Source organism: Cajanus cajan, chromosome 10, assembly GCF_000230855.2.
Source record: "Cajanus cajan strain Asha chromosome 10, NIPB_CcT2T_4, whole genome shotgun sequence".
Lineage (NCBI taxonomy): Eukaryota > Viridiplantae > Streptophyta > Magnoliopsida > Fabales > Fabaceae > Cajanus > Cajanus cajan.
Window position 1 is genome coordinate 40,988,695 of NC_138526.1, and position 71,438 is coordinate 41,060,132.

General features: G+C 29.9%; 9 protein-coding genes and 1 non-coding gene across 11 annotated transcripts in view; 5 read left to right on the top strand and 5 right to left on the bottom strand.

Annotated features, from left to right (window-relative positions):
- The window catches only part of FH5 (formin homology5), a 6,166-nt gene extending 2,587 nt beyond the window's left edge, over positions 1-3,579 (bottom strand). The window contains exons 1-4 of the mRNA XM_020379682.3: positions 2,671-3,579; positions 934-1,417; positions 131-833; positions 1-32 (exon numbers count right to left, since the gene is read on the bottom strand). The exon at positions 1-32 is cut by the window's left edge and continues 177 nt beyond it. Of these exons, the coding sequence (XP_020235271.2) occupies positions 1-32; positions 131-833; positions 934-1,417; positions 2,671-2,883 (1,432 nt within the window). The 5' untranslated portion in view covers positions 2,884-3,579. The remainder of the gene's footprint in view (positions 33-130; positions 834-933; positions 1,418-2,670) is intronic.
- Positions 3,580-6,351: 2,772 nt separating this feature from the next.
- Positions 6,352-8,805, top strand: LOC109815092 (21.7 kDa class VI heat shock protein). 2 transcript variants are annotated; one of them, XM_020379686.3, is made up of 3 exons: positions 6,352-6,939; positions 7,708-8,014; positions 8,260-8,805. In XM_020379686.3, the coding sequence occupies exons 1-2, from the start codon at positions 6,624-6,626 to the stop codon at positions 7,974-7,976; spliced, it is 585 nt and encodes a 194-aa protein (XP_020235275.1). In that variant the 5' UTR covers positions 6,352-6,623; the 3' UTR covers positions 7,977-8,014; positions 8,260-8,805. The 2 variants fall into 2 exon arrangements, 1 of the variants encoding a protein (XP_020235275.1); XR_002241116.3 differs by having other exon boundaries at positions 6,365-6,939; positions 7,708-8,184.
- Positions 8,806-10,318: 1,513 nt separating this feature from the next.
- TRNAA-AGC (transfer RNA alanine (anticodon AGC)) lies at positions 10,319-10,391 on the bottom strand. The gene has a single exon. It is a non-coding gene; the product is annotated as a tRNA-Ala (tRNA).
- A 4,763-nt stretch (positions 10,392-15,154) lies between these two features.
- ATK3 (kinesin 3) lies at positions 15,155-21,772 on the top strand. The gene is made up of 17 exons (XM_020379689.3): positions 15,155-15,511; positions 15,663-15,919; positions 16,121-16,265; positions 16,352-16,461; positions 16,583-16,702; positions 16,818-17,000; positions 18,095-18,304; positions 18,392-18,466; positions 18,551-18,697; positions 18,773-18,911; positions 19,015-19,124; positions 19,348-19,509; positions 19,603-19,826; positions 20,135-20,216; positions 20,303-20,407; positions 20,494-20,598; positions 21,421-21,772. Exons 2-17 carry the CDS (start codon positions 15,725-15,727, stop codon positions 21,598-21,600), a joined length of 2,292 nt encoding a protein of 763 aa, XP_020235278.1. The 5' UTR covers positions 15,155-15,511; positions 15,663-15,724; the 3' UTR covers positions 21,601-21,772.
- A 296-nt stretch (positions 21,773-22,068) lies between these two features.
- PNSL3 (PsbQ-like 1) lies at positions 22,069-23,704 on the bottom strand. Its single transcript, XM_020379703.3, has 3 exons — positions 23,317-23,704; positions 22,339-22,625; positions 22,069-22,253 (listed from the first exon to the last, which is right to left on the bottom strand). The coding sequence occupies exons 1-3, from the start codon at positions 23,651-23,653 to the stop codon at positions 22,137-22,139; spliced, it is 741 nt and encodes a 246-aa protein (XP_020235292.1). The 5' UTR covers positions 23,654-23,704; the 3' UTR covers positions 22,069-22,136.
- A 6,699-nt stretch (positions 23,705-30,403) lies between these two features.
- On the top strand, positions 30,404-32,132 carry LOC109815103 (thioredoxin-like protein CXXS1). The gene is made up of 3 exons (XM_020379702.3): positions 30,404-30,593; positions 30,759-30,881; positions 31,779-32,132. Exons 1-3 carry the CDS (start codon positions 30,492-30,494, stop codon positions 31,923-31,925), a joined length of 372 nt encoding a protein of 123 aa, XP_020235291.2. The 5' UTR covers positions 30,404-30,491; the 3' UTR covers positions 31,926-32,132.
- A 6,168-nt stretch (positions 32,133-38,300) lies between these two features.
- Positions 38,301-40,567, top strand: LOC109815088 (transcription factor ILR3). Its single transcript, XM_020379681.3, has 5 exons — positions 38,301-38,602; positions 38,790-38,852; positions 39,539-39,616; positions 39,727-39,889; positions 40,078-40,567. Exons 1-5 carry the CDS (start codon positions 38,352-38,354, stop codon positions 40,342-40,344), a joined length of 822 nt encoding a protein of 273 aa, XP_020235270.1. The 5' UTR covers positions 38,301-38,351; the 3' UTR covers positions 40,345-40,567.
- Positions 40,568-40,942: 375 nt separating this feature from the next.
- LOC109815086 (plant/protein (DUF1995)) lies at positions 40,943-42,272 on the top strand. Its single transcript, XM_020379680.3, has one exon. The coding sequence runs from the start codon at positions 41,069-41,071 to the stop codon at positions 42,089-42,091; it is 1,023 nt and encodes a 340-aa protein (XP_020235269.1). The 5' UTR covers positions 40,943-41,068; the 3' UTR covers positions 42,092-42,272.
- Positions 42,273-42,447: 175 nt separating this feature from the next.
- LOC109815085 (putative galacturonosyltransferase 12) lies at positions 42,448-46,165 on the bottom strand. The gene is made up of 6 exons (XM_020379679.3): positions 45,503-46,165; positions 44,758-44,813; positions 44,494-44,649; positions 43,665-44,255; positions 43,238-43,540; positions 42,448-43,087 (listed from the first exon to the last, which is right to left on the bottom strand). Exons 1-6 carry the CDS (start codon positions 45,711-45,713, stop codon positions 42,803-42,805), a joined length of 1,602 nt encoding a protein of 533 aa, XP_020235268.1. The 5' UTR covers positions 45,714-46,165; the 3' UTR covers positions 42,448-42,802.
- A 19,430-nt stretch (positions 46,166-65,595) lies between these two features.
- The window catches only part of LOC109815091 (autophagy-related protein 18f), a 7,003-nt gene continuing 1,160 nt past the window's right edge, over positions 65,596-71,438 (bottom strand). The window contains exons 2-8 of the mRNA XM_020379685.3: positions 68,975-69,439; positions 68,472-68,891; positions 67,912-68,145; positions 66,979-67,794; positions 66,719-66,885; positions 66,169-66,535; positions 65,596-65,829 (exon numbers count right to left, since the gene is read on the bottom strand). Of these exons, the coding sequence (XP_020235274.1) occupies positions 66,196-66,535; positions 66,719-66,885; positions 66,979-67,794; positions 67,912-68,145; positions 68,472-68,891; positions 68,975-69,439 (2,442 nt within the window). The 3' untranslated portion in view covers positions 65,596-65,829; positions 66,169-66,195. The remainder of the gene's footprint in view (positions 65,830-66,168; positions 66,536-66,718; positions 66,886-66,978; positions 67,795-67,911; positions 68,146-68,471; positions 68,892-68,974; positions 69,440-71,438) is intronic.

Below are 71,438 nucleotides of genomic sequence, written 5' to 3' on the forward strand. Positions count from 1 at the left end.
CAAAAAGTGTCTCCATCATTTCTTCATTAAACCTATCAAAATATTCACCATTAAGGGTATCAACAATCAATGACATAATATATATTCTTGAAGAACAATGTAAGAAGTTTAAGATATATATATGAATTACTGGAATGATCCTGCTTTGAGTTGATTCCAGACCATTGTTTGATCTGAGTTAGCTTGAACCTTATCCCAGAAGAAAGGCTTTAGCTTAGTTTTAGGAGGATAAGATTCAGCTTCAAAAGTGGGTCCAACTTCCCCTTGAGTCTTAGGAGCCTTTGGACCAAATGGGGGAAGAGCTTTTGAAGGAGCTCCACCAGCTCTGGGAGGTGGTGGAGGCCGAGGACCACCGGGCTTGCCTTTAAGTGGAGGAGGAGGAGGAGGTCTAGGGCCATTCCCAGGAGGTGGAGGAGGTCGAGGGCCACCACGACTAGGAGGTGGAGGAGGTGGAGGACCACGACTAGGAGGTGGAGGAGGTGGAGGACCACCACTTTGAGGCTTTGGTGGTGGTGGTGGTGGTGGTGGTGGCGTTGGTGGTGGTGGAGGAGGAGGAGGAGGAGGAACAACAGAATCATCACAAGACTTAATAGAAAGTGGCTCAGGTGGAAGAAGATCAGGCCTTCCAGGAGGTGGTTTCAAAGGAAGCACTCCATTTGCCACTCTACCAGGAGGAGGTTTCAAGTCAAATGATGGTCTTGCAGCAGCACTAGAAACTCTTGCTGACTGAACTTCTGGCACTGAGTTCTTGTCATCAACCAATGCATTACTTGATAATTGAAACTCAAATTTCTCCTCTTTCATTGAATTTTTGTACAAGTTATTGGAAGAACCTGTAGGATTATTGAAATACATTTTGTCAAGACTAGTGCATGTAGATATATGTATGTCAACATTAACAGGGTATTAGAGATTGAAATTTTTTGTATGTACCAACTGAATAGTCACTCATGCTCATGCTGAGAAGGGGTCTTTCATCATTTTGACTAACTTGACCACTCCCACATAATCGATAACAACAAAAGATGATCACTACTACACCTAAAACTGCAACCGGTATAATTATACCCATAGGAGCACCAGATGTTTCCTCAGAACCAGAAGATTGTTGTTTATCCTTAGCACCCAAATATCTTCTAGGAGAAAGTGATCCCATGTAAGTGGCATGCCAAATCTTGGAGTCATCTTCTTCCTTAGGAACATTGAATTGAAAATTATTTCTTCTCAAACAATGAAGAACATTTTCCTTTAACTGAGGATAACAGGTATTAATCAATTTTTGGATGTTTTCTCTAGCTATTGAGCCAACTTCATGGGTGCTTCTATATGATTCATTTGGGAGACATAAATCAAGACCTCCAACTTCTTTCTTTAAATGTATCAAATCTTCCCAACAAGTGATCCATAGTACCTTTGCCTGTAGTTGTGAAACCATAACCAATTTTAGACTCCATTCATCAATTCTTAACAGCAATGAAGCACAAATGGTAACCATTATATGCTTTCAAATTTGACTAATATGATTATATGATTAAAGCATTGTCATTTAGTACCATATGATCTTAACAATTATTGTAAGAGTAAATTTTGGAACTTTTTCTTAAAATATTGAATGCATACTTATTTATATATCTTATAGGAATTTACTAAATTTCAAATCAAAATCGAATTGAAGTAAAACACATGTATTCTTAAATTACAACATCTTTCTAGGTCAAGTATGTATACCATTTTTACAAATCTCATAAAAGTATGTATTTAACAATAATTCCACAGAGTTCGTATAAAACTCTTGTTAGTGTCCTATGCTAAAATTTTGTATTTGAATGACCTTTGATGATCTTTAAGGCATTTTGGAAGACTAAATTCTACAAAGGATAAAAACTGAAATAATGACCATAAAAAATGGGTAGCATACAAGTTCAATATCAAATCCTAATTAAATTAAACATGCAATTATATAAATAAGACCCTATTGTAGTCACCATGATGCTTGAAATTGTATCTAAAGGTGTTAACTAGACTTTAGACTTTATTGGATAGATAGGTTGATAAGAAAAATGTGATACAATGGAATAAGATGAAGTGTAAATCCATAAGATAATCTCTAGTTGTTCAATATTATTGATTGATATTATTCTAAGGGTCACTTTTTATTTTTCACTAGATTAAGGAATCATGTGTTTACTAATTAACCATGACAACTTCCATTGATATCGACAGTTTAGTAAGAGAATAAATTGAATATAAATTGTAGGATAAAGAAGGGTAGATAGGAACCCAACCATTTAGGTATAATAACTTGTTTGAGATTGACAAATAAATCTACTGTCAAGTTAAGACAATCATGACTAAAACAAATGAAGAGTGCTAGTAATATACTATAAAATTAACTATTTATTTTCTAGTGAAATTTGTGTGTTTCATTAAATTATAAATAAGAAACATCAAATAAAAGTGAAACCTACATTATTTAATGATTAATGAATCTCATATAGAAAAGACACAAAACTGTTATACTCATGGAAATTTATCATCTTAAAATCTCAAAGTTGTTATATTTTTTCACTCTTGTTTCTTTTATTTTTTGGAAGAGGTGAAGGTAAAATAATGGAGTTATTTAAACTTAAAAACTGATTGTACACAAATGAATGATGAAGTGAGTCTTACCGTGTCCTCAGTTAATAGTTCAGATGTTGGATCAAATAGTTGGCTAATGAATTTTTCTTGAGTTTGCTTCTCTTCAATGCTGACTACTGTCATAATATTAAAAGTCAAAATGATGCAAAAGATAACCTTTATGATACCCATATATTGTTGAATTGTCATTCCAAAGGGCTTCACGTGCTTTATATTACGCCAAGGCCTAAATCCAACAAGCATGAAGGTTTACATTGCCTTCATCAACACCATTTTTCATTATACAATTGCCAACCCAGTTGTATTCCTTTGCAGATTATCGCTATCACTGGCTTATTGATACAATACCCACCAAATATGTAATAATTTTCACAATTCTGGGGTCACACATAATAAATCAAAGCAAAAAACAATTTCTCCCCCTTCTCTGAAATGTCCAATTTGTCACTAAATTGGATGGTATTCAATAAAGAATAATAATAATCATAATAACAACAATTGCAAAAGATCAATTTTAATAACATCCTAAAACAGATCTTAGGCACATGATTGATTGAAATCCAACAAAAATACAAACGAAAAGCTTCAAGGGAAGATTTAATAAAAGGTGGTTTCTGTTTTCTGCATGTGATGATAAGGATCTGAGGAAAGCAACCAAAAAAAAATGTTATTAGATCAATACAAATAGACCATGTTGGTGTTGATGATGAAATAGTGGAGAATTTGAGAATGTTTTCCAATGGTAATAACAATAAGTGGTAGTGATGAAGTTGGTGAATGACTTTTTTGTGTTATGATGCGATGACGGAAAATTTCTTGGCGCGAGAAACCCTACGCGCAAAGGGCCGTCCTATCAATTCTTCTGGATTAGGACATTGGCACCTGCTCTCGAACACAAGCTTTCTTTTTTATGTTTCTTTTTTTTTTTCTCTCTCTTCTCCTTTTTTTTTTCTTCATTTTTTTTTGCAAATATTTTTTCCTCGCAATTTTCTAATTTTATGAAAGTTACATGAAAATTATGAGCCATTGTAAAATCAAAGATTATTTGTCACCTCTCTATTTTTTGGCTATAAATCACTCATTGTAACATTATAGGTATATTCATTTTGGATTTCAAATGACAATTAAAGTGATTATTGTATAGGTGTAAAAAAAGTGATTATTATATTTTGACAATTGGATACATATAACGCCTAATTCAATGCAAATTTAAATAATTATGCATGAATTCAAATAAGTGAGAAAAAAATAAAGCAAAACAAATAAGGACAAATTATTTACAACAATGCATAAATTATAAATTAAATCATACATATTGATATGATTTTTAGAAATGTTATGCATAACTATAAATTTAATGATAAATAATTACCGATTGATGTAAAAAAATAATTTATATTGTCACAATACATTTAAAAAAGAATATTTTTTTGTTAAAATAAATTTAAAAAGAATAATTGATTTTTGTTCATTGCATAATTATAAATTAAATTTTAAAAAATACGAATTGATATAAAAACAATATTTTCTATAAAAAAAAATAATAACTTTTGGTAATAATTTTTCTGTAAAAGCCTTTTTGGCCAGATTTTCTCTACTTTTGACATATTTTTATTCTTTGTGAAAATATAAATATAATGAGAATTGTGGTTCAGAATATTCATGAAATTTGAATATAAGATAAACAATAATAAGTGAGTATAATTGTTACAAAATAATAAGGACATTGTTTTTGTCATTATTTAAATATGCTCTGGTTCAAGAAAAACTGAAAAAATTATTCTGCTTGAGTATAGTGTTTTAAATACATGAATGCAAATATTATCATCACCACCCTTCATGTAAAAGGACCCACAGCCTCACTATTTGATGTGCTACAAATTCTAACACCAATCAAGTTGATTCTAACCCTACCTTTGCCAAAAAAAAGCTACTCCATGAATGATTAGCAATGCCTTAAGTCTCATTGCCACCACTCAAAAGCTCAATGTCATCTTCATAAAAAATAATATTCAAAACTACTCCCGTATAAATTTTACTTACATTGTTTAATAATTTTCAATTTAATATTATCTTGCATCTATATATCAAATTTTATTAAAATTAAAAAATAATTTAAAACTAATTGAAGTATTTTGATATTTTAGTATATTTAAACGTATATATTACACTAATTTTTTTCTTATAAAAATAATGTATCAAATTAATATAAAATTTTGTATATATATGATGTTTTACTTTAAATTGAAAGTTATTAAGTGGTATAATATAGTTGATAAAAGTTATTCCTTATATATATATATTTTAAGATTAAAAATAATTTTTGATAGAGCTATTTGAATGAATAACTTATCATTTGCATTGATAGATGATGTACACATGTCATATAGATTGAAGATGTGCATCAAGACAGTAGACATCCATTCCTTCCTAGGCAATAGGCATGCAGCAAACAAGATTCCTTTCACACAGCTTTTCCCTGTGGAGACTGGAGACGCACGTCATGAAGAATTTGAAGTTAATGCCACGGATTTAGCTGATAAATGAAAAGCCAGCTACAAAATTAGTTATTTAATTGTGGCATTGGTGGCCCATGCAACAGAAGGGACTTATTTTCTTTTGAGAAGATTAAAAGGTTGAATATTACTATTTCATAGTTTATAATTGAGGAGGGGGACTTGACATAGATCCACAAAGTGCAATATCAATGGGGCAGTATAAAATTTTATGAAGAGATTAGTAACAATTTACCACTCTTTGGAAAAATTTAACTTTTTGATGAACTGTTGTTGCCATCGCAAAATTGCTACCACTTCCCTACGTGACTCAAGCAATATGATGTTCTTGTTAAAACTTGATCTTCATTTTATGATATGCAAGCAATCTACAACAAGAAAGCATCAATTCTCCATGCCTGGCATGTGACAAACAGTTAAATAAGGCAGTTGGAAAGTATCTTGGCAGAGAAAAAGAGTAAGAAAATTGATGCTTGTCGGTGCTTAGTCTGTGAAAACGGTAATCTTGAATTGGAGTTATACAAGACATCAAATCTACATAAAGACTCATGATTCATTGTATAGAACAAATCCTGCCCCACTAAATTAGTCTAGTCCAGTGATTGGCAAACTCTAATATAGTCTATATTAGAAGATAGATCAAGAAGGTTGAATCTCTTATAATCATCTGATTTGCGTGTAACAGGCAGAAAGAGAGTGAAGATATTGAATATTTCTGAACAACTTTTTCTCTCGAAAAGATAATCAATTAGTTTATTTAAAGTTCTCTTAAAAAGTTGACAAAAACAAATGATTAGTAACATCTACTTCGTTTCTGAATTTCGAAAAATTGGTAATTCAAACTTAAATAATAAATAAATCTTTAAATTTAACTTCTTACTATCAATTTAGTTTTTAATATATATTAATATTATCATTTGAGTCACAAATTTTATTGAGTTCCAGACTAATAATATAACATTCTCGTCTTCTAGATTTAGGAAACAACTGAGTGTTTTCTCCTTTAACATGAGTTGAACCAATAATCCAGTGGTGAGTAATTAAATCAGTAGCCATTATAAAGGAATGACTAGAGTTGCACAAACATTATTTATCATAATGCACATAATTAAGCCAAACCACTCCTATAAGGGTCCTGAAATTCTGCTAGAGCACCTATCACTTGTCATAGGACTTTGACTTGATTGGTACCCCTTTCCATATTTTTCACATCTTGTGCTAGACAACCAAAATGCATAGGGATACCACATATCCTTATGCCATACGCAAATGCCTGACGTGGTTTCTCTTTAGAAAGTAGAAAAAGTTTAGAAAAGAAAATATTCCCTCATAGCTTTACAGCCTCCAAATATGCCAAAGGAATTTGTTCTGTGTTTCATCAGATAGCTTCTCTCACACTATAAGAGAAAGGCAACAAAACTCTCTTAACACCAGAGCCTCACAATTGTTCAGTCTCCCTAAGAATCAATGAGTAGTAGCTCTTCTAACAAGAAGCTTGAGGTTCAAACAGAAGATCAAACTCCACATAAATGGTGTGTCTCACTTGGAGAAGAGGCTTTCAAGAGATTCTTCAGCCAGACTAATCCAACAGTGCATAAGGTTTTTGGAGATGGATCACTTTTCAGTCCACTGTTGTTTGGGAAGTTCTTTGATCCTTCTGATGCCTTCCCTCTTTGGGAGTTTGAGTCAGATGTGTTGTTATCTCATTTAAGGAGCTCCAGCCAAAACCCTGTGGATTGGAGTGAGACTGATGAAGGCTATACATTAAAAGCAGAAATACCAGGTAAGACCAATTGCTTTTCATTTTACTCTTATTTGTAAACTGAATCTATGTTAAACAAATTATGAAACAGCCCCATCATTCTAAAACTTGAAAAAAAATAAAAAGGGTCTCAGAATTGGAGGAGCTATTCTTTAAACTTGAAGAACCTAGGGAGAGCCTTTACCTTGCATAAATTTTTTCTTTACCAGGTTATAGTAACAGCAGATAATAGCAAATGAATAATGACCGAAACTCCTTATCTTTCATGAAGTTGCACAAATATCTCTACTTTTTCTATTCCTACAACAACACTTTTAATTGTTTGAAAATTATTACACTAACACTCCTTAGACATTATATTAACCTCTTAATTATTTGAAAAACATTACATTATCATTCTCCTCTCATGGAGGTTACTATAAACTTTGAAAAAACATAATTGTCAGGGCAATTTTATGAAACTACAAGGGATATCAGTATAATTTACTCATGAATAAATATATGTACTCATAATGTAACAATATAATAAATTTGTTGATTTTTGCGGTAATTAATTTAAAAATTATACTAAGAATGATTTTTGATTGATTAACAATGTAAATACTGATACCTGATAAGTGATAATGTATGCATATTAAATCCATAACCTATAGTATAGTGGATCTTTGAATCAAATAACCAATTAAATGAACTTGAGCTGGTTGGAGTGGATGGGGCCAAGTTTCCATAGATTCAAATAAGTGCTTAACTAGTCAAAATTTGTGTGACACCAGTGGTTTGTCAAAGCAGGAACTGGGAAAAGTAACATTCAAGTCCATGTTGATAAAGGGAAGGTTGTGGAAATTAGTGGACAGTGGAAGCAGCAAAGAGACTCAAAGGCACATGACTGGAGGTGTGGCCATTGGTGGGAATATGGATATGTACGAAGGCTTGAGATGCCAGAGGATGCAGATTGGAAGAACATAGAAGCTTACATACATAATGACACATATCTAGAAATACGAATACCGAAGAGCCAACACGGTTCTGATCTTGCTCAGGGAAAGGATGTGGCTTAAACAAATGCAGAAGCAGTGTAAATTTAAGAGAATAACAGGTACTGCTACTAGAGTTTGTCACAATCTAGTAGCAACTTGTATGCAAATTGATACCAAACATTTAACAAAGTTATAACTCAAGTTTCCAACTAATATGACCCAACATGAGAAGGCCTTGTGATGATGTAAAACATATTTATGCAAAAGAAGGGAATAAAAAGAAAATTTGGTAAGCAGTGATTTTTCTTTTTGTGTTTTTTTTTTTAATATTAGAGCTGTTTATTAATTGTTATTTGATTGGCAGAGATTATTGAAAGAACGAAGAAAGGACTTTACTTATAAAGTTGGGAAGAATATGAGGAATGGCCAATGCAATATCATGTCTAAAATCCTGATCTCCACACTCTTCAACTACCACAGCATAAATTTCTATTGAGGGTTACAAGTTTTCAGATAAAATACACAGAAAAAAAGTTGAAAATGTCCTTACTGTTACACACCAAGGAAACAAAGAATACCCTTTGAATGCTTGATCTAAAAATTTGTCAAAAGAAAAATGGGTCTTGTTTTCTTTGTTTAGAAACACAAATTGGTGAGAATTATCTGAAAAACAGTAAAGAAGACCAATCCCCAAATAGCACTTAAAAACACTGTAATAAAAGCATAGGTACTTGAAGTTACATGAACATTTGTTTCATCATTCATGCTGAGAACATGATACAATGGATAAAGTAGGTACTGTACTTCTCGTTCTCAAGTTCAATGACATATTAATCATGACAACTCAACTGTGCAAACATATTTCAAATGACATTCATGTTTGAGTTAATGGGTTAGTTGTAAATATTTATTGTTGGTTGAAAGTGTGCTTCATGAGGTTTAAAGGAATTATAATCCGACAGCTGTTTTACCTGTAAAATGAACAAGATTACGCACCACACGACACATGTTATAATCTAATGAATTGGTTTCATCCACTGTCTATGTAAAGTTATATCTACAACAAGAAGCAATCTTAAGGAAGCATTATTTTGTTTGTAAATATATTACCAAATCTTTTGATTTTGAACTGTTATGCAATTTCCTCACTGCCATCCTCCATCTCAATTAACACGGATCAATAATTCATTATGATGGTCACTTAAGCATTGAAATTGTGGTCTGATAACAGGTGACAACAAAGGAAACAAGAATAAAAAACACTATGCCATCAAAAAAGCCTCATTACCATGACAAACACTATGGTCCATTAAATCAAACTTATTCACAAATTATATGATAATAATAACTTTGATGAAGAATTGTATCAAGAAAAAACCAAATTTCACATAAACAAGGCCAGAAAAAAGTATATAAGTAGAAAATGTTTCAAGTTATAAGTTAATTTTGTAAGATTAAATTAGTCCAAATTTAGGTTTCAAGATAATATTAATAATATTGCATGTGAGATAGTATATTGAGCAAAACTCCTACCTATACTAGATCTATTAAAAAGAATCATTTACCATTTATTCACGCACCAAACTTAATGATTTTAGAGTGAAAAAGTTTATTAGAAAAAACTAAAGTATGATTTATTCAAGATTTATTAAAAAGGTTATATGTCATTTATTTATACACCAAATCCAATAATACTAAATGTGAGAGAAAATATGATTTTGTTAAATTGAATTAAATTCTAATCCACAAGAAGTTGGACCAAATTAACAAAAAAGAAACTATCACACTCAATGGAAGTCAGAAGAATTGAATGAGAAAATATAGTATTGGCAACTTCAAATAATTATAGTGAAGCACCTTATAGATAGATATGAACTAAATTAAAAAAACCTGCTAGAGAAATGATATATGACGTGTGTAGCGAAATGGGGTAAGAAAGTAAGACACATGGACCCACGAACTTGCACACAGCCACTCCCACTAACACATGCCACAAAAGACTTAAAAGGAGAGTGAAATTTCATCTCTTATGTAGGCACTTGTTCGAGAAATAGTAGGCAATCTAGCAATTATACAGCAAAAACAACTTAAAACTTTTTTTATGAGAAGTGTCCCATGCTGGCCCAAAACACAGTTTATGGATGTGTGATTTATGAAATATAACTGTCCTAGAGACATTTTTCCCAAACATGTAAATGACATTAATTGAACATAGTTTCGTGTAAGCCTTAAACTTTTTATGACACATTTAATGTCTTGTCAATGATTCAGATAGAGAGAAATCAGCTGTTTCATGTCAAATGAGAGGAAGAGTTAAGGGCAAAAGGAATGTAACTTTTTTTCTTTTTTACCAAAGCATTGGACAGAAAATGATGCTATTCAAAATGAGAATATATAGTCTAAAAGAAAGGAAAATAAAAAAATGGAGATGCGGGGTATCGATCCCCGTACCTCTCGCATGCTAAGCGAGCGCTCTACCATCTGAGCTACATCCCCTTTTTGCTTTGTTATCAATAAATAAATTAAATATATTATTATTAAATATGATGATTTTGCAACATTAGATTAATACAAATATGCGATTAATGATTGAGGAAACACAATGGTAACATTATTTTATTGAGACCGTTTATTTAGTACTATTTTTTTGTATGTGTCAGTTTTTCAAAGTTTAAGACGATGTTAATTATTATTACTTTATCAATTATATCTTTAATTTTAACTATTTTTTAAATTAATATTTCACACATTTATCATGAAAATAAAGAGAAATATAATAATTAAACAGTAAAATGGAGGATGGTATAATAAAAGTTAGATAATAGTTTTAATAAAACAAAAATATTAATTACATCTTAATGTCATAATCTTAAAAGATGCTTAAATTTAAAATCATTGAAAAATAGCAAATTTGATTTAACCTTGAAAATTAATTGACATTGAGTACATGTTGAATAAGTTTTTTTTTTTGCCTTATTAGACTAATTTCACTTTTAATATTATGACTATCAATGACTTAACGAGTTTCGTAAATAGTAATATCATAAACGGATTTTATAATAAATTGATCCCCTGTAAATGCAAAGTACATAATTATTATGCTATAAATCGTTGACTTATATGTGAAATAAGTATGTAAATCAGCTTCTCACTAATATAAATAATAGGATTAAATATATTTTTAGTTTCTAAACTTTATTTAATTGACAAATTTTATTTGATTTAATTTCTAAAATTTTTCTTCTTGAACAAAAAAATTTGACATCAAGGAAAAAATGTTAACGAATTGCTTAATAACTAAAAAAAAATATCGAAAAAAATTAAGTACTTAAATCATGTATAATTTAAAATAATAAAACAAGTTTCAACATAAATAACCCATATAAAAAGGCATTTAGTACAAAAAGAAAAAAAAACAAGTTTTTTAGATTTTTAGGAATTTAAAATTGAGAATATCTTCTTCCTATATTTAATTTATTGTTTAAGAAATAATATTTACATGAAACATATATTAATTGTTAGAGAATTTTTTCATTTCTGTAAGAAAACTGAGATTGAAAAAAAAATTATTGAGATAAAAATTTAAGTTTTTGATTAAATTTAAATGTTAAAAAAATATTTAAAAATGTTTATGACGAGTTAAACAAATTTTAGTTTTAATCATTTTTTAAAATCTTAATAATCATGATTATTGAGCATAAAAAAAAATCCTCTTCTGAGCATTATTCTTTGGAATCATAATTTCTGGATGTGAATTATTTTCTCTACCGAGTACACTCTAAAATACAAAGGTTATGTGAAGAAAAAACATACAATTAAGGCAAAAGATTAAAGAGGTAAAATATGTTATGGGACAACCTTTATTTTGAAGGAGAATAAAAGTCAAAAACAGTTCCCAGTGGCCAGTAGAGAGAATTCCGTGTGGGAATTATCCTACAAGTCTAGACCCTTCCCAAAACCAAGCAGGCCAAACACATTCAACTTGTACCATTATGTTTCCAACACTCATCAATTGGGTCAAACATGGTTCAGCCATGCATGCAACTTTAATTGTGCAAGGTACTAGGTTTCAGTGTTTCACAATAATCTTCCATTCATGACACTTGGAGCCACTGTGCTGATGACTGCAGACTGCACCCAAAATCTCTACTTTAGATTATTTAATTAGTCTATTCATTTTGTCCCATACTATCTTGGACTTGTTAAACTCAATTTACTCAAATCATGTGAAAGTAGACTTTCCACATCAAAGAAAATTGATAATGCTATATCATTAATAAACCAAAATATTCAAAGGTTATTAAGAAAAAATAAGTTAACTTAGAGTGATGGACTTTATATAACTCTATTTTATATTTATTCATACCTATCAGTTTATTATATGAATTATATAATAACAATTTTGTTAGTTTTACTTACAATAAATAATCATCATATATATATATATATATATTTCTGTACTTTTTTGTGTTGGATTGGGTAAATTTTTATTAATTATATGTAATTTATAAGTTCTTAATGACCAAGAGATTTTTAAATTTTTTTTTTTTAATACTATACACCTCCAAATGATAATTATTGGTACATCAATAACCATATTGATCAATAATATTCAATCTTATTGAACAATCATGTAGTAATTATTATTCATCACACCTAACTGTATTTATTTCAAGGAAGACTTGGTAATTAGCTTTGAGAAATTAACCTTTCCACATACTTAAGAATCAAGCACGGAATTGCTTGACAACATAGCAAAGGAAGAAATTAATTACACGGGCTGCTTATTCTTATTGTCAAATTTGGTTAAAAACTCAATAAGATGAATTTCATACCCACTTTGATATCAAACTTGAGAATTTGTGCAAAGCAAATCAAGATCAAATGGTGAGTGAATTGTGATTGATCAATGACTTGGAAATTTTTTTGCCGACAATCCATTGGTGCCTAAGGGCAAGATCCGAACATCTAGAGTGAGATGGTGACACAAAGAATTTTGAGCTTTATTCTACTTAACATGGATAATGATGTGCACTATATTATTGTAGTAATGCAACACGCATAGGACAAAACTTTTTTTGGTGCATAGAGAGAGGAGGATAAGTCAATTCAATAGGCATAGTTGAAGAAGAAGCCCCAAGAATAAAAGAAAAAAGAAAAAAAAGAAAAAGGGTGTCATAGGAAAAGGACAATTAAGGAATGAAGCTGAGTACCTAGAAGTGAATGGAAACACCAACAACTACTACTTTGTGTCATGTGGGATGGTATGGTATGGTACGTTCTTCATTGTTTCCTTTTTGTTAATTAAGATGGCATTTGGCAGAGGGAGCATGTTAATTAACTTTTCTGGCAATTGAAAGTGAACAATTCTTAACTCTCTTCTGACGCAATAAAAAATTAATTGTTTAGTTGGCAAAGTTTGGATTGGATTTGGAGCAAGTTCTGTTGGATCCTGCAATGGTAATTATTAATTAACTTATTCTTATGTTTCTATTTAAAGAACATTAAAGTGGATTTCTTTATTTCTGTCTCTAATCTTGGTTTTGCTCCTGCACGTTTGCTGGGAATAAAATTAATTTTGGGATCCAAATGGTTTTATGTCTAACATTTTCTAAAGAAAATGTTTCTTTGTCTCAAATCATATGGTACAGAAATGCAACTAGGTAATAATTAAGTTTTTCTATTTGGATCTAAGAAAAATGAGACACGAAATAATAAACACTTTTTTGTTTGATTGAAAAAGATGATGAGAAGAAATATCTTTTATGTTGAGTAATTTTTATGCCTTTTTAATGTAATGACAAATAAGTTCAAACAAACTTTTTTTACTATAGGAGGATAAAAAAATTCACCTAAGCCCATCATTTTTTTTCATTTAAATTTTCTTCATCCAATTCTTTTCATTTTTAATTCAAATGACGCGATAATAATGTTTCACTCAACACATCATAGCTAATAAATATTAAAATAACAAGAGGGCCTATGTAGTTAATTAGCAAATTGTTTTGTAAATGACTATATGCTTAAATTTATTATTAGATAAATTTATATGATTATTAAAACATTGAGCCAATTATTTTTTAATGATACGCAATATTTCGTTCAATAATAAAATTTAATATTAGGTTAAAATAATTATATCAAATTTGCACAACTTTTGGATTCGACTTTTCATAATTCTTTCACATATATAAATAAATAAATAAGCACGCTGAAATCATTTCGTATTCCTCAAGGTAACTTTAGTTCTACCAAACCATCATTATCATACAATTTAATTTTTTTCGCCCATGTCTATTACATTACTACGTATCCTTTTCAATTTGTTGAAGTCTTGGTCGATAGGTATTTAATAATTTTCAATCTAACCCTTGTTATTATAACCATAATTATATCAAACCCTCGTTAATATCTACTCTACTCATTTTCATATAAATTTTAGATAAAAGTAATGCATCAAATTAGAGATAAAAAATTATAATCATAGATTTACTTTCATAGTTTCACCTCATTTTCTCTTTCAATATCTCTTTCTTCATTCTTTATTACATCACCTATCAAATTTGTCACTTTCTCTCTTTACCTTTTCTCTTTTCTTCCTCTTCTAATTTACCAAAGTGAAATCAAATAAATATTCTGTATTATTTTTCCAAACTTAAAAACGGTATCTTTTAATATATATTAATAAACAATCACATTTTCTAAATAATACATATACATTAATACTATCAATTCATTAACACAAAAATATTTTAGTTTAACCATTAATTATGGATTGAATATTTAAGATTTATCATTATATATATATATATATATATATATATATATATATATATATATATTTATATAAAGATAGGAAAAATTATAAAGATGGTCGCAATGCGGATTGAATCTAGGTCCTCATGTTTCTAACTACTTCAACCCCTCCCAATCCAACTACTAGACTAACCTAGTGGTCAAATTTATCATTATATATATGCATTAATAATTTTTTTTAACCACTAAAATCGACTTAATAGAAGTAGAATGTAGAAAATTTTAAGTTTCAATTCTAATAATATTATGATAATTTTTTTATATAAAAAAATTTGGTGGGGTAATTAATGAATTGCATGGAAGAACGAATCTTACACGTGATGGGCAACAGCTGAATTTAAAAGTTCAAAAATGAGAGGCAGTAAAAATCTAAACTAAGTCCCAACTGACAAACAGTACCAAACACAACACAACATAGATCTACAATCTATTGGAAGTCCATTTACCAACACAACAAGATAACAATAACAACAATACTAAACCCTTTTCTCTATTCCATTTTCACCTCTTTTCTTCTTTTTAAAGATCCACATCCACCCCATTTCTCTTTCTCTTCTCCCTTTATGCTCTTTGTGTGTGTGTGTGGATCAACACCAATCTCTTCTTGCTAAAGCAACTTCCCCTTTGATCCCTTGTTAGCTTTCAACACAATCCATGGCCCCACAATACTAGTCTCCTTCTCTTTCTCTCTCTCTTTACTGCAGTTAGTAGAGTGGTGAGCTTCAAAATGGAGACCATGAACTAGAATTGGTCTCAACCATCACTCACATTCACACCACCAACCCCTTCAAGGCTCAAAGGTACCCTTTTTTCTCATTCCCATGATTTGTTTTTCCCTTTTCACCTCAGTTTCTGTCACGGGTTGTTGTTTGTTTGTTGCCCTTCACATTTGCTCGGTGCAAGTTAAATGTTACGGTTAAAAAGTTAATCTTTTTGGTGTGGTTTTCCCAGTTTGTGGGTGATGAGCTCCTCATAGAGAAAGACCAAGGAGCTGGGGCAGAGAGAGAGAAGAGATGGTGGGAACTCCAATTAACGGAAGAACAAGGCCAGCTTTTGGTGTTGTGAATGGTAGTGGCCATGATCTTGGCCCTAGTAGTACTCCACCAAGCAATGCTGGCTCAGATTATGGCATTATAGAGTTCACAAGAGAGGATGTGGAGGCCTTGCTGAATGAAAAGGCCAAAAGGAAGGACAGATTTAATTACAAGGTTAGTTGAAATTTGTGGCTTAAATATGGTCATTGAGTTTGTGTGATATGTATTATTGTGTTTCTTGGTTACTTGTTTTGGCTATTTATGTTTGAGATCGAAGGGGGTGTTGAGTTCTATGTGCGAGGGTTTGGTCCAATGGTTCTTAATTACTGCTTGGTTATCATTGCCTTATGTTAACATCAGATTTTGTGTTTTTAGGAAAGATGTGAAAATATGATGGACTATATAAAAAGGCTGAAGGTTTGCATCAGGTGGTTCCAAGACCTTGAGATGAGCTACTCACTAGAGCAAGAAAAGTTGAAGAGTTCATTCGAATTAGCCCAGCAAAAATGCGTGGAAATAGGTTGAGATTGTTTTTCATTTCTTTCTTATATTGGAAAATCCTTATCAAGTTTGTGGGTTAATGCGGTTAGATTCATTTAACCGCAGAGTTGCTACTCAAAATCAAGGAAGAAGAGCTAAACTCAATTATTGTGGAAATGAGAAGGAATTGCACTTCTTTACAAGAGAAACTAGTTAAGGAAGAATCAGAAAAAACAGTAAGTGGGGTTTTCTAGTCAAGTCAGTGGAATTTCAAGGGTGAATTTTTGGTGCAAATTGCAAGGGAAATGTTAATACTTGATATAATTTTATGCTTTTTATTATCTTTGGAAACACTAGGCAGCAACGGAATCTCTTGTCAAAGAGAGAGAGGCTAGACTTAACTTTGAGAGGTCTCAGAATACACTACAGGAGGATCTTGGGAGAGCACAGCGAGAGCTTCAAAGTGCAAATCAGAAGGTAAAATAACCGCACAATCTTGATTCTATATTTTTTTTTTATACTTATTCGATGCTGCTTGTTGGGTCTGGAATTATTCTTTTAACTGAATGTCTACATCAATGGATTTCTGCAGATATCATCCCTCAATGACATGTATAAGCGGTTACAAGATTACATTACAAGCTTACAGCAGTACAATGGAAAACTTCACTCAGAGCTTTCTACAGTTGAGAATGAACTCAAGCGCGTAGAGAAAGAGAAAGCCACTGTTGTGGAGAACCTTACCATGTTAAAGGGCCAGCTTACTTTGTCTATGGTGAGTTTGCTGCTCTAGTGTGTGAACTGTTTCAGTTCAAGTTCAAGTAGCCATGGGTAAGAGAGCAAGAAATACTTGGAATCTTAGTAGATACCTACAACTCTCTTGATAAGAACTGGAATGCGTACATTGCATTTTTTGTTGATGTGGATAGATGATTAGATGGTTAGGAAGAATTATGGCTAATTTATTCTTGATTTTGGTTAATGCCGATGTTTATATGATGATGATACTTCTAGAATGCATTGAATTCAATAGATTTTTGAAAAATCTTCTTTATGTTTTAAAAGACTTGACTACATGTCTTCATTGTTGGCCCTGCGTATTCTTTCCTCTTTGATGTTTCTATCTCACAAAGGGTAGATCTTCATGTACACATCCTCAACTTTAGCAACTTTACTTAAATTGATGCTTTTAGAATTCTGGAGTAAGGTGTATTTTTGCTTTGGACCATGGTTCTTCATGTTCACCCTTTAAAGCATTAAAACATAGTCAGAGAAGTTTCACAAGTTTATTTCAATATTTTTCCAAGTAAAACAACACAGAAAAATGGTTTAGCTCTTCAAACCTCTGGTTAGCTCTAACAGCAAATTACAACGACACTCCATGAGATTTTGTGAGATTACACACACCCTTGTTGCTTTTTCTATTCCTACAGGCTACAATAACCCCTCCTTGAACCAGGCATAAATACATTCCCAATCATTCAAAAATGTCCTTGCATTGTGTGCATAACCTTATCAGACAGCAATATTATGTTGATCCTAATCCTAAATCACCTATTGTTGTTTGGTTCTTCAGTTGTATATTGAGAATTGGAAGAGCTTATATCTAGGCAAGTTTGGTACATCTATTGGAAAAATTGCAGTTCTTATCTCCTTTCTTATTGTATTTGTTTTTTTTATTAGAAAAATTGAAGTTTTAAGAGCAAGTATGATATGCATCTTTTTCCTTCTGCGTGTGCTCTATTTTTTTTTATAATAAATTTTATCTATAAGTAAATACTTATATGTTGTTACTATCCTTGAAATTTCAGAAACCTGTTCTTAACATGTAACCAGTATCTTACTCAGTGTCCTTGGTTGTTTTATTAGGCTTCTCAAGAAGAGGCCACAAAACAGAAGGATGCCTTTGCTAGTGAAGTTACATCTCTTCGAATAGAGTTGCAACAAGTGAGGGATGATCGGGACCGGCAATTATTTCAAGCGCAAAATTTAACTTCTGAGTTAGAGAAGTCTAAAGATTCTACAGAAAAGTCCTGCTCTGAACTGAACAACTTGACCACAAGGACAAATGAACTAGAGGTTGTGGTTTATATCTTGTTTCTTTTTCGGTAAATGCACATCCCCTTGTTATTGTTGTAAACATGAGATGATGATTTTCCTGCACAGGCAAAATGTGCTTTGCAAGATGAGAGAATAAAGGTACTACAAGAGCAGCTAACTACTGCAGAGGAGAAACTGCAGGTAATGAATAAGGCATAAAATTTGAAGAAAAGGAAGTCTCATTGGACTTGCAATATGATATATTGGTTTTTCATTCCTCATCAGGTTTCTGACATATCTGCAAGTGAGACAAGAACAGAGTTTGAAGGGCAACGTAAACTTGTACTTGAGTTGCAAAGACGTTTGGCAGATGCAGAATATAAAGTTATAGAAGGAGAGAAGCTGAGGAAAGAATTACACAATACCATATTGGTAATTCCCTGAGCCAAAATTTGTTGATGAAAAAAACTAAATAAAAGCCACACCATACTAATCTCCGTTTAACAGGAATTAAAAGGGAACATCCGCGTGTTCTGTAGAGTGCGGCCTTTGTTACCAGATGAAGCTTGTAGCACAGAAGGAAAGGTCATATCTTATCCCACATCGATGGAAGCTTCTGGAAGGGGCATTGAATTGACACAAAGTGGTATGTCTCATCATGCTGTCCTTGAAGTTGTTCTTTTTCTAATTTATGTATGTTGTAGTTTACTATTTAGCTGTTATAACTTATGTTGCCTTTTCTGTTTTAGGCCAAAAACATTCTTTCACATTTGATAAAGTTTTTGCACCTGATGCATCACAAGAAGAAGTTTTTATTGAAATTTCACAGCTTGTGCAAAGTGCTCTTGATGGTTATAAGGTAATTTCTAAGTTCATCTTTTATTCCTTATATCATTTCAAGTTATATTATATGCAGACTGTTGCTTAACTGCAACCAATTGAGCAATTGCTAGTCAGATATAGAACAGAAAAAAAAGTCTTAAAAGAATTTTGAATTATAATATGCATGTTTTACCAATTTGTATGCATAAATTTTAAACACCAAGGATGCTATGATATACAGTGGACATTTTCTTTTCCAGGTTTGCATTTTTGCCTATGGTCAGACAGGGTCAGGTAAAACATATACAATGATGGGCAGGCCTGGACATCCAGAAGAGAAGGGCTTGATTCCTCGTTCACTTGAACAAATATTTCAAACGAAACAGTCTCAGCAACCCCAAGGCTGGAAATATGAAATGCAGGTGATATAGAGTAGTATGTTCTTCCCTCTATTCACAGATCGTAAATTGTGATGTTGAGGTCTAAGAAGGTTTTTCCTTCTCAAAAATGAACAGGTGTCAATGTTGGAAATATACAACGAAACCATTCGTGATCTTTTATCTACAAATAAGTCATCATCAGATGCAACACCAACACGTGTGGAAAATGGTACTCCTGGGAAGCAATACACAATCAAACATGATGCCAATGGGAATACACATGTTTCTGATCTCACAGTAGTCGATGTTCAGAGTGTAAAAGAGGTTGCATTTCTCTTAAATCAAGCTGCGAACAGCAGGTAATTACTTCCTAAGGTTCCTTTGTAGGCTTCTAGTGCTTATTCTAATTACATCAATAAGACACAATGAAGGAACTTGCCATTTTATGGCTACATTATATTGCACTTCTTAGTTCTCAATGCATTCGCAGTAATTTTTTGTTACTTATATAGGATCAAGAGAAATGAGCTTTACTGATTTTGGGGGAAAAAATGAAATAGTTCTAGTGCAACAAACTATTTTGATTTATTTACTTCTAAAAGTTAATATACTTTGCCTTTGGATGTTGAATTTCCCTATATTTGTTTTTCTCTATGTTTTCTTTTAGATCTGTGGGAAAAACTCAGATGAATGAACAATCTTCAAGAAGTCATTTTGTATTCACTCTTCGAATATATGGTGTGAATGAGGTATGGTTGTTTCTCCTCGGATAATAATTGAACCTTGTTTCATACACTCACTGGCAATCTAATTGCAACCTATGTTGTTATGGTAGAGCACTGACCAACAAGTACAAGGTATTCTAAATCTTATTGATCTTGCTGGGAGTGAGCGTCTTTCAAGGAGTGGATCAACCGGGGACCGATTGAAAGAAACTCAAGTATGTTTAGCCATCAAGTTTTTTATTTCTAATACTAATGCTTATTTGATTTCTGTTATTGTAAACTTTCTTTCATTTGTACTTAGGCAATAAACAAAAGTCTGTCATCGTTAAGTGATGTTATATTCGCCTTGGCCAAGAAGGAGGATCATATCCCATTCAGGAACTCTAAGCTTACATACTTACTTCAGGTGATTATTTTTTGTTTATATTTTAATATATTCTTTAGTATTTAGTTATTTACCTACATTAAACTCTATAATGTCAGAATTTTCATTACCTTGATGAAGCATAAGCATCTCTTCTGAAAACAACTATTGTTTTAGAGAAAATAGTCAATACACTGATATTGTAAAGAGTTTTTGCACTGTTATCTAATCAGAAATTGCCATGTATGATAAGCTTATTTGATTTTTAGAGAAATTATATTAAAAGGCATACCTACCATGATTTCTCATTGGTTGACAGTGTCAAATTTTTTTACATTGTCGATGCATAAAAATTAAACTCATGTTTTATTTGAATACACATGAGGGACTTCTATGTTATACATTGTTTGCATAATAGCATCCCTTTGTTATAATTTTTGAGAAACTGTGTCATATATATAATTTGAATCACAGACTCTGACATGCACACTGGGACACAACTTATGTCCAAAAACTAGGATACAGGGACACGAGATGTTTTATAAACTTTATAATTTTTATATGATAATGACTCTTAGAAAATGAATTATATCTTTTAAAAGTTAAAAGATCGAATAATTCTTATAAAAATGAGCCTCACCATAGAAATTTTTTTTTTTTTGAGTCTTAGAAAAATGATGTAGATGTATTGAACGTGTGTGATAAGTGTCATGTTAAAAATGTGTCAGATCGACACCCATTCTGATGTCTGTGCTTCATATATAAATATGCGGATTTGACAAATTTACAGTATTGTATCTCTGTTGCTGTTTTCTAATCATTGGAAGTGATCTAATTTGTTTTGCTGAATACAATGTTGAACAGCCTTGTCTAGGTGGGGACTCAAAGACATTAATGTTTGTAAACATTGCTCCTGACAATGCTTCAACTGGAGAGTCACTATGCTCACTACGGTTTGCATCAAGGGTCAATGCTTGTGAAATTGGGACACCTCGCCGTCACACCAATGGACGCCCTATAGAATCTCGCTTGACCTATTTCTAATCTTTCCATACAAATTGTTTAACCTATTTGTGTCATTACTACAACAACCAAAATAACTCCAATTCTAACATCATGCCTATAGCTTGTATAGTAAAGAAGTTACTAAGATATCTCATTATTATAGTTCCACTTGCAATTATGATTGATGTTATATTTTCGTAATTTCATATTACTCTACCTTGTTATCAGTATCAGAGACATTTTTGGGATTATTAAATTTTTCCAAACGTGTAAGAATCAAAGTAGAGTCATTATTATGGTTTTCACGTAATCATCGACCTCTAATGTAGCACTAGTGTGTTTCTAATGTTGCTAACCGATTATGAACGACCTTTAAAATAACTCTTATGAAACTCAGCTTTTTAATAATACGTCATTCTTTGATAGGGCAAGTTAAATTTAAAAACTATAAAAATAAGCATTTTCCTATCTTGAAGGGCACCCTTCTCTTGGAATAAGCATGGTATATTAGTATGTCAAAAACGTAAAATTGATATTGATAAGAGAAATTGCAACAGAACTTGATTAAGATCATGTCAAACTGTTTTGTACAATATATCCATCCGGTCCATGACCTCTTTAAGCATAACTTCAGTTTCCTGATAGCATGACTGTGTTTCAGGTAGACTTTTCTTCCTTGCAGCTTCTTCAAGCTGTCATTGCATCACACATTCAATTTGTCAATTAATCCAGCAACTATTATAACACACCATATTCAAGGGAAAAAAAGAGTATTACCCTTTCAAAATTATCAAACAATTTGTTAGCCATATCAGTTAGTTGCTGCTTATCATCCACTGGTATGGCGGAGATAATCTTGTCAAAATCATAGTATATGAAGGTGGACTTGAGTCTTAGGTACTTCCTCACATAGTTGAGTGTGTCTCCTGCTATCAAACTCGCCATCGCCAGAAGATCAAAGGAATATTTCTTGATCCTTAACACACTTCCTTTCACTCCAATATTTGCTATGTAGATCCCCCTTTTAAGAAAAGAACGTGTCCCCGTTTTCTCATTTGCAATATCTAACCAAATAATCATCATCCACATCAAAAACATAATTGATAACCAATTTCAAATCATGATTAGTATAATTTTTAAGATAATTATTGAAAAAATTAACTAAGTGAACTTCCATGACAATTTGTAATTAGATGGCAGTATAAAATCTCTTTCTAATGTCATTGCATATACCATTTACTCAAATATGTGTGTAAAATAAATTATGAAAATATTAAGAATTTTCTAATATAGTTAATGTAACGCTTAATATTTTTAATGTGTAAGACATTTTGAGGGGAAAATCCAAAACAAAATACAATTCATAATCCCAATGAGTAGTGGAACATGAATCAAGTATGAGAGCAATGAAATCCAAATTTCAACTTTATGTTCGTATGTGTTTGATTCCATTTTAAAACCAATCAGTAATTGAGTGAAGTTGTTTAACAGAAATATAAGTTATATCATTGAGAAAGGCGACATGAAACCTTCCAATTCCTCTCATTCACATATGTATGCTACAATAAGCAAGCCTACTAGAATATACAATTCATCAAGATAAGTTAGGCTCTTATACTATGTTAGATTTCATCTTAAAATCAATTGGGATTAAAGGATGATGTTCAACATATATAAGCTTCTCCAAGAATTGAAGCATGCAGTGTAGGACCTTCCAACAGATTTCATGCAAGAACTACTTATAGGAAAGCTTACTGTTAGTGACAGTTGCTCCAGGAAGAGGGTGATCTTCATACCAAAAACCATTATCCTTAGCCAATGAAATCTTGTCATTGAATTGCCAACTAAGAGCTATAGTGGCAAGGCCTATTGCTGTTGCTCTTCTTGTGGTCTGAATTATATCACATTGTGATGGTTCCTCCTGTGTTTTGATTCCTACAAACCCAACTACTTGACCCCTCTTTGAGATCCTGTGTGCATTTGGAAGGCATGTGATGGGAATTAGAGTTTTGGAGACTCCATGCAAGTTTGTGAGAGGTGCCATGGTGAAGGAACTCAAATGAGTGAGGTGTGAGAAACAAAGATGGTTCATCAAAGGTGGGAAATAAAAAAATTTATGTCATATCCGTTGTGAAGTGCTATCCACTGAGTGCCAATAAAATGGTTATCCTCATAAGGATGGTTTGGTATTTTCACTTTATATGATGTGTGGGCTTGATGGGCCTTCGATGTTGCATTGCGGCATGAGCTTATCTCTTATGGGCCGCTACTATTGAAATTCTGATTTATGTGCTTATGGGCCTGACCTTCAGCTGGTAAATGAGACTACTAGATAAATTTGATTCTGCAATTTCTATTTCAAAGTTGTGGTTTGGATGTGATGGACTAGCTTAGGTTCTTAGTTTTGGAACAATATTTTTAGTGGTGCATAATACACATATCATATGTGATATTTTTGTAATAGATTGGAGTACCCCTTGTACTTCCTTTATTTTCAATTATTAGGATTATAAAAAATATATATATACACCACCTTTTTATTATAAGTACACCTCTTTTTTTTTTATTTTTTAAAATATCTTTAATTTTTTATTTTGTATTTTTTTAATTTTACTCTTGTATTGTTTAATTTATAATTTTCTCCTTATTTTTTTATGTTCATGATATTTTAAGAATTTATTTTTATTAAAAAAAAGGAGGTGTACTTAAAATATATATATATATATATATATATATATATATATATATATATTATATATATCATGAGTCAAAGAAAGAAAGAGAAAGATGTATATAAAATTAAAAAAAATGCTAAATTGAAAATTAGATACCTAAAAAAAAATTAAATGTATTTTAAAAAAAATTAAAAAAAGGTGTACTTATCATAAAATGGAGGTGTATATATCATAAGCCTTACTTTAACATGGTGAAAGTAAAATATAAGGTTTAGGGTTTATTTTTAAATATTATGATTTTAATATTAAGTTGTGTATTTAATTTTTTAAATTATTATGACATTAACATTATGTTTAGTTGGTATGTATTTGTCATTTAAATTATTTTTATGACATTTTGATGCTTTTATTATTGAAAGTTTGATACTATTATTTAAGTATATGTAATTATTTTTATTTTAATATTTTAATATTTAGTATTTTAAATTATTTTAACTATTGATAAATTTTAGTACGATAGAATTTAGCTTATAAATAAAAAATATATTTTTTTCTTCTAATTTTATGTATTTTTATTTTTTTTAAAAATGTATTTTTTTTGAACTATTATTTAGGCTCGTGGACCGGTCCGTTATCTGCGGATTTTGGCAGGTCGAATACGGACTTAAAAAATAAATCTATTTATTTTACGGACCAGACTTATCTAGCCTGTATAAAACACAGGTTTTACGGACCGGACCTTAAACAGGCCGAATCGGTCCGTATACCCACTCCTAGTGTTAAACAATTCGTGTACTGTTGGGTAGGGATGGAAAATATACCCGTACCCGCGGGTAATACCCGAACCCGTCCTGACTTTGATGGAAAATACCCAATTTGACCGGGTATGGGTACGGGTACGGGTAAAACCCGATATATTAAATCGGGTACGGGTACGGGACGGGTATGTACCTACCCGCCCCGTACCTGTACCCGTACCCGTCCCCGTTCCCATTTTTAATTTAATAACCACTTTCAATTTAATTATATTAAAGAATTTTAATATTTTTTTATGTGTGATTATTTATTATAATATGAAATAAAGAAATAACCTAATTATAATTATAATATAATTAAAAAAATAATTTAAAAATATTATATTTAAAAAAAATAAAAAATAAAAATTTTGACGGGTACAGGTACGGGTACGGGTATACCCGATACCCGACGGGGACGGGGATAGGGATGAAAATCACATACCTGACGGGTACGAGTACAGGGACGTGGATGAGTTTGACTCGCGGGGACGGGGACGAGTATCATGAAACTCGTACCTGCCCCGCCTCGTTGTCATCCCTACTGTTGGGCCACTCTCTTTCAGTCCTTGCATCTCCTTTGGGACTTTTGTGGCCTTTGGTTCGCCGAACAGTTGACAAAAAAAAATCTTATATTAAAATAAAGAAAAAGCTAAGAAGTTACTAGTCAAATTAAAGGAGAGTGGTTTGAAGTTTGAAAAGTTTAGATTTTTTACTTTGAGCTGGTTGTTAAATCAAATTAAATTTGAAATTTTTATTTAGTTTAACAATTAAGTAAAAAAAATACTCAATACATTTTTTTGAAAGGAATTAAAAACTAAATAAAATATTTAATAATTTTTAATACTCGATCTAATTAATAATATCAGTTGAATTTGTATTCTATATACACACAAAACTATTTGATAAAAAGCTATTTGAACGGTTATCTCATGTGATAGTATTTTTAAGGGTTATTTTTCAATGAGAGCCTTTTAAAAAAAAATACTTATTTAATTTTTTCCTTTGTCATGTTTATTTATTAATTAAATTTTAAAATTTTAAAAATAAAATTATATAGAAAAAATTGTACTACAATATAAATTACTTATTTGAAATCTAAAATATTATTTATATGTTTAAAGTATCTTTTTATACATATTTTTAATATAATATTTATTTGAATATATAATTTAGTATTAATTTTAATTATATAATAAATATTTAGCCTCTAAAATATATTGAATAAAATACTAGTAAAAATTAAAGCAACAAATTAAATATTAAGAACAATAGAATAAGTCAACTCAATCAACCTATGCTCAACATGTGCAAGAAAGTTGATTTGATTAAACTTATTTAAGGTGATTGAAAATTTTAATTCAATTCTAAGTGAGTTGTAAATTGGTTGAGTTAACTTAAAAAACAAAAGTTCTAAAAAGGTTGATTTATGAGTAAAATCCTCAAATAAATAAAAATTGTGAATAAAAGAAGTCATCCAAGTATAATCATAATAAAAATTAATTAATTCATTAATCTTCTAAAAAAATTAGAAACAAGTTTGATGAGTTATAATGTATATAAAAAAATAAAATAAATATTAACCTAACATATTGACTCAACTAAATGGGTGGAGCCAATCCAACTTGATTAAAAAAATTATTGAATTAAGTTAAATATTCTAATCCAACCCACCCTATATAATAATTAAATAGATTAACATAATAAATTGAACTCATTCCATCGTTCTATTAAATAATAATTGTTTCATTCTTAACATTTAGATTAACTTTTTCCTTAGAAAAAATTGTAACTAAAAAGTTTAGTAATAAAAAAGCTAAAATTATATTAGAATTGCTAAATTACATTAAAAAAAAAAAATTATCTTTCTTCCAATTTTTTTATTATTTACAAGTTATATTAAACTTCAATTAATGTGAGTGCAATTTGATGAGTTTATTCAAGAGGGTAAAATTACTCATATCATAAAATTCAAAATGAGACTTACTTGAGAAAAAAAAATACTAACCCTTAAACAATCCGTTTAAATAAAGCAATTGGAATTCTTATATTATGTTTAGAGATTTTAAATTATGAGTTTTTAAAATCAAAATAACTTAAATGAAAAATAAAAAATCAACTAAAAAATTTCAAATCAATGGAAAATTACAAAATTAATGGTTTTGTTTGACTTTTTTACTTTCTTTTTTTTTGGTCAACAAGTGGGGTTAAAACCCCAAAACACTAAGCATTAACTTGAAGAATAGCAGAAGAATCTGCAAGTAACAAGGGAAAAAATAAAGGATGGAGGGGAATCATAGATGAAAACATCCTCCAATGTAGTCTATCTACATTTAGATAATGTATCGGCAACTAAGTTGGCTTCTCTATTGATATAAGACCATGAAACTCTAGATAGTTGAGTTGACAACTCTTTTATCTCCCGAACAATATGATAGCAAGGGTGAACCCTTGAACAACCTTCATTGAGTAGCTTTATTGCTTCTGACGAATCAGATTCAACCAAGATATCTTGGCCCACATTTCTTTCTAATACTATACGGGTTCCATGCAATATAGCTTTTAGTTCAGCTTCAAGAATAGAACAACGTCCAAGTCATCCATAAAACGCAACAACGAATTCACCATTAGAGTTTCTCACTACTCCACCACAAGAAACCTCTCCATCTCGTGCCACTGCTCCATCACAATTCAGCTTTAGAATTCCAGCCGGAAGATAGGTCCATCGAGGGTTCTAGTACAAAGTTCCTGTGCCTAGATCTTGATTAAAGTCCCTCGAGAATGTAGGGGCTATGCGAGCTTGTATCTCCGCTACCAACTGATCAGACGTGATGACAAAAAAAATTGTTCTATTGCGACGATGTCATAACAAGTCTAGAGTGATTCCAAACCTAAAACTCCAGCCTGGTCTCAAGTGTTGGCTCCTGAAAAGATTTTTCAAAAGCCAAACCTCCAGATTGCCCCTAGACACTTGCATCAAGGTTGTCCCTCTACAGGTTTTATTCCACACCTCCTGTGCATAAGGACAATCTCTTAGAACATGTAAAGTAGTTTCCATGGCTTGTCTGTACACACAACATGTGGAATCAAAAGACATTCCACACTTTACTCTGCAAGAGTTTGTGAGTAGACTCTCTTAAGCTACATTCCAAAGGAATACGCGAACAGAATTATATCATTTGAAATGTAAAATCAATCTAAATCAAACAGGATTATAGTTATATATAAATACGTTTTTTTCCAAATGTTTACCATAGGTTTAAGACATTAAAACATAACATAAAACCATATTTTATAAAATTGTAAGTTACTAAAATTATTTTTTTTCTTCTAAATGTACGTTATAATATATTTTATAAAATTATAGAGTGCTAAATTGAATTTAAAATAAAAATTAGGAAAATATTAAAATATAACTTTATTATAAGTAAAAAAAAAAATTATATATATATATATATATGTGAGAAAAATATTTAATATGATAACTAAAATTGTATTAAAAATATATTTTCACTAAAATAATAAAAAAAATGGTGCTAAGTATATTGAATAACAAAAATTTTCAGTATTTATATAATTTTAATTTTAATTTTATTACATGTCTTAACATAAATAACATAATATTACATATTTTTAATTAATTTTTAAATAATAAATTTTTAAAATTACAAAATTGAACCAAATCAAACAACAAATATTGATTTAGTTTGGTTCAGATTTGATAATACATTCAAATCAAACTAAACTGAATTACATTTAATTTTTTTTATTTTGTTAGAGTAATTTTTAAGCCAAAAATTGAATTAAATAGTACCATAAACACTCCTACTTTAAACTCTCTAAAAACAATACTCTTAAAAATTAAATATCTTCATTAAAAAAGTTTCCAGAAACACGTGATTGCAGGCTACCCAAAACTGGCCTCAATATCCTGTCCCGACAAGTTTCAAATTTCAATAGGTAGGGACAGGAATCACTTTAGCACTCAACTTTAGTTACATTATTTAAAAGTCTTGTCCAGCATTTATGGTGTGTTAATCATGTTTAGTGGACTTGTAAAAACATTGTGAAATTAATAACAAATGAACAAGGTTAATTAAGTTAATTACCTTATCACCTTCCTAGTGCTTGATAAGATTGATACCCAATAATTTTCACATATGTCATGGAGACAGATAAAATATTGAGACTTTTGAGCCTTCATAGCAAGGATGGCCTACACAACACAAACCCAAGTTTGGTTGACATTAGTCTGTGTGTGTATGAAATTTGCAACTTGACTTTCCACCTAATGTGGTTAACAATGATAAATGAACAGATTTTGTAAGTATCTTCTGTGAATATGACATGATAAATAAAAAAGAACTATCTCAAATTGCAAGTACCACAAATGAATGAGAAGCCACAAAATATAAGATTTTTTTTTTGATTGTTTCTACTTTCTACCCTAAAACTTCCAAAGAGTGAAAAACCAAATTGCATTCCCTTTGCTTAATATGCATTTTGGGTAATTTCAGCTCATTCTTCTTTATATATATAATTCATTTATTTTTTCTACGTTTTTTTACTCATCTAAACAAGAAAAGGGAAATCATTCTACTTTCTTATTTCTATATATTTTCTTTAATTAATCTATTTTTAAATTTATTTCTTGTATCTATAATTTATATTTCCTCTTCAATTTTTTCTTCTTCTATATATTAGACTCCTAATCCAAACAAATTATTTATTTAATGAATGAAATGGTATAATTTTTTTTTCTTACACCATGCTCTCTCTTTGAATCTATATATAAACAAAAAAAAAATACATAATTTATTTAATTTTCACGATTTTGTATTTTTTAAAATATACACTACACTATATCTAATCATGTTTATTGTAAATGGTGTTTTTATTTATTATTTTAAAAATATTTTTAAATAAAATTAGAATGCTTAAAATTTATTTACATTTCAATCAAAAGTATTAAATATTTTTTTATTTATATATAGATCGAAAGAGAAAATGAATAAAAGTTTTGTCCATGTCCCCACTAGCATTGATTTTTTTTTTTATGCTTGGCAACCTACCACTAGCTATCAAGAAAAGTTGACAACTTTCAAGAATTTCATTTTTTTTACCTTAATTTGGAAATTTTCTCAATATCATTGCTACTATATTTTTTTTTTCCATAGAAAATAAAAGTGGGACTTACGATATATTTTAATTCAATGCATGAACCACATGGCCAAGACCATTGAATTGGCTAATCCAGAGGCCCCAGCTAGACTATTTTTGTTGTATCCCTTATACACATCAATGAAAAATGTCTCATTCAAATGAGCAAAATAATAATAATGATAATAATAAGAAAAGGGATAAATCAACATTTTTCTTGTTCAAATAGCCATATTTCCCCCAAGAGCTAGCATTTTTATTTGCATAGAACCTATTATAGAAGAAGCTGAAGCAGAAAGAAATGGAGGACAAAGAAGACCTCAAAAAGCCTAAGGTCATCAAAATAGACTCTCAAAAATCATGGGAACACCACATCTCTCATGCCACCAATCAAAAGTACCCTGTGAGTCTCTTTTGCTTGAGTGAGTTCATTTAGTTTAAATCAGTTTATTATTATCACAAATTGGTTAGCCAAGGAACCAGATTCAAAGATCATTGAGAGTGGACCATTGGACATGTAGTTCAGGTTTGTTCTAAACTATGGTTTTTGGTCCATAAAAATTTGCAGGTTGTGGTTCATTTCTCTGCTTTCTGGTGTGTGCCTTCTATAGTCATGAATCCTTTCTTTCAAGAACTGGCCTCCACTTATCAAGATGTTCTGTTTCTGACGATGGATGTGGATGAGGTTAAGGTAATTTGATTCCAAACATAATTTCTTTCATAAAACTATGCTTGCTTTGGTGCTTTTGGATAAGACTTATCTTTAGTATTTTATAAGATTGTCATTAGAATTAGAATTAGAGGTTTATTTTAGTAATATATTTAATAAAACTTCGATTCTAAATATATAACAACGTTAAAGATAATTATAATATTGTACATAAGTATTGTTTTATTATAAACTACGTGTCTCAAATTTTCGACTAACCAATTTCTATGTCATGCCTCTAATTTGATTAAAATGCATTGTTATCTAGAGGGACTCAAGTAAAGGGCATCCACACAAATTTTTCCAAATTGTTTATTTTCATATTCTAATCCACTTTGAGCTCACACATGGTCTTTGTTTATATAAACAATCATTGCATAATTAACTAAATCTTATCTCTAATCTAATCTTCAATAAAAAAATATCCATACCGAGCCTTTAACTTACACCATTGAAAATATCGATTATAATATACTAATAGCTCCTTGCTTTTGTGAAAAACAAAAAAAAAAAGTAACAATTTTTAAGTGACAATTTTTACTGTTTTAATATTTATAACAATTTTTTTAACAATTATTAAAGTTAAAATAGATATAGATATTTTGAACACTAAATAGATAATCTCCTTTATTATTATTAATATAGATAAAACGGGAACTTTTTAAAGATAATCTTTAATTCTTTGTCTAATGCATTGTGAACAATTTGCTATTAGGGTATCTACTCCCTTATCCTTATTCTCTTTTTTCCTTCAAATCAAAGGGAAAGGATTCTAAGAATAATTTCTTGCTGAAAGTGGAATGAATCCATATATGTATAAACCCCTTTTGTCTACTTCCATGTGCATTATTAATTATGTGTCCCTCTTAATTAATGCAGGAAATTGCCTCCAAGATGGAAATAAAAGCCATGCCCACTTTTGTGTTGCTGAGTGGAGGGACTCCAGTGGACAAAATTGTGGGTGCAAATCCTGATGAAATAAGGAAAAGGATTGATCATTTTATTCACTCCCACAAATCTATGTGAAACATGCACATGAACAAAGACATGTCCAAATTATAGAACCGTGTTGTTCATTGTACTAGGAATCATTTCATGGATTTTATATTTCAAGTAATATTGTTCTGTGTTTGTACATGTTTGGTGTGTTTGTACACTTTTGGTGAGACATGTGATAGTTTGGACTTGGAAAGTTTCTTGAGTTTAAATGGTATTTGTGTTGATTTAGATATATGATATCGTAGATTATTTCAAATTAATCCATATGTCTTTAAAGTTTGAAATTGGTAGACAAATATACTAATTTGAATATATTTTAACCTGAACTTATCAAAATGGGAGAAATAAATATGAGCAATTTAGACCTCGTTTTAAATCAGATTGGATTCAAATCGAATTTGTTACTTCATTGATAACTAATTAAGATAAGAATAGAAGTAGATGGTCTTAATCTGACATCTTATACATAGTTAAACAATTTAAAAAATTATAATTTAAGGGATGTTAAAATTATTTGAAAAATATTTATCAAAATCTTATATTTAATAATCAAGATAAAATATCAAGATATAATGTCCATGATAATTACATTATCATCTCCAACTACTTAAGTTCCATAAATTCATAAGAATTGAATATAAAAATTCTAACCCTAAAATAAGAGGGAACAAATTACACTTTTAAACAGTGATTTAAAAATCGGACCGAACCGGCCGGTCGGACCGGTTGGACCGGGAACCGGTGGTCCAGCCGGTCCGAATCTTAAGTTGGATCGGTTATGCAGTCGACCCGTTTCAAACCGGATTGAACCGGTCAATTTTCCGGTTCAACCGGTGAACCGGTGGGTCAAACCGGTTCAACCATTTTTTTTTTCTTTTTTTTTTTCTAAATTTTTTAAGGGACCATAAATCACAAAAAATAATAATAAAAATTGAATCTCTTAATGAAAAAGCAAGGAGTCTTATTAAATATAACAATGACTACTTGTTCTAATATATTTGTTTGCAATATATACAACTTAAATAACTTTTATAATATATTATTAATTTTAAATTATATATTTAATAATATAATATTTATGTAAATATTACATATATTATTTTGTGATATTAATTGTAAGCATATTATATATGTACATGTTATTTATATTTTTAATTTGTATTAATATACCGTTTAACATGTAATTTTTTATGTATTTTTTTACAAAATAAAAATAAAAATAATTTTAAATAAGATAGAAAAATTGAAATTTAAAATAAGATATGAATTTATTAAAATTTATAAGTATAAAATATATTTAATATGAATATTTTTTAATAAAAATAAATAAAAACAGAGTCATGCGGTTCAACTAATGACCCACCGGTTCAACCTTTGACCCACTGACCCAGTACCTTAACCGGTTCGATGACCGGTCCGGTTTTTAAAACTATGCTTTTAAATATTCTTTCCGGATTAACCCTAAATGAGTAATACATTTTTCAAACCGAAACAGAATTTAATTTCATGGTGATGACATTGTATTGAATTAAACAATACTCTTTCTTGTTGCATTTGAATGTGTTGAAACTTGATTATATTATTCCTAATCATATAAGTATCATTAAATATGCGTCACTCGGGGCTTGGAGGCTGGAGGCTTTTCACACTTTGAGTTGAAACACACTCTTTCTCTTGAATTTTTAGCCATAAAGAAATTTAAAAATTAATTATATTTTTTAACTATACCTTCTCAGCAGACATTAATCATCTAAAAGACAATGAACATTTCACTTAACAACAACATGGTATCTTAAAAAGTATGGCGAGTCAGTTAAAAGTATTTAACAATTGTTTTTAACTCTTCACATAATTAAACTTCTGAATAAAATTACTTAAAAATAAAGAATATTATCCATAAAGTGACATGCGTTCAACGAGCAGGTTAGGTATTTAACTTATTTTATTCTTTGAGAAAAAAAAAACTATTATTTGAAATAAAAATATTAATTTTGAAGTGACACGCATGGATGGTTACAGAAAACAGAAAAGAAAAAAAAAATGTTGTGACAGGTGACACCATGAGAACATTTCAGAGATTTACACCGACACCGTCTGTTAAAGGACAAGTGTTTTTCCATGTGCAACATATGCCTGAAAAAGTAGTTCCATAATTAATTGCAGTGACCCCTCCCAAATAGGAATAATTATTTCTTTATCATAAAATAATTATTGATAATGACCAGAACCAAGGTTAACTAATTTTTCTTTTAATTAATATTTTATTTTTTGAATTAATCACCTATATATTATTAATGTAAAAAAATTTTATACTGGCAACCAATCATATCTTTTAATAGTGTCACGTTATTTGCTTATTTAATAAAATAAAAATAAAATAAAATAATTTAAAAAATATGATTGATTACTAGTGTAAAAAACTTTACACAGACAATATATGAATGATTAACTCTTATTTTTTTATATAAAGAATTATAACTTTTGTTATTACATTGATCCATAGAAATAGAAATAAAGTGGTATCAAATATTATTTTTAAGTTAATAATTAAATTTTAGTCTTAAACAATATAAATATCAAATCATCTGAATTGATAATTAATTAATATTTTAACATGTGTATAAAATTATTAATTGTTATGATTTTCTCATTTGACATTTATCATAAGAATTGTCACCTCACATCTTTGTAAGATGATAAATTGAATAAAATTTATATATAATTCTTTAAGTATGGTTGGTGATATTTTTTAATTAGAATTAGAGTTTTATCCTTTTAATTTATAATATATATTAATGAGATTTGCATTTAATACAAATATATATGTACCTGTTGAAAGGATACACCAGTAATCTTCTCGTATTCTGAGGGCCGAACGAGCACTCCGATCGAATATTCCGACAAAGGGGGAGGTACCTGCAAAAGGCACTCTGACGCTCAAGTCAGGATAAAGCACAGATATCGATGGTAATTAATGAACAGTGACGTTACCTTATGACATGAGCTATTTATACTAACATTTATGGGCCCTGACTGCCTTGGGCCCTATGACAGGATTACCATATTAGGTAATACGCCTCTAATTGGTTTATCGGTGTGATTAACTCTTAATCCTTGATTAGGGGTAATCTCCGACTCTTGATTAGGGGTAATCCTTAATTCTTGATTAGGAGGGATGTGAGCTTATGGATCATCTGGAGGCCGATCGGTCGTCGGCTACCTAGTTCGGTTGTTCGGGTGCTGATAGGATATCGGCCACCTAGTGGCCGAATGGTCTTACTAGTACAAAATATATATATATATATATATATATATATATATATATATATATATATATATATATATTGAGATAAAATCATTATTTTAATTACAAAATAACACTAATTACACATAAAGAATTAATTTACACTAATTATACATAATAAAAAAATTATACCTAAATATTATACTCTAATTTACTTTGTAAACAATATAATTTGTCCACAATACTTAAGACAAATAATAGTTAACTAACACATTTAATGAACGTGAATAACAATTTAACTTAAATAAGTAAGAATTTGATTTAAGAAAGGCAATTAAACTTCATACACAAGTAAGACATTTTTCTTTGTTTAGTATAAAGTCACAACAAAAGCATGTTTTTGGTCAAATCAAGAAAGAAAAAAGAAAAAGAAAATAAAACTCATTGAAAACGATCGAAATGGTTTAAGAGATTAAGCGTGTATTTGTATAAACGTTTATCAAAACTTGGACATATGTTTGTCCAAAGAGATCTCATAGTCATTTCTCCATTTCTTATTTGAGAAATTAAGATTATCCATTTGAAGTCCCTCAAACAAAAATCCAAACATATTCTAAATGGTTAAGATGGAAGGTGGAGTGCTGCTTTAATGCTCAATTCACAAATGAGACAAATGAGAAAGGAAGAAAGAACTAAATAGGAAAGATTCAATTAATTATTTTTATAAGATTCAATTAATTAATTCACAAAGATTAAAAGGTTGATTAATTTATTTTATAGTATTAAATTTATCTTAAATGTACACACTTTTTTAAAATCATTCTTAACATTAATTATTCATATTCTTATTATTTTTCAAATATTTAATCAGTTTAATTTATTTTCTATTAACATATTTATTGTTTTGCTTTTTTCTTTTTTTACAGGATTGTTTCCTTTTAATATGTTTCTTTTTAAGTAAAATTTTGTTTATTTATTTATTTATTATTTTCAAATTTTAAATTCATATTAATTGATGTACATTATCAATTATTATATTTTTACATGTTATCTAACTTTTAATTAATTTGTATATCATAACTAATATGCATTTATTATGAAACTAATTGAAAGATGATATAATAGAAAACATTAAAATCACCATATGAAAAATAAATAAAAAAATTATTATATTTCTTAGTTTATGTAAAACAACTTTAAATATCTATTATAAAAGAGTTGAAGGAGTAAGATTTTCAAAATTCTCACAAGCTCCTTAAAAATAAGAAATATTAATATCTCTTTTTGATCTATAGAAATTACAATAATAATAATAATATAGTTTAAACTTAGAATCTTGAATATATTATTCTACTTTTATCATTAGATAAATCTTATATGATTTTAAAAACATCAATATACTACCTTATTATTATTTTTTACTAAAAACAATGTAAAATAGTAACAATTTTTTAAATAATATTATTAAGGGTATGAATAAAAATAAAAATGATTAATATTATATTAAAAATTAAAATAACATTTTCTTTTTTACAAAACATTTATTATAGTACGAAAAGAATGATATTTATTAAAAGTCTTAGTCTTACTAACTAGGACCCTAAAAGCACCCATTAAGAAATTATTATGCATTATTTATTATGTTGAAAAAGAAAACATTTTGGTTATTGATTCAACGCGTTTTGGGGCATTTTATAAACAAAAGTGACATAAGCATGGACGGACCATTTTATTTCAATTTCATGCCAACACTGTTACTGTTACTGACGTCTTAGGTCTAATTTGAACCCTCCATTATAAGATGCAACAAGCCACTTCATTTAAATAAATAAATAAATAAATAACCCTTTTTCATTTAACTAATAATAATTACTTGTAAAAATAAAGAGATTGGTTTTTGTAAAAAATTCACAGCAATTAATTCACATACTCATAATAGCATTTCCAACTCACCCTTATTTGCCTATTATTGCAAAGATGAGATCATTCTCTAATCTTATCTTTAGAGCATACATTCATGGAACAAATAAATTTTATTCATTTCACTTTTCGTGTCCAAGAGATCTTACTCAGAATGTTTTAGGCACTTTGTTTCCTAGGGATACCTACCTTTTTATTTTCTCTCTTAATTTTTCTTAAAAAAATCAATTTTTGTTTTCACTCACTCATATCGACTAGTTTATATATGTAGAGACAAAAATTCAAATAAAATTAATGTAATTTTTATTAAGTATTACACTGCTCAATAATTTTATATTAAGTGTGAATTTTATAAATCGAACTGTTAGATTAAAATTTTTTTACTCTTAAATTATATATACAAAATTTTATATTAATCCAAGATAATTTAATAATTTATTTTTATAAAATAAAATTGACATATAATATATGTTTCAGAATATAATAAAATATAAATATTTTGATTGTCTTTAAGTTGTTGTTTAATTTTAACAAAATCTGATATAAACATATAAAGTGATATGAAATTATAATTCAATAATTAAATTTACAAAATTATATTTAATATAAAATTATTGAACGATATAATATTTAATAAAAATTATATCGGTAACGTTTGAACCCTCCTCTCACACACATACATATATATATATATATAATAAATACAAATTTCACACACTTCTCATTTTATAAAAATTTTTATTACGAAATTCGCCAAAACTTCATTGTATTTCCCTTTAATTCTCCTCAAACATACACAATTACTTTTTCAATTTTTATATACTTCCTTCCTCTTTTCCACCCCTTCCCCTTTATTAAACTAACCCTAAGTACACCTTAGGTGATATTTTTCATAAACACGGCAATATCTCGTGTGACATGTGCTTATAAAAAGAAAGTATTATATGACACGAAACTATTTGATCAACATTACATAATTTTTAAAATTAAAGAATATAATTTACAATAAAGTTTATGAAGGATTAAAATTGTACACAGTAAAATTCCAAGATCCAAAAATAAATTAAAGCCAAAATAATTTATAAGTATAAACATAATTCATGGGTATCTCAACATTAACAAGTAAAAAATAGTAAATTATGGTGATGAAATATTATTTTAATATATATTAATATAAAGAAAAATATTTATGGATTATAAGAAAATATGAAAGATTCCGTTAAGGAGAGGGAGTTAGCATAGCATATTGATTTTGGTGATGAATTGAATTGATATGTGATTATGGTGACATGAGTGAGTGCACACGCATAGGCATAGCCATAGATTCCCCTTTTCCCAGAAACAAGAAAACCCTCTTTTTCTGTGAACCCTCTCCAACGTCAAATCCCAATTCCTCATTCCCACGCGCCATGGTTTCCCCCGAAAACACCAATTGGCTCTTCGATTACCCCTTGATCGACGATATTCCCGTCGCCGACGCTTCCTTCGCCGCCTCCGCCTTCGCCTGGCCCCTCCCACCGCCACCACCTTCCAATGTCGGGTACTCCTCTCACTCTTCCCTAATTAGGCTTTCAATTTCAACCGTCCTTTCTCTTTCTGCTGTTAGGTTTATTATTGCTTTTGGAAGCTTCAAACATGAGATTTGATATTTCTGTGTAATTTCATTCATGCTGTGATATGCCTCCCTGGCTTCGTTTATGTTTACTAACGGGTTGTTCTGTTTCTAGTGTTGAGATTGATGCTTCGCTCGGGGATTCTGATGGCTTCAGAGATCCTGCTCTGAAGAAGAGGTACATGTTTTTTTTTTTTTTTTTTTTTTTTTTTTTTTTTTTTAAATGAATAATTTAAAAGTAATGAAAGAAAAGGAACACGTAATTAACATGTGTTGTGTTGCTAACTAGCTTTTTTTTTTTTTTTTTTTTTTTCCAATTTCTGTTGTTTGGCTCGGTGGGGGAGGGGGGGGGGGGGTTACAATTTAGAGTTCAAATTATTTACTTTGCCATTTTTTTTTTTAACTTTGAAGTAACAATTTGAAGACTGAAATTAGACGGCATCGTAGTTCTTGCTAGTCACATGCTTGTGATCAATTGACTGACAGGCTCGTGAAGTAATGTAATTGAGTGAAATGGCAAATCAACAAAGTTTCTAAAATGATAATGAGAAGCACTGCTTGCATTAGTTCAGCAGAGATACTAGGATCAGCCTAGCGGTGGGGATTTAGGTTGTTTGCATGAGATTTTAAGTTACAATCCTATTGCAAGTAGTTCAGCTGTATCAATAAAGAAATTTCTGTGATAAATCGTATTGCATATTTGTTATCTTGCTTAATTGTGGCATTACATCATTTTTTTTTTCCGTTTTCTCTAGCCACTGTTTCCTCATCTTCTTTCCGTGTCTAAAGCTGATGATTGGATTCAATTCAGATGTGTATCCTTGGAGGAAGTTATACAATTTCTATAGTTTGTTCCTGTTGCAGGGGTAGGTCTGATTCATGTACTGCTTCTAGCTCTAAAGCATGTCGGGAGAAGTTGCGGAGGGATAGGCTTAATGACAAGTAAACTTTTATATCATCGCCATCTTCCCTCTGTTCATAACTGTTCTCCTTGTGGTTTTGTGAGTAAAAGTGGTTTGGGGGCATGGATCTAATGTGGTTGACATGCTTAGGTTTGTTGAATTGGGCTCCATCTTGGAGCCTGGAAGGCCTCCCAAAACAGACAAGGCTGCCATTCTGATTGACGCCGTCCGAATGGTGACACAGCTGCGGGATGAAGCCCAGAAGTTGAAAGACTCGAATACAGGTCTTCAAGAGAAGATTAAAGAGTTAAAGGTGAGGCCAAACTTTATATTCAACACTTTTCTTTTTAAGATGGAAGGACTTGTTGGGAGGTCTTTATTCCGGATCATTTCATTTCCCTAAAACCTTCTTGCCTTAACTGTAGTACATTACCGTGGCTGTGAAGAAAACATCCTGTAAACCTTATGTTATACTAACTATCGAATTCTTATCTCATGCAGTCCGAGAAGAATGAACTTCGTGATGAGAAACAGAGGCTCAAGGCAGAGAAGGAGAAGTTGGAGCTGCAGGTAAAATCAATGAATGCCCAGCCTGCTTTCTTGCCACCGCCTCCTGCAATCCCTGCTGCATTTGCTCCACAAGGCCAAGCCCCCGGCAACAAATTGGTGCCATTTATGGGTTATCCGGGTGTTGCCATGTGGCAGTTTATGCCTCCGGCCGCCGTGGATACCTCACAGGATCATGTACTCCGTCCACCAGTTGCCTAAGTTGGCATTGTACAATTATTTGGGCTTCCATTTTGACCCAAAAGTTGTATTCATTTTCCCATAGCTTCTTGCCTTTTAGTTGTATCTTATAAGTGTTCCAACTGGATTCAGTGGTGGCTTCGACTGTATTTGGTATCTGATACTATTATGAAGTAATGGCTGGTATTTGCATGTAAATGTTAATAAGCTTGTCTGGCTGTCTTTGCGGCGGCTTTGATGTTTATTACTGGTTTTCATTTAATCCAAGTTGGAACCAAATAAATAAACAAATGATTAAAGGTCAAGCACATCAACTTGTTATTTTCGTAGGTGGGTTATCCCGCAAAAACAATGCTGCTTTAGTTTTAAATAAATTTGTAGCAAACATATTTATTCTCTTAGGAAAAATAATGGAATAAATTCAGACTAGTGGGAGGTTCTCCATTTAGCAATGAATGTCAAACGAGATGTATGCGAACAAAGCAACGCGCTAAAGCAATATATTTATTTAGTGTATTGTAATTTTAACTCATTATAATTTGAAGTTAAAATTGTATTTATTTATTTACTCCACTGCGACTTCCCGTGGCATTAGGTTTATAAATTATAGCTATATTCCTCCACCACTTGTAAGACTATTGTGAGGTTGTGAACAAACGATACATGATATCTTATCCGGATAGAGCTTTGAAACAACTGTTTCATATCAGCACTACATCACCTTGCTACTCTGTAAAAACCTTGAATGGCATCTTCCCATCTCCACACAACTCATTTCCGATCTATCCAATTTTCTAGGCCATCATCATGCCTTCCTCCTCACTCCAATACTCAGATGATCACATCAATTCCATTTCCTACTCCACAATATCTATACAACCACAGCCACAGCTCCCGCATCCCCTTAAGCACCACTGTTCCCGGCAAAGCTACATCCACATCCATCCACTCCTCACTTTCTTCCCCTAACCCACCTATCTCAAAGGAGGAGGCCATACTTCAGGCCAAAACATCCCTTTCAATAACTTTAGAGAAGCCACTCAACAATCCCAAACTGATAGGCAAATTCAAGAAACTAAGGCAACCCAAGTTCCGAGTTGAAATTCCAGTCATTGATGACTCACCAGATTCTCTGTCCCAACTTGCTCTTGATTTTTTTGGGGACATACCCATCAAAAGAAAAGGTTCTTTCATTAAAATCTTAATCATGTGGCCTGATGCTAGCTTAAAAGAATCTGCCACTGTTGCCTTTCAGTCTCATTCAACTGTTGAACATATTGACATTCCTTCAGTGGCCAAAACAGACCCCAGAATCTTGAACTCTGCGGATGTGGCAATATTCTTGGCGCCACTAAGTTCCCAATTGGCACTGGTGAAAAGAGTAAGCGATGCCTTTTATCCAAAGCCGGTGGTTTTGTTTAATCCAAAATGGGCATTTGAGGAAGAGAACAACTTTGGTGATCTGAGTGGCTTTGTGGGTTCTTTTGAAGTGGTTTATTCTTTTATTGGGTTGGAGGTGAGAGGGATCTTGAGCAAGAGAAAAGGGGTGGTTTTTAAGTGTGTGAGAGATGGGGTTGTGAGTGGAGAGAGATGGAATGTTTTTGTAGAAGAAGGAGAAGAGATGAAGGTGGTTTCCTCATTCAAGGCCAGGCCAACTATTGGTGAAGTTGAGAATGTATTGTACAATCTAATGGCTATCAATTCCCCCATAACCAAGTCTGCTAGGTTCATCAAGGGATTGGTATCCAATGTGACAGGGAAAGAGTAAGTGGGGCTGAAGCATTGATCTTCACTCTTCAGCATCACTGATTCACATGCATTGTAGAGAGAACATGTTTGTGAACATGTCTCAGTGATTGTAGATGCACTGACCACTGTATGATGTAAACATGTATTAACACTCACCAATTTTGAATGAGAAATTGAGGATCCAGATTACTTTTAAGTTATTGATAATAGTGATACATTTAATGTCATTTTTTTTAACTAAAGAAATTACAATGATGACATAAGAGTTTAAATTTAAAACTTTATCATACCACCTCAACCCTCATCACTGCCTGATTAGGAATTACATGATAAGAAGCTCTTCTGTTAGCTAGATGTATTATATGTGGATTTAAATGAAATTGGATAAAATGGTCCTTTGGTCTTTCGTTTGCCCTGAATTTTTATTATATCTCATCGTACAAAAGCTTATTGTTAAAACCTTGAGCTCGCAGGTTTAATACATGGTATATGATCTACAAATACTATACTTACAATATGGATGGAAGAGAAAAAGAATCTGAGAATTTCAATTGAAGAGTTAAAAAATAAAATTTCAAAGCAAGAAAGGAGCATCAAGCCCATCATTGTTGTCTCTTTGTTGTCATTGAAGGCCTTATGCTTAGAAGAACTCTCTCATTTTCTTTTTCCCTTGAATACAAAAGCCATTTGTTCAACTCATCAACAAGGTCGCGTTTTCTCAAGATATAAGCTATGATGCCCTAATATGACAACTCTTGATGAACTTATCTGAGAAGTCAACATACTTTGTCCATAATGTCCTTAGTTGTGGAAAAGCAATTTCTAGCCATGGCTTTGCCCTGCCATTGAAATGGATGACACCAGCACTCTCAGCATCAGCAAAACTTGTATTTTCCTGATATCCCAATCCCAGCATATGCCAGAAAGGATCAATAACATGGACATGACCATGAAATGCTATCAACCCAGGAGGTAATGTCCCTAGCTGCCACAAACTCAGGTCTGATTTGATATTCTACATAAAGCAAGCCAAAATATCAATATTATATTAACTACCACTTCTGTGGAAAATAAATTTTAATGACACATCTGAGGTATATCAAAAATAGTTTGACTCTTTTTTTCTTCTTTATATAATTATTGATAGAATAGAAGAAACATATACCTGCTCAACCCAATAATGGTAAACGTTGCTTATATTGGTCTTCCTCCAAGCCTCCAAATCAAAGATGTTCATGCCATAGGCCCAGGCACATTCATTGGGGTTAAAAATTTTGGATATTAGAGGGTGGGAGAAGTTCAAATAGCTTTTCAACCTCTTCGACATCACAAACTTATCTTCTCCAGCACATGTCTCTACAGCTCCATTGACTTTTCCATTCATCTCAATGTCCCACAGAGGTGAAAGATCAGTTTGTACCACGATGTCATCATCCAGGAAGACCACCTTGTTAAGACTTGGAAACAACTGTTATGAAATAAGTATCATGGCAATAAGCATCACAGGCACACAAAAAAATGCATAGTTATTATACATAAGCCGTCAAATTAATTAAAGGTTTGCTTGCTATGCTAATTGCTATTCCTTTTACCTCTGGGAGATGTATCCGGATGTGGTTCATCACTGAATTATACTTGGGACTAAGTGCTTGTAGTTTTGCAGCAATAACATTTGGCTTCTCTGTGGTATTTGCAACAATAGCTGATGACCCCCCTCTAAACTGTGACCTCACCTTTTGATCTTTCTCCATAGCTTCCAGAACAGGCACCTTTCCCTTTGAAAGCCAATCAAAGTGGTGCAATGCCTTGACCTCAATTATAGCAGGTGACAAAGAATGCAATGAGAACCAAGCCTGCATGGGATAATAAGTCTTCCTGTCTGTAATTATATGCAGAACAACTTTCTGAGGCCTCAAACAGTTGCGAACAAGCGATTTAGCAACCACGGATGCAGCCAGAACATTGTCTGAGGCGAGGACGAAATGGAAGTAGGAATTGTCAACCAGGGCAGGGACTAGTTCTGCAGAGGGGAGCTGAAGGCGTGCCCCGGCATTGTTGCTGTGTTCATTGGCCAAACTCAAGGAAAGACAGTGAAGTTGTTTTGGTATGCTGCTTGATGCTACATGTCTATATAGATATTCTTGGATTTTGGCCATCCTGGTCCTCTGCTCCATAAGGGTTACCTGTGAAATGTTCAGCTTTATTGTTTATGGAGAGTTCGACAAGTGTAACTAAAGGTCTGTTTGGATAAACTTCTTCATAAGTACTTTTAGGAGAAGAAAAAAATAGAAAGAAAAATCGAAATAAGTTTCTCCACACACGTCTTCCTATTTTTCTCTCCTATAAGTGTTTTTGGAGAAGTTTATCCGAATAAACCCTACATGAAAATAGTTCTGATTGAAAAGAGTTGGAGAATGGTACCATTTCTCTAAGTTTAACGGCAAATGTCTTGGCATCATATCCACCTTTCTTCATTTCAGTCATGAACTCTTCTAAGGTTTGTGGAATATCAAACCTTCCCTGAAGTTCAAGTTTGCCGAGAGGCTCATCTAATGTTTGGTATATCACTTCTGGGACCTATAAAAAGCCATTTCATTTTCAGCCATTAATGAAAGATTAAGGTCAAGTTATAGCAAAATCCATTAAGATGGTGGTAAGTATAATTAGAAGAGTTCGGGAGATTACAGCTGATTCAGGCCGTCTTCCCAATATCCTTGGTCCTAGTTTTTTCCCTAGGCAACCTACAAATGTGATTTGAGAGTTAATTAAAATGTCATATATGATGATACAATAAAATATGTTTTCTGGAATTGCAATTTCTAGCTGTAAATAATCATGTATAAAAAGGTCAGGTTTTCTTGTCTTTTAATAGAAAATAAAGGCAAGAATTTATGATTTCCTAATTTTGAAGTTCATCCTTTGTCGTTGTATCTTTAAGATCATGGCACGTGAACTTGTACTGTAACATGCCTTATCTACTTTAAAATTCAAATGGATGGTCAGGTTTACCCGACAATAACTATTGATAAATCCTATTCCTCTTATTCCTCTCATAGAATACAAGAGATAAATCCAGTTCTGACACGAGGGATAATATAAAGAAACTCACATTGTATACACTGGCATCAACCATGATTTAAAAAAGAACACACAAATGTGCATCTTTTCCACTGTGTTACAATTTCTCAGAAACTTTTTAAATCAAAGGTCGGTGAAGTTATGACGATTTGTTCGAGGAGTATGAGTGCAGCCAAAGAGCTATTTAAAAATCATTAAATATAAAAAGCTTTGTAAAATAATAATAAGCTTTTAACTATGGAAATTCAAACCTTATCAACCCTTCGTGTTGCACTTCCCATAGTGCAGCTGTTTGTGATTTTACATGTGTGTGAGTGCATGTCATATAGAAAGAGGAGTAAAAAATGTGTACCTATGGTAGAGCATTTATTTTCTCCATCAATGCCATCCACTGATGCTAAAACAAACACAAACCGGAGAAGAAAAGTGAAGAACAAGAGTGAATAGAAGAGCATCCGATAAGAGACACGCCTTGATGCAACCTTCACTTTGATAAACTCCTTGAACCCTTTGCTTGGAAACACAGTGACATGCCTCAAACTTGGAGATATATGCAGCTGCATGTTGTTGTCCTAATGCAAAAGAAGAAGAAAAAATGAACAACAAATGAGGCAAGGCACAAGAACAAGGCCTTGAGTTCCTCCTCTTGAACTTGTACAATAGTCCTTATTTCATTTGACAATTCAACAGCAGAGGAGAACCGCAAGAACCCTTGTGAGGATATGATGTAAAAGGGAGGCTTTGGTGGTGCTTAAGGTTGCTATCTTTCACCTAACCTTGCTTAGCATTTGGGTCAGGCATGTCAATGGTGTTTGAGGCTTTAATATTTTATCTTTGTGAGGTGAGAACTAGGGTGGTTGTTAAGGAGAAAGAGACATTGGACTAAGAGGGAGGGTGTTGTTTGGTTCAAGTTTTGGGTACTGGCTTGGTTTTGAAGGAGGGAAGTTTGAGAAAATTAAAATATGAAATTTGTGTTTGTTTGGTGTATAGTTTATGTTTTGGCTTTGCCTCCACATGAAGCTTTTTGGTATATAGAGTTTGGAATTGGACTATGACAGAAAAGGTACATGTATATGGAAAGTGACTAATGCTCTCTCCCTCTCTCTCTCTGTGAGGTAGAGAATGTGGTTGTTGGAGTGAAAATTCAGTAAACGTTACTTCTATTTCTCTTGGAAGAATATGAAATATATGGTTGTTCAAACCCTTGTTAGGCTTTTGTTAGTAAGGGGGCTATTAGTAATTAGGAAATGATGCTTTGACCAGATTCAATGTTGTTGACTTGTATGATTTGGCATTTTGCATTAGGTGGGAGAAATTGTTACTTATCATTGTCAAGTTCATCATCACCAATTCTATATGTAGGACACACGAGGGAAATGGTATTATCATGGTCCTAAATATTAGACACAAAATCTTTCATTTCTTTCACAGATGATCAAGATCAGCCACCACTGAAAAACCTCAATGTATTTTATAAACCATAAATAAATGTTTGGATGAGAATCTTAATTTGCTTACAAACCTTGTTTTGTTCCACAGTCATACTACCAAACAAAAAAAAGACAAAATAAAAAAGGTACGAATGCATAAAAGTTAAGTAATGATATTGTGTGATTTTAGTAATCCATTTTGAACAATGTCACTAGACAATTCTTTTTTTATAACAATTTTTCATATATTTACTTTTCTTTACATCTCTTTCAATCACACTACATATTTTATATGAAGGTAGTTTAGTTCAATTGCTTGAGTGATTTGTATCTCCTTCATATTAAGTTTCATTCCTACCGATTAAAAAAACAAAAAATAAATAAAAACAATACATTTATAATATAAAGTAATTTTATATTATCATTTAATCACAAATTATTATGTATAATTTGCTTGACTTTTATAAAAATTATTTTCAAAGTTATACTAACAATAATTTTTTATTGGTTGATAATTTAATCATGCATGTATAACTATTAAACCTTAATTATATATATATATATATATATATATATATATATATATATATATATATATATATATGTATGTATAAAACTAAGAATCATGATCCACTACAACCCTCTGACTATAAAAATATAAGGACCCAAAAGTCTTGAGATGTCACCAGGATGATCAAGCCTTGATAACTCAAAAAAGTTTCAAAAAAAAGAAAAAGAAAGAGAAAAAAAAATAGAACTCCTCAATATTTTTTTTTTCTTCAGAAAACTCAATTTCATTCAACTTCATTTTTTTTTTTACAATAAGCTATCATTATTTAGTGAGTAAGTGCTAACCTAGCTAATTAATTAAACATTAAATCATCCTTAAGCCTTAACAACACATTAATAATTATTTAACCTTGCCAATCAACTTGTTTAATACATTTATTAACCCTATTACAAATGAAAAGACACTTAAAAACTCTAAATTCATCCAAATACATTAACCGGTCATTAAGATATTAGTTGAAAAAATGTATGGACAACTTATTGTCTATATCTATATTTTATAAGTGTTTACGAGGGTGTTTGAATAAACTTATAAAATATATTATGAGTAATTTATAAAAAATTGTGAACTTATTTTGATAAATTATCATGTATAATTTATTATTTAGCTTTGACAAATACTTAAATTTAAATCTTGTCACAACGTAAATAATTTTTATTTTTGTTTTTCATTTTTTATTAAAAATTAATTTTTTATTTTTTCATTTCTCTCTCCAAAATTTTTTGTTTTTTTTCTCTTTAATTTTAATTTATCTCTTCTCCCAAAATCCACACTTTCCTTTATAAAAAAAATTGTAACTTTATTTTTTTTCTCTAAAATAATTTTGTTTTTTTTAATATTTATTCAATATTTTTTAATTATTATTTTATAAAACATACATAATTAATTTTAATTTTTAAAAATTATGACTTTTAATTTTTAATCAGGGTCATATATAAATAATTGATTTTCTTATATTTTATTATTAATTTTATTTTTTATAAAAAAATAGGTGAATAGTGACTAATAGTTTTTATTATATTTTTAATATTATTGTGATGTATAATGTAATTTTTAAAAATTATTTAGTTACTTTTTTATATTTTTATTTTACTTTTAGCCAAAATTCAATTTGCAATTTTAAAATTTTAAAATAAGATAAAATCTTATAAGTATTTAAATAATGATACACTGAAACACTTTAAAATTGTATAAGTATTTGTTAGTATGTATATTCAAATATAAAATGAGTTCTTATTATATAAGAGTTTATTATATAAGATCTTAAATAAACAACACTCTTTTCAGTTTAAGATGATATCAGTTTATTTCTTTTTACTTGTCATTTTTTTTAGTAAAATTGTTTCTATTTGTCTTTTTTTCAAATTTTAAGACAACGTTAAATATTGTGTTATTAATTATAACTTCATATCTCATCTCAGTTATGTTGCACGGACACATGAGACTGTCATTCTCCGAGTCTGACACTCTTTAGGAATAGACACACCATGGACGCATCTCAAACACTTCGAGAGATCGTGTCCACATAAATTGGACATGTCTCTATCACAAACACCTACAAAATTAACATGTTTTCATCGCGAACACCTACAAAACAGACCTGTCTCTGGACACCTATAAATGAACATGTATCCATCTCGATGTACTATTCGCTATGTGGATTTCAGTTTTTTTTTAAATAAATCTCAATAAAAAATAGAAACAAAAAATCGATGATTTGATTTTTTTTTTAAAAAAAAAAGAATAAAAAGGAGAATTTGAGGTTTTTTTATACAAAAAAAATCTTGATAAAAATAGAAAAAAAGAAAGTAAAATTTGATATTTTTTTGCCTTGATTATATTTTTGATCCTTCAAGTATTGTAATTGTACAATTTTGATCCTCAAGATTTTAATTGGGTAATTTTAGTCCTTAAAGAATTGTAATTGTGCAATTTTGGTCCTTTAATTTTTAATTAAACAATTTTAGTCCCTCAAATATCATAATTGTGCAATATTAGTCCTTCAAATATCATAATTATGCAATTTTAGTCTCACTCCCATTACAAATTTAATAATTTTAATATATATATACAATATTTTAAAAAATATAATTATTTATCTATTCAAGTTAACGTATATTATAATTTTCGTTAATGTATCAAATGATATATATTTATTATTATTACTAAATAAATAAAATTTATATATTATTATTTTTATAATATTACTGATAAATTAATATCAATAATATTATTAGTTTATTTATAGATAAATTAATAACTTGATAAATATAACTTATTATATATTAATATACTTTTACAAAAATATAAGTATATTACTTAAAAATATACATATCTTATCTAATCTATACATATCTTATCTAAAATTGCACAATTATGATATTTGAGGGACTAAAATTGCACAATTATGATATTTGAGGGACTAAAATTGTTCAATTAAAAATTAAAGGATCAAAATTGCACAATTGCAATTTCTTAGGGACCAAAATTACCCTATTAAAACTTTGGGAATCAAAATTGCACAATTACAATACTTGAGGGATAAAAAATGCAATTAAATCTATTTTTTTTTACAAAAAAGAAAAAATTGATAAAAATAGAAATAATGAAAAAAATTAATTTTATCTTTTCTTACTTAACTTTCACGTAATAGAAAAGAAAAAGTTCTAATAAAAATAAAAACAATGAAGGGAGGATTCAAGATTTAAAAAAAAATTATGAATATGATGTATTTTAATAATTTTTTTGAGACTTAGTAGGTTATTATTGTATTAATATATAATATTTTTTTCATGTTATTTATATTTTATATATATATATATATATATATATATATATATATATATATATATATATATATATATATATATATATATATATACCGTGTTCATGTGTTTTATGTTTTTTTTAATTTTGTCGTATCTTCGTATCCGTCTCTGTATCATGTCTGTGTGTCCAAATTCATACTGCATGGCATCTAATATTTAATTAATTTATACATGAAAATTAATATATATTTATTATGAAGCATGGTATAATAAAAGATATTAAAATTATTCTAGAAAAGAATAAAACACTTATTATGTTTCTTGATTTGTGTAAAAATAATAGAGATTTAGGTAATATAATTAAACATAATTATAATTAGTCCATGTATAGTTGATGGCCTAAACTCCTTAATTTGAATGGTTTTGTCCCAAAACTCCTACAGTTCCATCTTCAGTTAATCTGAAAAACTTATAATAGGTCTGTTTGAAATTTGCAAAGGATCCCTTAAGTTTCTTCAATGTGTTTGTTGCAACCCCTCATTCACATCACCTCTCTCATCTCCATTCCCATACCCTTCTAGCTGCATTTGTTTTATTCATTTTTTTGTCATAGCATATATATAAAAATAAATAAAGTTAAGATTTTTTTAAATAATTTTTTATAATATAATTTAATTGTTTTAGTGGTTACATAATATAAATTATAACAATAATTAAATAATAAAAATAATTCAATTCTTAAAATATATTTTAAAGCTATTTTTATCTATTAATTTTTATATATTATTTAAGTGAAAATATAATTAACAACTTTATTTATAACTTATTTTAAAACTATATAAGATAATTAAAATTGTAAAAAAAATGTAACGAATATATCCAAATCCGATAAAATTCAACATAAATGAGAATGAATTTAAACAATATAAGCTTGTCCTTTTAAAACACAAACTTGAACCCCTCCCCCATCTTTTGTTAAAATGGAAAGAGCATAATTTGCCTAGAGTTGAAAAAGGGTAAAACATTTGTAGATAAAGATGATTTACCATGAAATGAAAGAGATGATAGTGGCTTTGTAGATAATTAAAAATAATATATACTTAACGGCAATGATTTGAGTGAATTTAAGGGTAAATATAAGTCGACCCCACACGAAAGAAAAATACCTCTTAACATGAGCTGATTTGCGTAAAAATCAGAAAATGACAGAATATGTCATTTAATCATCACTTATTTTTCATTCTTATTCACTAACAACACTTGACATATTTGATTATGTATGTAACTGATCGAATATGTTAATCAATTAAATATTATTTATTTATTTTTAAATAGATAATTAAAAAATAATAATTATAATAATTAAATAAGTAAAAAATGAATAATTTATATTTATATAAATATTTAACTATAACATACAATTCTAAAATAATAATTTCTCTCTATTTCCCACATAATTTCACTCTATAAATCAACTATAAATTTTGCTCTATTTTCTACCTATTTCTTATCAAACAAATTCTTGTTCATTATCTTTAATTCTTTTCTCTTTCTCAAGCAAATCATAATGGAATGCTTGGAGATGAATCGAAAGGAATGAAAAAAAATATATGAGAATCGATTTGATAGGAAATAGGTATGAAGTATAGTAAAAGTTATATTTGTTTGATAGAGTGAAATTATGAGAAATAAAGAGATGTTGGTATTTTAAAATTATATTTTTATATAAAGGTATATTTTTATGTAAAAATAAATAATCTACAATTAGTATTTTAGCCCTTCCATTATTTTGAAGTGAGATTATATATATATATATATATATATATATATATATATATATATATATATATATATATATATATATATATATATATTTATGTTAGAGCATCTCCAATGCTAGGTTATTATCTGGTTCTTAAGTTTAAGCTCTCATTGCTTATAAGAAACTTACATTGGAGCTTGCTGACATGGCATGTCAAATTGCTAAATTTTAAGTACCGTTGCTTATATAAGAGACGGTTGCTTAAGAATAAAAAAATAATTAATATTTTCTTCCTTTACTGATGCTAACAATTATAATAATTAAATTTTTTAAAATTTATTAAAAATGAAGTATGAGTGATTAAAAAGTGGAGGTGTTTATAAGCAACTTGCATTGGAGTAAAAATTATAAAAATGTAATATAAGTTGCTTATGAATAACATGGTAGTGTGTGATCCATTTAAAGTGGATGCGAGTTGCTTATAAACAACTCTTATTGTAGATGCTCTAAATAGTAATATAATCAATTATGCTGGTTGACATAACTGATTATGCTACACATTTTTTTTCCCATTCTTGAGCATAATATATTACATTGATAACATATTTCAATATAGACACTCATGATACCTTATCTTGGTATGTTAGAATTAATCCGTTATATTTTACTTAATATTTCATTATCTTGGTGGCATGTTAAAATATGGTAACTATTGCTACATGCCCGAGATTATGTTTGTCATTTTATGATAATCTCCCTTTCGAGAGGGTAATTTTTGCTACCTATGGAACCCATATAAAATTTCACACAATTCCTCATAAATCACTTCTATCAAGTAAGGATGATTTTATTAAATCCCTTCTAATCCACTCCCCTTCTGTCAAATCCCTCTTAAATCATGTTCCCCAAATTAATGTGTAAAGACTATTAATAAAATTCTAAAAATTAAGAAAAATATAATTATTTTATTTTAATAACCAAATTAATAGACCATTATAATTTTAATATTAAATTAATTGATAATTGATAATTTGTAATTTTAGAATCTATTTTATTATTTTATTTATTTTAAGGACTAATTTAATCGTCTTTTATAATTGTAAGGATTAAATTAATTAATAATGCATAATTTTAAGGATAATTTACCATCTCGTTAATTTTAATGATTAATTTAATTGATCATAATAATTTTAGAAACTAAATCGGTAATTTAAAAACCCTATGTACTAGATTATATGAAAAACCAAAGTAATTTAATTAGGTGAATTGAGGTGCTAAAACTAATTGGATTGACCCACATGGCATTGAAACGTAAGGAAAAGGTTGGTGTTGTTTTTGAAGTCAAGAAAGGGAAGCCCATGAAGTTAGGCTTTGAGAGTAAAAGTCATGTTGTCTTGTCCAATTCAACAAACTAATTTGAGGTTGCAATTCCTATGTTGTTTTCATATAACATTACACATGGCAATTTAATTATAAGACATAATTATACCTTGAAATTTTGAAAAAACATCCATGACTACCTATTTTGCTCAGTCAAATTTTGAAACTCAATAGCATCATTATAGCTTGGCATAGTTGATTTGGCACATTTGACTCCATGGATACTAATTAGCTGATCAATGCAACTAGCTTGCCAAAATTGGAATATACATATGAAAAATTATTCATAGAAACTTCAGTGACTAATTGAAAGAAAGTAAAACAAGAGATAAAAGTATAATTATAATAGATAATACTTTTTTATTTCTATTTTTATTATTATTATAAAATATTTATTGATTTTTTCAATGAGTAACACATTTAATAGTATTTTCCTAATCATTGTTTTCTTATTCCACAAACTTAATAACTTATTCTTAGAATTACGAGTTTAGTCTAATTCAATTTTATATAATCAATTTGCAATTTTTTCCTCCAACCAAAGTGTTTTTAGAAAGAATAAAAATAACTTTTTAATCTTTTTAAATTTTTCTTAACCAAAGTCTCCTTTCTCGTTCACAAAGTAGTTCTAGCATAGGATGGTATACTTGCAGTCACACTTTGATGTTCAAGTCAATCATAATAGTATTATTCATGTGTATTAGGTTTAATTCTTGATACGTATTACCACTTTCTTATAAGTATATTATTGATAATATAATAATTTCCTTGATATCTTTAAAAGTTTATCTTAATAAGTTTTTCAAATGTCGTTTGCTTTACACCATAGTTTTAAAAACCGGACCGGTCATCGAACCGGTTAAGGTACTGGGTCAGTGGGTCAAAGGTTGAACCGGTGGGTCACTAGTTGAACCGCATACTCGATTTTTATTAAAAAATTTATATTAAATATATTTTATACTTATAAATTTTAATAAATTCATATCTTATTTTAAATTTCAATTTTTCTATCTTATTTAAAATTATTTTTATTTTTATTTTGTAAAAAAATACATAAAAAAATTACATGTTAAACGGTATATTAATACAAATTAAAAATATAAATAATATATACATATATAATATGCTTGCAATTAATATCACAAAATAATATATGTAATATTTACATAGATATTTCATTATTAAATATATAATTTAAAATTAATAATATACTATAAAAGTTATTTAAGTTGTATATATTGCAAACAAATATATTAGAACAAGTAGTCATTGTTATATTTAATAAGACTTCTTGCTTTTTCATTAAGAGATTCAATTTTCATTATTATTTTTGTGATTTATGGTCCCTTAAAAAAATAAAAAATAAAAAATGGTTGAACCGGTTTGACCCACCGGTTCACCGGTTGAACCGGAAAATTAACCGGTTCAATCCGATTTGAAACGGGTCGACTGTATAACCGATCTAACTTCAAATTCGAACCGGCTGGACCACCGGTTCCCGGTCCGACCGGTCGGGTCGGTCCGGGTTTTAAAACACTGCTTTACACTATCCCACAATCAAATACTTCTTCTTTAATAAGATTATTATGATTCTGCCTAGTTTAAAGGATATTGGGCTACTTGCGATCTTCAATTTGCTATTAATTAAATATAGTATACATTTTTTTAATATATAAAATTTATTTTGAACTTATAGTGAATAAATTAATTATGACATCAAATTATTTTTTAATTTAAATAGTTGGATAGTTAAGAAAAACAAGTATATACATTATAAAGATAAAATAAAATTATTTGATTTTAAGAAAGAAAAGAAAGTGCTGAGAATGCTTAACTGAGAGAATGGGTAGAGTGAAATTTTTACTTTCCAAAAGATTCTAATTTATAATATAAAAGAAAATATGAATGAGAAAATAATAACTAACGTAAGAATTTTAAATGAAATATAAATATAAAAAAATTGCTTAAAAAATGAGAAATAGAAAAAATAGAGATAATGCACTAGAACTAGAAGACGTGATTATACAAGATGTGTAACAAACCTTATCCTGTATCATTATTGTACGTGAATGCTGATTGATTAATCACTATTTCAACTTCGAAGTTGACAAATGATAATTAAGTATGGATTACCTCTAATATAAATATTACAATATGAAAATGAAATCAAATTTACGAATGATAAATTAGCTAAATATCTTTGGAATACTATGATAAATATTTTTCATTACAACAAAATTATCATATAATAACACACGTTCTATAGTGACAATACTTGTTATTAAAAAATATTTTTACCTACACACTAAATATAATATATGTTGATATAATATATATTAAAAGATGTTCATATAAATTATAATGACACACAAAATATGTTATTAAATTACATTCAAAATTAACACTTAAATTATGTGTAATTATATGTTAAATAAATACATACTTATATATACTATATCTATAAATGACACTTTTTCTATGTTATTTTAAGTAATATTTTTTGTAGTGTTTGTATCTATTATTCGCTCTCTCACGTTCTAACTGAATTTGTAGATTTATAAGTTTAGCTTTTTTTTAAAGGCGAAGTTAAGTAAAATGTAACATTGAACAATTGATGTCTAAAAATGATTTTGTTTTCCATATGCTTGTGGTTTGAATCATAAATAAAACTTGCATTAATTCTAAGATTCATACAGTTAACCACTGCAGGTATGGTTCTTGGTAGAATAAACAATACTTTTGAAACATTCATAAAGGCCCTTTGGCCCATATTATTATTGCTCACCTAATAAGACTTCACTAGACATATCATAAATGGCCATCTTTTTATTTGGGCTAAACGACCATTGTGGGGTACTATTAGAAATTTATTACCAAAATGGGGCTGTTTTGAAACATTTTACACCTTTGGGGTTATTGGGTGTCGCTATGGCCCATAGCGACACCCATGACACGTGGCATTTTTTGGTCTAAATATGAGCCATGAACGCCATATTGATAGAGTCGCTGTAGCTGGTGGAGACCTTCAAAGAGTCGCTATAGCCTATAGCGACTCAAATCGGCTAAAAACGAAAAAAAAAATAATTAAAAAACGAAAAAAAAAAATTATTTGGGGCGCTATGGCCCATAGCTCCACTCAGGCGCTATGGGCCACAGCGCCTGTGTTAAAAATATATCTAATATTTTTAAAATATATCTTATATTTTTAAAATTTAATTTTTTTTTACAAATTTATAAAAAAATAACCGGTAAAAGGGAAAAAAAGATTGAAATAAGAAAAAATGTTAATTTTAAAAAATAAGTAATAAAATGTAAAAAATAATTTAAAAAAAATAAATAAATTATTTGGGGCGCTATGGCCCATAGCTCCACTCAGGCGCTATGGGCCACAGCGCCTGTATTAAAAATATAAAAATTTTAAAATAAATTATAAAAAAATTTGTGATAAAAGGAAAAATAAGAAATGAAATTTAAAAAAAAATGTTAAAACTTAAGTAAGAAAAAATTAAACACTGGGCCGTTTTCGTGACTGAGAGAAGTTTGAAATTATATGTAAAAGTTCTTTTTAAATATAAAATTTTAAAAATAAATTATAAAAAAATTTCTAATAAAAGGCAAAATAATAATTGAAATTTTAAAAAAATAAATTTTAAAACTTAACTAATATAATGTGAGAAATAATTAAAAACGAAAAAATATATATATAAATTTGAGGCGCTATGACCCAGAGCGTCACCACACAGAGGCTGACACATGTCCACAGCTAATTTGAGGCGTTGCAACTCATAGCGCCTCATTAATTGACCGCCTGCGTGACCACACAGAGGCTGACACGTGTCCACAGCTAATTTGAGGCGTTGCAACTCATAGCGCCTCATTAATTGACCGCCTGCGTGACCACACAGAGGCTGACACGTGTCCACAGCTAATTTGAGGCGTTGCAACTCATAGCGCCTCATTAATTGATCGCCTGCGTGACCACACAGAGGCTGACACGTGTCCACAGCTAATTTGAGGCGTTGCAACTCATAGCGCCTCATTAATTGACCGCCTGCGTGACCACACAGAGGCTGACACGTGTTAATTAAAAAAAAAATTGATTTATATTTGAAATACGTTTAATTTATTTCTGCTTAAATATTGAATTTATTTATTTTAATTCTTTTTTAATTTTATTTAATTAAAAAAAATAAGTTTATTTAAATTTTGAATTTATTTAATTTAATTCTGTTAAGAAAATAATGTAAAAATAATTGAAAAACGAAAAAAAAAAAAAAAAAAATGGGGCGCTGTGAGCCACAGCGCCACTCAGGCGTACTGGGCCACAGCGCCTGTTAAGAAAATAATGTAAAAAATAATTGAAAAATGAAAAAAAAAAAAAAAAAAAAAAATGGGGCGCTGTGAGCCACAGCGTCACTTAGGCGTACTGGGCAAGCCTATAGCGACACTAGTCCAACCCAATCAAGCCTAAAAAAAAAAAAAACCCACGTGTCATGGGTGTCGCTATGGCCCATAGCGACACCCAATAAAAGAGCCCCAAAGGTGTAAATTGTTTCAAAACAGCATTATTTTGGCTAAACGACTATTGTGGTGCAGTTTTACAAACTATATACTAAAATAGGGTTGTTTTGAAACATATTACACCTTTGGGGCTGTTTTCTTGGGTGCCGCTATGGCCCATAGCGACACCCATGACACGTAGCAATTTTTTTTTTGGTGTAGGGTGGGCTGGAATGAGCCACATCAGTGTCGCTATAGGCTGAGCCAACACAGTTGATGGACTAACAAAAATGATGTAGCCCATAGCGACACCCTCTAAGAAAAAAAAGAAAAAAACGAAAATAATAAAAATTTAAAATAAAAATAATAAACTGAGTTATTTATTATATATTTATAAAAATAAAATTAAGTTTTTTAAAAATTTAATTTTAAAATAAATTTTTATGTAATTTTTAAGAGAGACGCTATGGCCCATAGCGACACTGTGTCGCTATGGGCCATAGCGCCTTACATTTTCAGTATTTATATATAATTTGTTTAATATAATATAATTAAAATTTAAAATAAACTGGGCCACAAAAACGTAATTAAACGTAATATATATTTTTTCCTTTAAAAAAAGTAATTAAATGAAAAATGTGTAATTAAAAAAAAAAATTAAAAGCAGTGTCGCTATGGACACTGCCTGTTGTTTTTATATTTTTTTTTTCTTTTTTTGAATTTATTTATTTTATATATTTATTTCTTTTAAATATTTATATTACGAATTAAATATGTATTTAAATATTTAATAATTTCTTTATATATTAATTAAAAAATATTAAACGAAAAATGCGTAATTAAAAAAAATGAAAAAAATAAAATAAAAGTAGTGTCGCTATGGACACTTCCAGTTATTTTTATATTTTTTCTTTTTTTAAATTTATTTATTTTATATACTTATTTCTTTTAAATATTTATATTACGAATTAAATATGTATTTAAATATTTAATAATTTCTTTATATATTAATTAAAAAATATTAAACAAAAAATGCGTAATTAAAAAAAATGAAAAAAAAATAAAAGCAGTGTCACTATGAACACTGCCATTTCCTTTGCAAATAATTACATTTTTTATTTTTAATTTTTCGTTTTTATATTTTTAATTTATTTAATTTAATCCTTTTGTTTTTTTAAATATATAAACGTTATAAACAAAATAAACTAAATAATAACAATTATATTTTTCCCTTTTATCCGTACTTCTTCTTGCTTCCCATGTTTCTGTTTTTTTGTCAAACGATGTGGTTTTGAACTTGCCAGCCATATATCTATCGAATAAATGGGGATAGGTGGGGTTGGGGCATAGAATATTTTGTGGCAGTGGACAAAGGTTTTTGCTTTTGGGACACCCACGGAACAGGAACAACACTGGACTTTCTTTTCTTATTTGAATTATTTTTTTCGCTTGGCCTCTGAAGAAGGCGCTGTGGGCCACGGCGTCTGTGAGGCGCTACGAGCCCCAACGCCCCGTTTTTATATTTTTTTTTTGTTTTTATTATTTTTTTCACGTAATATTAATTAATTTTTACAATTTTATTTTTTCTTATTTCAATTCGTTTTCTTTTGCTTTTATCCTACAATTTTTTTATAAATTATTTCTCAAATTTTATATTTTAAAAATATTACATAAAATTCTAAAACAGGCGCTATGGGCCATAGCGCCTGAGTGGTGTTACGGGTCATAGCGCCCCACCTTTTTTATTTTTTTTTCGTTTTTAATTTTTTATTGTATTATATTATTTATTTTTTAAAATTTATTTTTATAAATTACAGTTTTATTTTTCCCTTTTACCAACTAATTTTTTTATAATTTTTTAATCACGTTTAATATTTAAAAACAAATTTTAAAATGATTTATTACAGGCGCTATGGCCCATAGCACTTCAAATTAGCTATGGGCCATAGCGCCCCACCTTTTAATTTTATTTATTATTACTTTAATTACTATTTGTTATCAAAATTTATTCTTTATTTTTCTTATATTACCGTTATATTTATTCGTTTTTTCTTCACATTTTTTTAATATTTTTAAATTTATAATAATATATATATTTTTTTATTTATATCAATGTTCTGTTTTAGGCTATAGCGACTTAATTTTTAGCTCAATGGAGGCGCTATAGCCTATAGCGACTCCTTCAAGCTCTCTACCAGCTACAACGACACTTCTGATATGGCTTTCATGGCTTATCTTCAGGCCCAGAATTGCCACGTGTCATGTGTGTCGCTATGGCCCATAGCGACACACATGAAAACAGCCTCAAAGGCGTAAAATGTTTCAAAATAACCCCAATTTCGTATATAGTTTCTGAAAGTGCCTTACAATGGTCGTTTAGCCCATTATTTTGGTAATAAGTTTTTAAAAATGCGCTACAGTGGTCGTTTAGCCTTTTATTTGCTACAATTTTTTATTATTGTAGATGTATATTACCCAAAAAGAAAAATAGACATTTTGTAAACCCTAATTATGGACACCATTTTTTTTTTATCATCACATCACCTTCTTTTTTTAAAAAAAAAAAAAAACCTATGTTATTCATGTCTCGTGCCTTCTTTCCTCTCTTTTTATTCCCTTTTTTTTTATATTATTTACTCTCTAACCACGAGGTCATGAAGGTGAAGTTAGAGTAATATTTACAAGATTTTTTATTCGATGATCAATTTTTAACCCATATCGAGTTCTTCAATCCCACCCAAGTCTTCGTTTTTGTCTTCTTATTTTAGTGGCCAAACATCTTCAATTGCTAATGCCTTTATGTGTTTGTGAATATTTAATGAGTTATTTATCTCATAAAAGTTATTAGATTATTTAATCAATAAACAAACATTAAACACGTAAAAAATAAATTAATTAAAAAACAAAAACACGTTTCTATTTTTGTATTTTGGCTCAAGTACACAAAGGGAACTAGATTTCATTTTCTAGTTAATATTAGACACATAAGCTATCAACGGCAACCTACAACGCATACTAGTCTTTTTTTTATAAGAAATAAGTGATAATATATTTTACATTACAATTTAATTCTTACAAAAAAGCGAGAAAAAGTACTAATTATATATATATATATATGTGTGTATTAGGAAAAATTTAACAACACATACAAGGATTAAAGATGACTTGATTTTGTGACTAGTGACAATCCACTATCATAATCAACATCATTCTCATATGAACATATACACATGTCATATCATATTTAAACATTCATACATATCATTATCAAGCATACATATGAATCATACACCACCATACATCATATATCATACATACATGATCAATTTTACCACTTTAAACATGCATAAGCATCATTTCAAATCAATCATTCATAAACATGTTCACGCCTGGCGTAGCCTAAGCGTGCCCGGCCTAATCCCAACCTAAGAGTCCTAAAACTCATCCACGCCCGGAGTCCTTGAAACAGAGACTTAGAGGAGTCTCCACGCCCAGCGCACCCACCATGCGCCTGACGCCATCCAAACAAGGACCTTCAAAGGTCTCCACGCCCGGCGCGCTCACCCTACACCCATCGCCACATCAGTAAAATAACAAATAGGTCCACTATCTGATATCACACCCGGCGTGGTTCTCCTCATGTCCAGTGTGAATCATCTAGAGACTTCCATCTCAATTCGTGCCCGACGCGACTAACCTTGCACCCGGCGTGAATTTGAAATAGTTGCCTCTGATGAACACACGTCTGGCGCCAAGAACTGCGCTCAGCGCAAATTCAAACAGCAGCCTCCAAAACTTCGAAAATTTCCTTCAACACCTAAAAATCAGCAAATTCATCCACATGCAAACCAAGAAACACAATGCATAGGCTCCATACAACTCGAAAGCAAACCCTAAACCCCAAAACCCCATTTTTTTATTTTCTTTTTATTTTTAGATCATAACATATCTTATTTTACTGAAATCTCAAAATTAAATTGTAAACACGCCCATCTCTCTATCGTGAGTTTCTTCGTGATGTGTCACTGTTATAAATTCATTTTTTTGTTGTATATATAATAATTCTAATAATAACTCATAATTTCGTACTAATATACCATACTTAAATTTTTTTTATTATCAATTGTGTATTTAATTATTTATATATTTAATGCTTTGAAGTTTAAAAATTAAAATTATTAGTAATATTTTAATATTTATTAGGTGATTATTTTTTCACTTTGTCCGGACCACTTAAAAATTGGCCTGCCCTCCTCGTCACCCCAAGCTACCTTTTAGTTGACAAATACAAAATGACCACTAAAAAAACGATAAAATTTCGATATGATAAAGGATAAATTAAACATCGATACAAGTTATTGAGGAAAAACTATAGTTTTAACTAGAAAATAACAGTAAAAATATTTAAAGAACTATATATAAATTTTGAAGGTTTATTTTAAGACAAGATTTTTAGATTTGGTTTCCCATGATCTCTTCAACCTGAAACATGAACTCAGAGTCTGTGTTCAAATTCCTTCTCACCCCCAACAATTTGAGAAAAAAAAAAATATAAAACACAGTTATCTGAGTGTTAACGTGTATTTATATTACTAGAATTAGTTTAACTATTTTTCTGTAATAAAGGACTTAACAACAAAATTGAGTTGATGAACTCATTATTTTTATAACTAGAAGGAAATAATTATATAATTCACCTCCACTCATTATTTTAAAACCATATATTGAGTGTTGCATTAAGAACAAGTTATGTTGTAGCATGAAAGAAAAGTTCAAGAGGGACCAACCACTACTTGGGATGATCCCTGCAGGAGAATCACTTCCATAGGAAGAAATACCAAATCTAGAGTTTCAAGCATGGACCAATTTAGTGTCTGTTTATTTTATTTTATTTTTAAAAAAATCACTTATATTTATCAATTTTCTGAAAGAATTTTTCTTTAAAAAATATATCCTCTGAAGATTCAAAATTGTTGTCTAACATCTACTTTGTTTTGAAGTTAACTAAAACTGATTTTAACATAATTAATTTTGAATGGTTAAATGTAATTAATTAAATACGTGAAGAAATTGATCTCAAGTGTAAATCTTATACACTATAAAGAATTAATTATAATGTGTGGTAAAATAAATATTAAGACGGCTATTAAATACATGCCAAACAATAGATTCATTGGAAACTTACGTCACAAAATAACGGTTGCAACTCATATAGATTTAAGGTTTAAATAATTTTTTAAATTTAAAATTGATCTTTTTAATGTTTGTAATTTTAAATAATTTTATTTTAATTCTTATATTTAAATTTTGTTAAAAAATCAGTCAAATATTATCGTATAAATTTTATCTATTGATGTTTCTGTTAGTAAAAATATCACATCAAACTTAATTTAATTTTATATAACTATTTTAATTTATTATTTTCATCTATATTATTGGTGAAACGAGGAATCAAAGGTAATATTTTTTAAAATTATATGAACTAAAAACAACAATTTTAAAGTTGAGAAACAAAAAAAAAATTCCTCTAAATTTGAGAGATTAAAAACATATTTAAGTTTAGATTTTTTTAAAAAAATTATCTTTATTTTTTACTATTATAATTTTGAATAAATAAATAATATCCTCTGAAATATATGTATTGACCATGTTTTATTTATTTTCTTAATAAAAAAATAAATTAGAAAGGAAGATAAATGGAAAGAATATTTACCTCATTTATAGTGTGTTTGTTTCTTCTTCATTATAAATTTGAGGACTAACACGTATTTCACTCAATTTGATGTTGTTTTTACTTTTTACATTATACATGTGTACTGGGGTGAGTTTCTAAATACTATGCAATTAAAATTATTGAGAGTATCTTTATTTTAAAAAAATTTATATTTAATTTGAACTTTAAACTGTTGTTTGAATGTTGTTTTTTAATAGATAAACATGATTTATATAATATCTTAAAATTATAACTAATGAATAATTTACATTCATATTATTTTAATATAGATAAAAATCAAACTTGAACACATCATATTATTAGAATGTGTGTAATTTTTTTTAATACATAAAAAATAATATTTCATATATATTATAAATTAAAATACTTTATTAATTTCATGGTCCCGACATTGTACCATGTCCATGACAAACAATGGTAATTACTGTCTTGCACGTAATTGAAAAGACCACATTTTCATTCCGACAAGAGTTTAATTTATAGCTAAGCATTATATGAGGTTCCTAAATTTTCATGATAAATTAAGGAAATGAAATTTTATTTTATCATCAATAATATTTTTCTTAACCAAACTTCTTCATCTATAGTTGTAAAAAAATATCCTTAAATACGAAAAAGTTGACTTGAAGTGAATTTATATTAATCTTTTATTATCAATTTCAAAATATTGTGTAGATTATATTCATGAAAAAAAGTTAAAATACTTTATTGCTAGACTTTTTTTAAAAAAATCAACTTGACATGAACACCATATGTACAAAATACCTTACATATCTGACCTATTTTTATTGGTTATTTATTTTTTTAAAAAATGAGGAGTTTAATTAGTCACCTGAACAAAACTAGAGGTATTTAATTAATAAATTTTGAATTTAAGGTATTTAATTGATTAGTAAAATAAAGTTGAGATCTTTCTGCAACTCTTCCCTTGATTAATTTCTTGAATCGAAAATACTATTCATCACAGACTTGTGCTGCAAACTGAAAAGTGAGAATATTAAACAAAGCGAAAAATAGTTATTTTTTATTTTCATTTTTTAAAAGTATTAATTTCATCTCTACTTTTTATGCAACAAAACATAATGGATGTTGATGTAACCCAGCACTTCAGTCGAAATTTATGCTGTATTTATATTTTATGTTCTTAATCTATTAATGGGTTCTTTACAGATATTAATTAAAAATAATAAATAAAAATTATTAAAAATCCAAATAAGAATATTTTAATAACATTTGTACATAAAACTTTTAATTTTCAATTCTTTAACCAATATTTTTAAGACAACTCTTATTATTCTGTCTTTTATTTTTCTTTTTGCATATTCCTCCATAAGCTACTTTGAATTGGTCACATCACATCTCGTATTTTGCGTAACCCAATCAATCATTACCTTATCAAGTATCCATATTCGTGATTTTATTGATATTAAGTTAAGAAAAATTGATAGATACTCCAAAAGTAATCTTTGAAATATAAAATAAGACAAAAAAATAATTATTATTCTCTCTTCATACACTAATTAGTTGCTTAAAAAGTTATTACATGCAAAAAATAAGAAGAATTCTAATAATATAAATATTTTTTTAAATAAATACAAAATTATAAATAAAATTAATGCTATAAACTAATTAACTAAATAAAAAGATAGTAGTAAGATGAATGTAGTATTTTTTTCGAACATATTTTCATAACACTTATTTTATAAAATCTATTAAAAAAAATAATTATCCATGAATTTTATCAATTAAATATGACCACAATCTTCTTTTTTTTAATGAATTTCAACAAATAAATAAAATAAAGTATTTAAAATCATATTGAGTATTTAAAATCACTAGGGTAAAATCACCAAGGTTAGCCTAGTGGTTGAGTAGGAAAAAGTTGGAATAGTTAGAAACATGAGAACCTAGATTCAATCCTAGCTACAATCTCTGTAATCTTTCCGATCTTTACCAGAAAAAAAATGTTACTAAATTTATCTTATTGAGTATCATTCAATTTACTAGATACATAAAATCTGGTGAATGGAGCGGAGGAACACTGACAGGTATTTTAACTATACATATTCCATTTTAATATAAAGAATAAGACAGAACTTTGCCTTCATTTCATTGTTATAATAACACTAAAATAGTTGGATATTTTAACCCTGCAGAAATTGCAGTCAGTGTATATCTAACAATGTTGAATAAAATATTGAACTTTTAATGATTTATTGCCTTCTATTCTACTAAACCTTTTACCAGACCTGTTTTTCTTCCTAAAAACTACTTCATCCAATCCAAATAACAACACAAGATGATAGGGAAATTAATTTAATTAATAGAATAAAAAGAAGAGGGGAAGATAGTGATTCTAGTATTTACACATTAAAACTGATTATTGATGATATACATGTGTCGACAGAAAAAGAAAGCCATTGTAGTATCCACAATTTTGCATCGTAGTCCTCGAGCTTCTCTACCTCTCCAACCATATTATATTAACAATGTTAATTAAGCCTCCAGTGCGAAATGAAAGAATATTTCCATGCCTGAATTAATAAGTAAAATAAAAGTACAAATAACATGCCAGTCACTGATGTGTATACATGAATATTAATGAGTAAAATATAATATCCAGTGGTTCCAATAATATGATTGATAATACATTCTTGAACAAGCACAATGCCTATAATAATAATATCAGTAAAAACTTTGTTGTCTTTTCATTATTATTTTAATGTATGTCCTTGGTTTTTGTTCTCTTTTATGGTTGTTCCTATAAGCATTATGATAAAACAAGAACTAGAGATAATTGATGAGTTTTAGAAAAATACTCCAAGAAACTAAACACTTTACAATTTATAAATTAGAAACAAATAATTAATTACCTTCAATCAAATTCATCTCCAATTTCTTCAAAATGATTCTTCATTTTCAGGCTTTCTGTCACTATTTACAAACATGAGATGAGCCCCGGTGTTTAAGTGCTCCCTTCTATTATTTACAATCTCATGCTGAATATTTGGATAAAGGGTTTCATTGTTATTTACAAAGGCCATGGTTTCAGATGTTACCACATGATTATCCCACTCAGTTCCTTCAATCCCACTTTTAAATTCAGTGGCAGCATCATCAGCATTAGTCACACACTCAGGAGATCCCAAAATATTCCTGGGTGAAATCTTGCTGTTTTCGGCAGGCCGGAAACTGCGATGCATCAGTTGTTCACTTGCCTTGCCATCCATAGCAGGAATCCTGTAACACATTCATAATTTTTCAACTTCATAAAATAGAAACATCCATGCATATAAAGGGCAAATTCAAGACTATATAGCAGAAAAGAAGCCACAGAAATCATTTCATCATCAAACACAATATAAAATACCCAGTCTTTTAGCATGTCTAACATAAAACTATTCAATTAAACTGTCATCAAACCTTGTTTGCTGTAATTTTGTGGTCTGCATATAGTCAAAAATGGGAACCAAGCTTTTTGGTCTAGCTTCAATCATGCAAGTTGGAATCCTTTCAATCTCAAATTCACCTCCTGAAGAAGCTTCATCATCCTTCAAGGTAGACTCTTGTAACATTGCATGAAAATATATCTGGTTGGCAAAAGAACAATGCATGTAAATATCAAACTAAAGAGAATATCATAAGAAACTAAAAGCGTAGTTTTCTAAGCTAAAACTATATACCTCTGGCTTCGCCCACAATGGAGTCTGAACTTGATGCATTTGCAATTCAGCTTCTGAGATATACAAATGATGCTGCTCCTCAAGAGAGGGACTCACTTTCATGACTGCATTCTTGATTTTCGGTCCAATGCCATTCTCCTCCCCCACATCCTCTGGATATATTTTCTTAGTGTCTGAAATTCCATTCTCACCATATATGTCCACATTATCATCCCGCTCACGCCGACTATGACTCTGGCATATATTCCATTTATGGATAGCCTCAACCACTAGTCTTGCATCATCCTGCGGAATGGATTCATAAGCAGGGCTCATTCCAGAAACAACAGCAGAATCTTGACTGGTTAACGCCCGCAGAGCATATTGTATCATGGAACCAGTGGGCGAAAAGACCAACAAGTTATACTTAGCCTTCGAATAATTCCCTTCAGTACGTTTATAGTTACGGAAAGATGAAGCAACAGCACCAGAAAGGGCAGTTTTCCTGCCAGTAGCAGCTGCAGCAGCACCACTTACGGTGCCTCTCCAGCCATTAGCTCCATTCCTAATTCGGCTTACAACAGAAAGTGTGATGGGAGGACCAGCCACGAACAGGCTCTGCTGTTTAGGCATTTGCATGGCTGAACTATGAGACTGGCCAAGTGCGTGATTAGCGTTAGTGCCTAATCCACCATTTTTTGCTATAAAATTATCATCAAAGGACTGAATATTTACGTGTCCTCCTTGAGGATTTATGGCAAATAGATGGCTAGTGCCCCTTGAGGAACTAATCATAATCCACTTGCTGTCATCACTGAAACTGATATCTTGTATAACCTGGAAAGTCAAAAACGGATTTATAGAGAGATGCATGTTACTTATAGATGCATTGTAAAAAAGACAATGATTATGTTTTAAACCAAAGGACAAGTGATAATATGAACATGCACTCACTGCATTTGTAAAGCCACGTTGCAGCCTGTACAATTGAATATAAGAAGACCCAGTATCAGAAGCTGACAAATTCTCACGTGCAGGCATAATCTTAAAAACATTTATATTATGACCCTGAATGGAAGCTGTCACTAATATGGTGCCACTAGGATCAAAGCATAATGCTGAAATAGGACTCTTGTGGGCCCGGAATTGGGCAATAACGTTTTTTGAGACAATATCTTTAACAATAACCTGAAAGAGAACAATAACAAAGTTATCCTATTTATAATCATAGAATGAAACAATTATGATAATCACAACCTGAGATAAAACAAAAATAAGCCTCAAATTAGTTACAAAAACTTATTTGTATAAAAAGACATTACTCTATAAAAAACAAAATTACACAGATGGATACAATTCAGGTGAAAATATAATATAAAGTACCATCTCAACCATCCAAGTATAACCTAACACAAACTCCTTTCTCATATTCATATCTATTTAACCCAAAAAGAAAAGTTATTCAAGTGCAATATATATTATAAGAAAACACAAAATCAAGAACAGCGGTTCACCATTCCAATGTTATCTGCATCTGTTGAATGGCCATTAATGGTTCCATTGCCCTTAGAGCCTGCATTTGCTGATTGTAATGAACCATTGTTATCAGAGCAGTATCTTGAAAGTTTCTTATACCCCATATCTCCAAGGGTCACAATCCCAGAAGCAAGATGCTTGCTAGACTCTTTGGCATAATGTGCAATTAAGCTCCCATTAGAAGAAAAACCAGGAAAGCTTGCAGAAGGTGTCAGATGCTGTGGAGTAACATGTCCTGAATTGGAAATTGCAACAGGACATCCACTATAGGCCAGCCATCTTGGACCAACCGCAAGTGGTCCATAACCTATGCCTCCAGAACCAGGGCAACTCATGACTATAGGATTGGTAAGTAAGGTATATTCCCTTTCTAATGTGGTAGCATCAAAACAGTGGATCTGCAAAAAAAAGACTTCATTAGACAATCCAACAAAAGCACGCATAAAAGGTGGTTTATTGGTACAGATGTTAGAAAATATACTTGAGCGGATTGAGCAACAGCAACTATTCGAGGACTACACCTCACAGAATAAACAACTGTTCTAAACTTCAGAACATGAACATATGATTGAGATTTCATAGAATAAAACTGAACAGTAGTTGGCAAATAGTTTCCATTCATTTGGTCGTGCGAGTTTGAAGCGCTTCCATTGTAAGGAGTGGTCAACCCATCCTGAACAGTGCTACCTCCAGCAAAGAACCCATCCGTACAAACTACCAACAGCTGGCGGCTGTTTGCATACTTGTCTTCTGATTTCTTTGATGCGATTGGATTAGGTACCATTTGCATAAAAGAAACAGGACCATCATGTCTGGACACTATGTCTCGGACATTATTTGATTCATCCACATGCCAAACCTGGAAGCCAGATCGATAGCCTAGAAGAAGTACTTGCTGAATAACTTCACCCTCACCCTCTAACTTGTCAAACCCAGCCCAGATAACCTATATAAATTTAAAATTAAAGTGAGACATCAATTCTATACGAAATTTAAAGAAAAATGCATATAGAATAAAATATCTATTATTCATTAAGAAAGGAAGCAACGAGAAATCTCACATGAGGAAAATATTAAGTCAAGAACTTGATGTTGATGTAAGTAATGAAAAGCAATTCACTGACACGCACTCAAACTATTCAAATTTACAGTCCCCTTTCAACAACTCACATTGATATGCAAATTCATCAAATAACTTCATTTACTCCAAAAGCACAGTGAATTTGATTTCCAAGGACCTATAATTTATAAGTTCACACGCACACACCAAAAAAAGAGATTTCATCACTTTGTCATGTACAAAAATGTCTATTGTTTTCCATTATAATGAAAGAGAAATATAAAAAGCATTCCACCATTCTAGCCTTCCAAATGGTTGTGTTATGACATTCAACTTTTAGCTTCACATCAATTAAATGTATCCATCAAATTCACACATGCTCCATTTATCCGTTATTGTTCAGATGAATTCCTAATCATACAAAAATGTTTTGCCATTAAAATAAAATAAAAAGTATATGTTTTCATAACTTCCAATACCTCTTTGACTAACTACCTAACAAGCACATGCTTAATTAAACTTTCAAAATATTGAATGAGGCAAGAGCTCAATTCAAAAAATTAAATTAATGAAAATTAATAGGGATATCCATGACAAGGCGAAAAAAAAAAGTGTACAAACAATAGGTGACCCATAAAACATTTCAAACCGTGTAAACACTTATAGTCTGGACTCTGGAGTGGCCATACCAGATCTAGGTTCAACAAAATATGCTAGCAATCCAACACTCAATCCAATAAAATGACACCTTGATTACAGCTCAGAAGACGAAAAATATAAATATAAATTATAATAACATTTTGACCAATATTTAATCCATAACATTATGCCATGTGCCATTTTCCTGCTCATATCCAACAAATGTCATCGTTCCTTACTACACAGGATGCTCAAAACCAAATATTGCTCACATTTCTAAACAAGAATGAATAAAACCTTAATCAAAAACCAAAAGCTCCTATAAAAACAAACTATCAAAGAGAGCTAGACTTATGGGAAAGAGATTAGCAAAATCATACGCTAGAAACCTAAAAAAACAACACATGCCACCAAATTGTCTGATATTAAAAGTGTCAAGACACCTGCAAAACCCAATTGCAAGAAAACATTACACTACTTTACCCGACAGTGGATGATCGCAATCAATGAAGACTATTACCACAGGCAAACTTTATGCACAATATCAGGTGTTCAATGAGAGGAATGGTTTACCAAGCCATAACTACTAACCTAAGGGTTATGCACCCATGCCTGTAGGTATACTAATTTCAAAGGCCAGAAAAATAGATCCTCTAAATGTTAGCATTTTCAAAACATTCCATCCTACAAAGCATCCTTGCATAATAAACAAGACAAGCATGCACAAGAAATTCTTCACAAACAGGCAGCAGCCCCTAATTTCACCCACCAAGTGCTCTCAGTTGGCTAACATGGCCAAGCAGTGACATTCTTATCTCCAAATCACACATTGAATACAATATAAATATTACCTTGAAAATTTAAAAAAAAAATGTCTCATTAGATTAAAACTTGTGAATAACAAATTCAAGAATGTTATACTGTGCCTTAATTTCTGAGTATGAACTAACAGCAAGTCAGCAACTACACTAGTTTGGATGCGTAAATCTGATTCTCTAAAATTAGAAAAAAAACCTAAACCATTCAGATACATAATCATTAATTCATTATTTTATCTCTACCACAAACCCGAGGAGTTAATTAATTAAACAATCAAGAAGCCTAAACCAATCCTCTAAAATTAGAAGAAACCTAAACCGTTCAGATACATAATCCAGATTTTATCTCCATCACAAAACCAAAGATTTAATTAAAGAATCATAGTTCAACCAAAAATAAATACCCTATAAATACAAACAAACCATCT

What these genes read in the sequence shown, in the direction of transcription:
- LOC109815086 (XM_020379680.3), top strand. Translation starts at nt 41,069, where the DNA reads ATGGCATCTTCCCATCTCCACACAACTCATTTCCGATCTATCCAATTT.
- ATK3 (XM_020379689.3), top strand. Translation starts at nt 15,725, where the DNA reads ATGGTGGGAACTCCAATTAACGGAAGAACAAGGCCAGCTTTTGGTGTT. An exon ending in TTCAAAGTGCAAATCAGAAG is followed by an intron (nt 16,703 to 16,817) that starts GTAAAATAACCG and finishes GGATTTCTGCAG; the next exon opens with ATATCATCCCTCAATGACAT. An exon ending in ACCGATTGAAAGAAACTCAA is followed by an intron (nt 20,408 to 20,493) that starts GTATGTTTAGCC and finishes ATTTGTACTTAG; the next exon opens with GCAATAAACAAAAGTCTGTC.
- LOC109815085 (XM_020379679.3), bottom strand. Translation starts at nt 45,713, where the DNA reads ATGCAGCTGCATATATCTCCAAGTTTGAGGCATGTCACTGTGTTTCCA. An exon ending in GAAGACGGCCTGAATCAGCT is followed by an intron (nt 44,650 to 44,757) that starts GTAATCTCCCGA and finishes GGCTTTTTATAG; the next exon opens with GTCCCAGAAGTGATATACCA. An exon ending in ACCATTATTGGGTTGAGCAG is followed by an intron (nt 43,088 to 43,237) that starts GTATATGTTTCT and finishes TGCTTTATGTAG; the next exon opens with AATATCAAATCAGACCTGAG.
- LOC109815092 (XM_020379686.3), top strand. Translation starts at nt 6,624, where the DNA reads ATGAGTAGTAGCTCTTCTAACAAGAAGCTTGAGGTTCAAACAGAAGAT. An exon ending in ATTAAAAGCAGAAATACCAG is followed by an intron (nt 6,940 to 7,707) that starts GTAAGACCAATT and finishes TTGTCAAAGCAG; the next exon opens with GAACTGGGAAAAGTAACATT.
- LOC109815103 (XM_020379702.3), top strand. Translation starts at nt 30,492, where the DNA reads ATGGAGGACAAAGAAGACCTCAAAAAGCCTAAGGTCATCAAAATAGAC. An exon ending in CCACCAATCAAAAGTACCCT is followed by an intron (nt 30,594 to 30,758) that starts GTGAGTCTCTTT and finishes AAAAATTTGCAG; the next exon opens with GTTGTGGTTCATTTCTCTGC. An exon ending in TGGATGTGGATGAGGTTAAG is followed by an intron (nt 30,882 to 31,778) that starts GTAATTTGATTC and finishes TAATTAATGCAG; the next exon opens with GAAATTGCCTCCAAGATGGA.
- LOC109815088 (XM_020379681.3), top strand. Translation starts at nt 38,352, where the DNA reads ATGAGTGAGTGCACACGCATAGGCATAGCCATAGATTCCCCTTTTCCC. An exon ending in GATCCTGCTCTGAAGAAGAG is followed by an intron (nt 38,853 to 39,538) that starts GTACATGTTTTT and finishes TTCCTGTTGCAG; the next exon opens with GGGTAGGTCTGATTCATGTA. An exon ending in AGAAGATTAAAGAGTTAAAG is followed by an intron (nt 39,890 to 40,077) that starts GTGAGGCCAAAC and finishes TATCTCATGCAG; the next exon opens with TCCGAGAAGAATGAACTTCG.
- PNSL3 (XM_020379703.3), bottom strand. Translation starts at nt 23,653, where the DNA reads ATGAACCATCTTTGTTTCTCACACCTCACTCATTTGAGTTCCTTCACC. An exon ending in TGGAGCAACTGTCACTAACA is followed by an intron (nt 22,626 to 23,316) that starts GTAAGCTTTCCT and finishes TTATTTGGTTAG; the next exon opens with ATATTGCAAATGAGAAAACG. An exon ending in TGTTTGATAATTTTGAAAGG is followed by an intron (nt 22,254 to 22,338) that starts GTAATACTCTTT and finishes ATGCAATGACAG; the next exon opens with CTTGAAGAAGCTGCAAGGAA.